The sequence below is a fragment of the Mesoplodon bidens genome (genome assembly GCF_964165515.1).
Source record: "Mesoplodon bidens genome assembly, contig: HAP1_SCAFFOLD_1326, whole genome shotgun sequence".
NCBI classification, from domain to species: Eukaryota; Metazoa; Chordata; class Mammalia; order Artiodactyla; family Ziphiidae; genus Mesoplodon; species Mesoplodon bidens.
Window position 1 is genome coordinate 1 of NW_027672584.1, and position 53,807 is coordinate 53,807.

Sequence of the window (53,807 nt, forward strand, 5' to 3'; positions counted from 1 at the left end):
GGGTCTGGAGCCTGGGACCTTCCCTGTGGAGTCCCATCAGGAGGGGACCTACTCTCCTTGGACCAGAAGAGACGAGCTGGGGCTTCTCTATCTGCCTGAGTGGACACGAGCTCCCAGGGCTGCGTCCTGACGGAGGAGGAGGGCTCAGGGAGGCATTGCTGACCATCTGCTGTAGCTCCTGCATCCCTCTCCCTGCTCACTGCTGGCCTTTCCCTTCCTGGCAGGCGGCTCCTGCAGCTGCGCTGGCTCCTGCACCTGCAAGGCCTGCAGATGCACCTCCTGCAAGAAGAGTGAGTGTGCGGGGCCTTCTCTGGCAATGCGGGGTGTGGGCTGAGTGCAAGGAGGGAGCCCAGAGCTCAGCAGGCAGGAGCAGGACAGTGACCAAACTTCCCGGCACCCCCCTCACCAGGAAGGGATTCCCAATCAGAGCTGGAATCACCTTCGACATGACCGAGACCCAGGCGCGCACTAGAGAACAGGGAGACTGAGGCCCAGACGGGTCACCAACCAACAACCTCAGACCTGTCACTAGAACTAGTCCTCCTCCCTCCTGAGTCACGCTTCTGAATCCTCCCAGGGACTGAAGCACTGTAGGGACATGAACGAGTGACCCTGTGTGGCTTCTCGGACCTGGTGCAGCCCCTTCCTGTCGAAGCAGCCCAGAGCCTCCCTATCCCGAGCGGGAGCTGCTCTGTGAGGGGTTTGCCTCCACTTTGATCCTGAGGACTTGGCTCACATCACTGGTGGTGCTGGGGGCCGGCTTTGTCTTGTCCCCAGAGGCCCTGCTCAGTGTCTCTCCAAGGCGCTATGCCCTGTCCTGGGCACAGATGGGGCAGGCGACCTGAACCTAGTGCCTGAGAGCAATTCTCTCAGGACAGAGGACACCGTCGTAAACTCAGGGTCTGGGCCTGAGGGCGGCTGGGCCAGGCCTGCTGTTGGGAAGGGTGGTTGCGGACAACGCGTGGTCCGACTGCACGCTGCCCTTGCCTCCCCAGGCTGCTGCTCCTGCTGCCCCGTGGGCTGCGCCAAGTGTGCCCAGGGCTGCGTCTGCAAAGGGGCCTCGGACAAGTGCAGCTGCTGTGCCTGATGTCGCGGAGAGCCTGCCCCAGGTGTCAACAGGGCAACCAGGACAAACCTGCATTTTACCGTTTTTCATACAAGCGGACCTGACGCTACATTCCTTTTTCTATGAAATATGTGAGTTGTAATAAAAGTTGTTGACTTTATTCTGGCTCTGTCTTCCTTCTTCTGTCTTGAACAAAGAGACGCCGTGCCCATCAGGGCTGGCGTGGGGAACTGGACTGGACGTGCAGAGACCTCGGCTCTGGACCAAAGAGTACCCCCCCCACCCCCCAAAACCCACGCACACGGAGCGTCTTAGCCCCTTAGGTTAAGTTGAGCTTCAGTTTCTCAGCTCCAAATGAAAGCCTCGCCCGATGACATAGGGCACTGGACACACAGAGGACACGCTCCCTCTATTCCCCTTACGAGTAGGGATTGCAGAGAACGTTGTCCATTTCTCATTGTCCTTCTCTGGGGGCCCCTGCCAAACTCAGTCCTCGGTGATGAGAGCCTGGAAAAGTACCCAGAGGGGATGGAATCCCACACCCCTCTTGTTTGACTTCTACACGCGACTGGCGTCTAAAACACCCTGGAAAGACCTATTTGTATTTTCTGCCACAGTTTTAACCCTGGTCAGTAAAAAGAATCGCTGAGATAAAATAGAAAAGGACACTATATGTGACACCCATTTTTCCCTTCAACACGTCAAATCACCTTCATACGTGGAGGAGCAATTCTGAAAGCTGGACGCTTTCATATGCTGCACTTACATTGAAGGTGTGCCCGAGTCCTGGGAACGCTTCACAGACGCCCCACTGTGCGGACCACACACGCCTGGAGCAGCTCTGCCCCCTGCCTCCCCACAGGGAACATCAGTCTTGGCTTGCCCAGGGCTACTGACAGGACACTCGCCACCCGTGACAGCTCCCTGCAGGGCCTTGGCTCTGAATCTTCGCAAGTTCCTCCCTAGATCAGGCTGACATCTTCCCTTCCCTCAAATGCAGCCCGTGGCTACTTGACACCCCGATAGTGATTTGAATTTGGTGGGAATTTCCCAGCTGTTTCCCTGAGACTTGCTTTCAGAAGAAGGACCTCATGTGTTCCTCTGCAGAGTGATGGTGGTGCTGCAGTGCGGAGGGCCTGGTGCTGTTTATTAGCAAGAAGCGTGTGCTGAGGGAACAGGTAATATAGTTCAGGTGTTGCGCCCCCTGGCGGTCTGGGGAGGGAACTCCTAGTTGATGGGCACTCGGAGAGAAAGAGGAGACACGTGGCTCAGAAGTCAGGAGCAAGATTGCCCACAGGTGCCCTGTGTGAAGGGGGGCATTTCAGGAGCCGGCCCGTTCTGCGTGCGTGGGTGTTGGTGTCAGGCACTCGGGTTCACAGCCAGCATGCCACTTCCTGACCTGGCAAGTCACTGATACTCTCGGAGATTTCATTTCCTCCTTTCGCTAAAAAAGATTAATTTCAATGAGGGGGAATAAGCCAGATAGTGGCCTGGCTCCTAGCTCGGGCTTCCCGAACGGTGTCCTTTATGATCGCTCTCTCCACACTGACATTTGTGCACAGAGAATCCTTGAGCTCCCAACAAGCTCCTGGAGAAAGGCTCCCTGGTTTGCAAGCAAGCTCATGGTGAGGGCACAGATGGATAGGAACCTTGCTTATCCAGTGCCAGAGGGCGTGGGGATGTTCTCCAACAAGCCCCATGGAACGAGGCACCGCCACAGCATTTGCACAGACTCAGTGAACCTGCAAGGTCTGGAGTGAGGGTGCCAATTGCAGAGAGGTTAAGCAACTTACCCAAGGGCACACAGCCTATACTCAGAGGACTACGCCTACACTACAGCTGTCTCACCTCCCGGCCACAGGGTGCCGGTTATGACATCACTGGAGGCTGAATCCGGCCTCTCCTTTTTCAGGGCTGCAAGGGTCTTCGGAGACAGTCCAGCTGTGCTCCTGGCTGCAGAGGTGGGAGGCTGAAGCCCAGAGAGGTCACAGAGCTGTGCAGAGGGCTCTGACTGCCAGCTCAGGGCTTTCCCACCGCTGCCTCTGTGCCAGGTGTTCCGTGTTCTCACCTTTCATGGGATGACACGGTGTCCGGTTGGGCGGGGGGCTGCAGTCAGCCTGCAGGAGGGCCAGTCCCATCTGTGTCACATGTAGCCCTGTGACATAACCTCTCTCTGGCTCAGTCTCCTCTGCTCTAAAGGGCAAAATGATAGTGTCTGGCTCTCGGGACTACAGAATTGAATACACGCAAAGAAGGTCAGAACCTACCGGGCACTCAGTGAGTAATCCATCGGATCACCGATTCACTTATTTATCTCTTTATTTATTTGTTATCATTAGCCTAGGAGACATTGTCCTCCTTCCAGACACGCAAGCAAGGATGGTGTGTTTAGCTCTGTGCTCTGGGCCGTCCTCATCAACCCTGTGAGCCTGGGACCAGTTCCCCTGAGAGGGTTATCCGGCCTTCCCGCAAAGAGCCGTTGACACTACAGGTAGAAAGCCGTGAGTCACACAGTCGCCGTCCTCCTAACACATACAGAAGGATCCTGCCATTTCTGCTGTCACCTGCATCCGGATTTCCTTACCATTTTCTTTTCAGCGATTTTCCGAAATATGTTATGCCAAAAGAAACCTCTTGAACACTACTGAAGGAGAGAGTCAGAAGGCAGCCACAAAGTCATAAATCCATTCCTATTCCGTCACTCTGGTCGCCCCCAGGATTGAGCTGGACATGGCAGAGACGGGCTGAGGACACAGCTCTGGGCCAAAGGGGAGCTTTCTCACTGACTCCCTCTCTCAGCCGCGAAGCGACAAAAGCACAGAAGCAGGGCACCACTCCCCAGCACCGTGGGCCTGCCTCCGGAGCCTCCTTGTACTGTAGGTAGTTTGGCCTTTGGGAAACGGGCTCCTGACTAGGATCTCCCTTCCCGGTTGGTGTGACAGTTCAAAGAGCAAGAGTGATGAACAAGGCTTGGCCTGGACTCCACGGTGAGTAACTGTCGGGACTACTCAAAGGGAACTATCCACTTGTCGCGCTGCTTTGTTATTTAACGCCAGGTCTGCCTATCACCTACAATGACGCCGTCCCTGGGGAGCATCCCATGATTGGGGAACCTCCACCCTGGCGTGGGGTGGACCGGCTACAGTGAGGAGCCCCCCTGGAAAGTTGAGGCAAAGAAGCCCCCGCGGAAATGAGCCAGGATCCCTCCAGGAAAGGAAGACACAAGTGAGGACGACTAGCGGCTGAAGGCAATGTTCAGCGCGCTGCGGTTCCAGGAGACGGTACCGGAAACATGCTTCCAAAGGACCGTGGTGGGGACCGGGGCTGGCAACGCCTGGGGACACGTGGGCTGGGCGAAACGGTGCTGAGGGTCACATCCGCCTGCCGTCTCTGACACCGCTCCCCGGCTCCAGCCAAGCCAGGGACACGAGCGGGAGGCGGGGGCTGTTCTCAGGCTGCAGGAAACGGCGACCCGCAGGCCGGCGGCGCGGGGCCCGGGGCGGGGAAGACCGCAGGACGCGGGAGCTGGATTCCTGCACAACCCGCCAACAGGGTGGCTGCTCCCGTCGGGCACATGGGGAAGGGGCGGCCAGGGGGCTGGGACACCGCTTACCGCACGGCACCCGGTTCCTCCGCTCCAGCCGGCACCGAAGTGGAGTCGTGCGCTCGGCCCCGCCTGTTGCTCACAGCCCGGCCCAGGGCGCTGAGGGCGCTGCGGACGGCGCGGGCGCGGGCGCGGGCGCGGATCCGCGGGGCGCGTGCAAGGCGGGGGCGGGGCCTCTGCGCCCGGGCCGCCTCCTCGGCCTATAACTGAGCCCCCGGGCTCCTCGCTCCCACACGGCCCCCACCGGACCCGTGCAGCCGCTTCGCCCCTTGCTTTGGACCTCGGGCCTCACTTCTCCTCCAGATGGACCCCAAGTGCTCCTGCCCCACTGGTAAGGGAGCCCTGGCTTTGAGCCTTAGGATGCCCCCTTCCCAGGCACAGGACGACAAGGGAGGGTTTTGAGTTTGAGCTCAGGAGGACTCCTGTCACGGGTCCGGGGCTTTCTTGGTAGCCAGGCCCCTGGGAGCATGTCAGTCTCCCTTTGCCTCTCTGTTGACACTGAGGGCACGGAGGCTCCAGGCTGTCCTTCTTGAGGTCACCCAGCTGGTCAGGGGATTGCTAGACCGGGACCCAGTGTTTGGAGGAGGCCTCGGAGCTGCCAGGACTGGATGGGAGGAGGGGACACTGCCTCTTTGGGGTTCAGGCCATGGGCCCTGGCCCCCAGCCCCAGTCAGCCTGGGCTGGGTCTGGAGCCTGGGACCTTCCCTGTGGAGTCCCATCAGGAGGGGACCTACTCTCCTTGGACCAGAAGAGACGAGCTGGGGCTTCTCTATCCGCCTGAGTGGACACGAGCTCCCAGGACTGGGTCCTGACGGAGGAGGAGGGCTCAGGGAGGCATTGCTGACCGTCTGCTGTAGCTCCTGCATCCCTCTCCCTGCTCACTGCTGGCCTTTCCCTTCCTGGCAGGCGGCTCCTGCAGCTGCGCTGGCTCCTGCACCTGCAAGGCCTGCAGATGCACCTCCTGCAAGAAGAGTGAGTGTGCGGGGCCTTCTCTGGCAATGCGGGGTGTGGGCTGAGTGCGAGGAGGGAGCCCAGAGCTCAGCAGGCAGGAGCAGGACAGTGACCAAACTTCCCGGCACCCCCCTCACCAGGAAGGGATTCCCAATCAGAGCTGGAATCACCTTCGACATGACCGAGACCCAGGCGCGCACTAGAGAACAGGGAGACTGAGGCCCAGACGGGTCACCAACCAACGACCTCAGACCTGTCACTAGAACTAGTCCTCCTGCCTCCTGAGGCACGCTTCTGAATCCTCCCAGGGACTGAAGCACTGTAGGGACATGAGCGAGCGACCGTGTGTGGCTTCTCGGACCTGGTGCAGCCCCTTCCTGTCGAAGCAGCCCAGAGCCTCCCTATCCCGAGCGGGAGCTACTCTGTGAGGGGTTTGCCTCCACTTTGATCCTGAGGACGTGGCTCACATCACTGGTGGTGCTGGGGGCCGGCTTTCTCTTGCCCCAGAGGCCCTGCTCACTGTCTGTCCAAGGCGCTGTGCCCTGTCCTGGGCACAGATGGGGCAGGCGACCTGAACCTAGTGTCTGAGAGCAATTCTCTCAGGACAGAGGACACCGTCGTAAACTCAGGGTCTGGGCCTGAGGGCGGCTGGGGCCAGGCCTGGTGTTGGGAAGGGTGGTTGTGGACAACGCGTGGTCCGACTGCACGCTGCCCTTGCCTCCCCAGGCTGCTGCTCCTGCTGCCCCGTGGGCTGCGCCAAGTGTGCCCAGGGCTGCGTCTGCAAAGGGGCCTCGGACAAGTGCAGCTGCTGTGCCTGATGTCGCGGAGAGCCTGCCCCAGGTGTCAGTGGAGGACCACGGGCCGACCTGTGTTTTTATACAACTCTGACTTGATTGCTACCTTCCCTTTCCTATGAAATATGTGAGTTGTAATAAAAGTTGTTGACACTCTTCCGACTCGGCTCTTTTTTCTGTGCATTGGGAATAAGGGCTTTTGTGCCATCCAGGGCTGGTGTAGGAGACTGGATGAGAAGTGCAGAGACTTGGGTACTGGAACAAAATGTGAGTCCCTCACAAACTGAGTGCCTAAGACAAGCCACACTCCCTCACTGGGTTCATCTTCCGTAAAATGGAAGAGCATTAGACCAGATGCTCTAAGGGTGTTGAGCAGATACAAGGTCCCCTCCATTCTCATGGCAAGGGTTCGTGGCATGGCAAGGGTCGGTGACTTCTCAATGCCTCATTTCCCATCCTCTGATTTCCCTGGCTAACTTCACGTCCTCATAGATTTTAGGCTTCATAGACTCGAAAGAAGTTGGAATCACACCTCCAGTTACCTGAATCCCTACCTGGAAGTCTCAAACTCCCTGCACTGAAAGATGTGTGAATTTTCTAGCTGTGGTTTTTATTTTCTAACTTCACAAACCTAAACTTTGGTAAAATAAAATTAAGTGAACTACTAAGAAGAATTTCAAAGGACACAAAATACAAAACCCAATTTTTGATTCAGTAAATTTGAATAAATGTATGAGGATCAGAGTAATACAGGAAAAATTTAAAAAGTAAAAACATGTTTGTTCACCTGAAACTAACACAATATTGTAAATCAGCCATACTTCAATTATTAGAAAAAAACCATGAGTTCATCAAAGGAGTATGTTGAACACGGAAAACACTTTCAAACGCCCCACTGTGTGGATCACCCACACCTGAAGTAGCTCTTCCCACCATCCCCACAGGGAACATCCGTCTCGGCTGGCCCAGTGCCAGTGAGAGGCCACCTGCTACCCCTGAGAGCTCCCTGCGGTGAGTTGGCTCTGAATCTTTGGAAGTTCCTTTAGGTCAGGCTGAACGCTGCCTTCAAAATCCAGCCCTTGGCTACTGGAAACCAGCAAAGTGACTAGGAATTTGTAGGTAATGCCCAGCCATTTCCCAACAAGAGGCAGAGTACCTGGAAACTGGTTCCACATGAAGGACTTCATGTCTGCCTGTGCAGGGTAGTGTCAGATTCTGCATTTACAACGTGGTGGTGGTATTTATTAGGAAGGAGTGAGGCGCTGAGTGACCTGTAAATAATGGCGAGAGCTGGTCCTCCTGACAACTTCTGGAGGGATTTGCTATTTGATGGAAAGTCAAAGAGAAAGACGAGTCACGTGGCCCAAGTGTCAGGACCGCACTCACCCACAGGTGTCCTGTGTGAAGAGGGGATTTCAGGAGCCAGCCTGTGCTGGGTGCATGGGTGCTGGTGTCAGGCAGTCTTGGTTCACAGACCACAGTGGCACTTACCAGCCGCGTATCCTAAATGAGTCGCTCGACCTCTCTAAGTCTCCATGTCCTATAAAAAGGAGATGATATCCCTGTGTGGTATTGAGAGTGGCCTAGCTCCTCACTAGGGCTTAATAAACTCTGTCTACTAGGATGCTTCTGTTCACAGTGACTTTACTGGGACACAATCTTGCTGAATTCCAACAAGCTCTTGGGGAAAGGCTCATGGTGTTGCAAGCATGACTCCAGGCTGGAGGTTCAGGTTTGATTGCAAGTTTACTGATCCACTGGCAGGGGGAGTGCGGATGCCCTGCAATAGCCCCCCTAGGATAAAATGCTGCCACACCATTTGGAGAAACACAAAATCAATGCCCACCCTTCCTATCACTTGACCTATATTGAAACAGTAACACAGTGAACCTGCAGGGGCGGGAATGATTGCGCCAGCTACCCAGAGTTTCAGCAACCTGCCTAAGGGCACACAGATCATATTCAGAGGTCTGAAGCTAGAGCAAGGCTGTCTCACCTCCTTGCCAAAGGTCGCCGATTAGGAGGTCACTGAAGGCTGAGTCCTGCCTATCATTATTCAGAGCTGGAAGTGTCCTTTCAGACAGTCTAGTTGTGCTTCTGGCTGCAGAGATGGGAGACTAAAGTCCAGAGAGGTCACAGAGCTATGCAGAGGGATGTGACTGCCTGCTCAGTGCCCTTCCCACTGCTGAATACTGAAAGGGAAATAACCACTTTTCATGCTTTGCTCTTTAATGCCAGGTCTGCCCATCACTTACAATGATCCCTTCCACGGGGTGGGATCTCATCCTTTGGGAACCTCCATCCTGGTGCAGGGTGGACTGGCTAGGGTCAGGAAATCCCCTGCCAAGTTTAGGCCAGGAGCACAGGGACAAGTGTGCCCATCCATCCATTCAGTAGTGCAGAAAAGAAGGAAGGATGGGAGGCAGAGGCCTGAGTTGGTCGCGGTGCTCTTATGGAGAAACGTTAGAGAAGCGCTGCCTAAGGACCATCGTGGGGACCAGGACAGGAAATGGTGGGGGAAGAGGGAGTCGGAGGATTGGTGGTGAAGGTCACATCCACCGCCGCTCTCTGCACACAACTCCCAGGATCCAGCCATGCCTGCGACGGGAGCGCGAGACTAGGGTTGCACACGGGCTCCGGAAAGGGGGAACCTGAAGACAACAGCGCGGGGGCCGGTGGTGGGGAAGACAGCGAGGATACAGAGGCTGGGTTGCTGGAAAATCCCGGAACAAGGTGGCTGCCGCCCTCGGGAAAATCGGGAGGGGCGGACAGGGAGGCTAGGACACCGCGCACCTCCTGGCAAACGGTCCCTACCGGCGAGCAGGCACCAAAGACGGCTCTCCGTGCGCAGAGCGGACCCACGTACACTGGGAGAATCCTGTCTCGGCCCCAAGGGTTGCTCACAGCCGGGGCCCCGGGCGCTGCGGGCGGGGCGGGCGCAGATCCGCGGGGCGGGCGCAAGGAGGGGGTGGGACCTCTGCGCCCGGGCCGCCTCCTCTGGGTACAAACACTGCAAGCAGGCTCCTAGGCTCCACACGCCTCCCACCAGCTCACGGGCCTCTTGGCCGCTTGCTTTCGACCCCCGGCCTCGCCTTGGCTCCAAATGGACCCCAACTGCTCCTGCCCCACTGGTAAGGAACCCCTGGCTCTGGGCCTTGGATGCCCGCTTCTCAGCCCAGGACACAGTGTCCCTGGGGTTAGATGAGGAAGAAGTTTCAATTTGAGCACAAGTGGACGGCCGCGGTTCACCCAGTGCTTTCTTCCCAGCCAGGGCAGCGACAGCATTTTTTTAAACTATTTTTTGTTTTGTTTTTTGGCTGTTACCACTCAGCTTGTGGGAGCTTAGTTCCCTGACCAGGGACGGAACCCAGACACTAGGAAGTGAGAGCGCTGTCCCCTAACCACTAGATCGCCAGAGATTTCCAGCCTCTATTTTTGAAAGGGGAGTACAGAGGCTCAAGACTGCCTTTGTTGAGGTCACCCAGCAGGTCACGGAATTGCTAGACCCAGGGTTTGGAGGAGGCCTCGGACTTGCCGGGACTGGATGGGAGGAGGGGACACTGCCTCTTTGGGGTTCAGGCCATGGGCCCTGGCCCCCAGCCCCAGTCAGCCTGGGCTGGGTCTGGAGCCTGGGACCTTCCCTGTGGAGTCCCATCAGGAGGGGACCTACTCTCCTTGGACCAGAAGAGACGAGCTGGGGCTTCTCTATCTGCCTGAGTGGACACGAGCTCCCAGGGCTGCGTCCTGACGGAGGAGGAGGGCTCAGGGAGGCATTGCTGACCATCTGCTGTAGCTCCTGCATCCCTCTCCCTGCTCACTGCTGGCCTTTCCCTTCCTGGCAGGCGGCTCCTGCAGCTGCGCTGGCTCCTGCACCTGCAAGGCCTGCAGATGCACCTCCTGCAAGAAGAGTGAGTGTGCGGGGCCTTCTCTGGCAATGCGGGGTGTGGGCTGAGTGCAAGGAGGGAGCCCAGAGCTCAGCAGGCAGGAGCAGGACAGTGACCAAACTTCCCGGCACCCCCCTCACCAGGAAGGGATTCCCAATCAGAGCTGGAATCACCTTCGACATGACCGAGACCCAGGCGCGCACTAGAGAACAGGGAGACTGAGGCCCAGACGGGTCACCAACCAACAACCTCAGACCTGTCACTAGAACTAGTCCTCCTCCCTCCTGAGTCACGCTTCTGAATCCTCCCAGGGACTGAAGCACTGTAGGGACATGAACGAGTGACCCTGTGTGGCTTCTCGGACCTGGTGCAGCCCCTTCCTGTCGAAGCAGCCCAGAGCCTCCCTATCCCGAGCGGGAGCTGCTCTGTGAGGGGTTTGCCTCCACTTTGATCCTGAGGACTTGGCTCACATCACTGGTGGTGCTGGGGGCCGGCTTTGTCTTGTCCCCAGAGGCCCTGCTCAGTGTCTCTCCAAGGCGCTATGCCCTGTCCTGGGCACAGATGGGGCAGGCGACCTGAACCTAGTGCCTGAGAGCAATTCTCTCAGGACAGAGGACACCGTCGTAAACTCAGGGTCTGGGCCTGAGGGCGGCTGGGCCAGGCCTGCTGTTGGGAAGGGTGGTTGCGGACAACGCGTGGTCCGACTGCACGCTGCCCTTGCCTCCCCAGGCTGCTGCTCCTGCTGCCCCGTGGGCTGCGCCAAGTGTGCCCAGGGCTGCGTCTGCAAAGGGGCCTCGGACAAGTGCAGCTGCTGTGCCTGATGTCGCGGAGAGCCTGCCCCAGGTGTCAACAGGGCAACCAGGACAAACCTGCATTTTACCGTTTTTCATACAAGCGGACCTGACGCTACATTCCTTTTTCTATGAAATATGTGAGTTGTAATAAAAGTTGTTGACTTTATTCTGGCTCTGTCTTCCTTCTTCTGTCTTGAACAAAGAGACGCCGTGCCCATCAGGGCTGGCGTGGGGAACTGGACTGGACGTGCAGAGACCTCGGCTCTGGACCAAAGAGTACCCCCCCCACCCCCCAAAACCCACGCACACGGAGCGTCTTAGCCCCTTAGGTTAAGTTGAGCTTCAGTTTCTCAGCTCCAAATGAAAGCCTCGCCCGATGACATAGGGCACTGGACACACAGAGGACACGCTCCCTCTATTCCCCTTACGAGTAGGGATTGCAGAGAACGTTGTCCATTTCTCATTGTCCTTCTCTGGGGGCCCCTGCCAAACTCAGTCCTCGGTGATGAGAGCCTGGAAAAGTACCCAGAGGGGATGGAATCCCACACCCCTCTTGTTTGACTTCTACACGCGACTGGCGTCTAAAACACCCTGGAAAGACCTATTTGTATTTTCTGCCACAGTTTTAACCCTGGTCAGTAAAAAGAATCGCTGAGATAAAATAGAAAAGGACACTATATGTGACACCCATTTTTCCCTTCAACACGTCAAATCACCTTCATACGTGGAGGAGCAATTCTGAAAGCTGGACGCTTTCATATGCTGCACTTACATTGAAGGTGTGCCCGAGTCCTGGGAACGCTTCACAGACGCCCCACTGTGCGGACCACACACGCCTGGAGCAGCTCTGCCCCCTGCCTCCCCACAGGGAACATCAGTCTTGGCTTGCCCAGGGCTACTGACAGGACACTCGCCACCCGTGACAGCTCCCTGCAGGGCCTTGGCTCTGAATCTTCGCAAGTTCCTCCCTAGATCAGGCTGACATCTTCCCTTCCCTCAAATGCAGCCCGTGGCTACTTGACACCCCGATAGTGATTTGAATTTGGTGGGAATTTCCCAGCTGTTTCCCTGAGACTTGCTTTCAGAAGAAGGACCTCATGTGTTCCTCTGCAGAGTGATGGTGGTGCTGCAGTGCGGAGGGCCTGGTGCTGTTTATTAGCAAGAAGCGTGTGCTGAGGGAACAGGTAATATAGTTCAGGTGTTGCGCCCCCTGGCGGTCTGGGGAGGGAACTCCTAGTTGATGGGCACTCGGAGAGAAAGAGGAGACACGTGGCTCAGAAGTCAGGAGCAAGATTGCCCACAGGTGCCCTGTGTGAAGGGGGGCATTTCAGGAGCCGGCCCGTTCTGCGTGCGTGGGTGTTGGTGTCAGGCACTCGGGTTCACAGCCAGCATGCCACTTCCTGACCTGGCAAGTCACTGATACTCTCGGAGATTTCATTTCCTCCTTTCGCTAAAAAAGATTAATTTCAATGAGGGGGAATAAGCCAGATAGTGGCCTGGCTCCTAGCTCGGGCTTCCCGAACGGTGTCCTTTATGATCGCTCTCTCCACACTGACATTTGTGCACAGAGAATCCTTGAGCTCCCAACAAGCTCCTGGAGAAAGGCTCCCTGGTTTGCAAGCAAGCTCATGGTGAGGGCACAGATGGATAGGAACCTTGCTTATCCAGTGCCAGAGGGCGTGGGGATGTTCTCCAACAAGCCCCATGGAACGAGGCACCGCCACAGCATTTGCACAGACTCAGTGAACCTGCAAGGTCTGGAGTGAGGGTGCCAATTGCAGAGAGGTTAAGCAACTTACCCAAGGGCACACAGCCTATACTCAGAGGACTACGCCTACACTACAGCTGTCTCACCTCCCGGCCACAGGGTGCCGGTTATGACATCACTGGAGGCTGAATCCGGCCTCTCCTTTTTCAGGGCTGCAAGGGTCTTCGGAGACAGTCCAGCTGTGCTCCTGGCTGCAGAGGTGGGAGGCTGAAGCCCAGAGAGGTCACAGAGCTGTGCAGAGGGCTCTGACTGCCAGCTCAGGGCTTTCCCACCGCTGCCTCTGTGCCAGGTGTTCCGTGTTCTCACCTTTCATGGGATGACACGGTGTCCGGTTGGGCGGGGGGCTGCAGTCAGCCTGCAGGAGGGCCAGTCCCATCTGTGTCACATGTAGCCCTGTGACATAACCTCTCTCTGGCTCAGTCTCCTCTGCTCTAAAGGGCAAAATGATAGTGTCTGGCTCTCGGGACTACAGAATTGAATACACGCAAAGAAGGTCAGAACCTACCGGGCACTCAGTGAGTAATCCATCGGATCACCGATTCACTTATTTATCTCTTTATTTATTTGTTATCATTAGCCTAGGAGACATTGTCCTCCTTCCAGACACGCAAGCAAGGATGGTGTGTTTAGCTCTGTGCTCTGGGCCGTCCTCATCAACCCTGTGAGCCTGGGACCAGTTCCCCTGAGAGGGTTATCCGGCCTTCCCGCAAAGAGCCGTTGACACTACAGGTAGAAAGCCGTGAGTCACACAGTCGCCGTCCTCCTAACACATACAGAAGGATCCTGCCATTTCTGCTGTCACCTGCATCCGGATTTCCTTACCATTTTCTTTTCAGCGATTTTCCGAAATATGTTATGCCAAAAGAAACCTCTTGAACACTACTGAAGGAGAGAGTCAGAAGGCAGCCACAAAGTCATAAATCCATTCCTATTCCGTCACTCTGGTCGCCCCCAGGATTGAGCTGGACATGGCAGAGACGGGCTGAGGACACAGCTCTGGGCCAAAGGGGAGCTTTCTCACTGACTCCCTCTCTCAGCCGCGAAGCGACAAAAGCACAGAAGCAGGGCACCACTCCCCAGCACCGTGGGCCTGCCTCCGGAGCCTCCTTGTACTGTAGGTAGTTTGGCCTTTGGGAAACGGGCTCCTGACTAGGATCTCCCTTCCCGGTTGGTGTGACAGTTCAAAGAGCAAGAGTGATGAACAAGGCTTGGCCTGGACTCCACGGTGAGTAACTGTCGGGACTACTCAAAGGGAACTATCCACTTGTCGCGCTGCTTTGTTATTTAACGCCAGGTCTGCCTATCACCTACAATGACGCCGTCCCTGGGGAGCATCCCATGATTGGGGAACCTCCACCCTGGCGTGGGGTGGACCGGCTACAGTGAGGAGCCCCCCTGGAAAGTTGAGGCAAAGAAGCCCCCGCGGAAATGAGCCAGGATCCCTCCAGGAAAGGAAGACACAAGTGAGGACGACTAGCGGCTGAAGGCAATGTTCAGCGCGCTGCGGTTCCAGGAGACGGTACCGGAAACATGCTTCCAAAGGACCGTGGTGGGGACCGGGGCTGGCAACGCCTGGGGACACGTGGGCTGGGCGAAACGGTGCTGAGGGTCACATCCGCCTGCCGTCTCTGACACCGCTCCCCGGCTCCAGCCAAGCCAGGGACACGAGCGGGAGGCGGGGGCTGTTCTCAGGCTGCAGGAAACGGCGACCCGCAGGCCGGCGGCGCGGGGCCCGGGGCGGGGAAGACCGCAGGACGCGGGAGCTGGATTCCTGCACAACCCGCCAACAGGGTGGCTGCTCCCGTCGGGCACATGGGGAAGGGGCGGCCAGGGGGCTGGGACACCGCTTACCGCACGGCACCCGGTTCCTCCGCTCCAGCCGGCACCGAAGTGGAGTCGTGCGCTCGGCCCCGCCTGTTGCTCACAGCCCGGCCCAGGGCGCTGAGGGCGCTGCGGACGGCGCGGGCGCGGGCGCGGGCGCGGATCCGCGGGGCGCGTGCAAGGCGGGGGCGGGGCCTCTGCGCCCGGGCCGCCTCCTCGGCCTATAACTGAGCCCCCGGGCTCCTCGCTCCCACACGGCCCCCACCGGACCCGTGCAGCCGCTTCGCCCCTTGCTTTGGACCTCGGGCCTCACTTCTCCTCCAGATGGACCCCAAGTGCTCCTGCCCCACTGGTAAGGGAGCCCTGGCTTTGAGCCTTAGGATGCCCCCTTCCCAGGCACAGGACGACAAGGGAGGGTTTTGAGTTTGAGCTCAGGAGGACTCCTGTCACGGGTCCGGGGCTTTCTTGGTAGCCAGGCCCCTGGGAGCATGTCAGTCTCCCTTTGCCTCTCTGTTGACACTGAGGGCACGGAGGCTCCAGGCTGTCCTTCTTGAGGTCACCCAGCTGGTCAGGGGATTGCTAGACCGGGACCCAGTGTTTGGAGGAGGCCTCGGAGCTGCCAGGACTGGATGGGAGGAGGGGACACTGCCTCTTTGGGGTTCAGGCCATGGGCCCTGGCCCCCAGCCCCAGTCAGCCTGGGCTGGGTCTGGAGCCTGGGACCTTCCCTGTGGAGTCCCATCAGGAGGGGACCTACTCTCCTTGGACCAGAAGAGACGAGCTGGGGCTTCTCTATCCGCCTGAGTGGACACGAGCTCCCAGGACTGGGTCCTGACGGAGGAGGAGGGCTCAGGGAGGCATTGCTGACCGTCTGCTGTAGCTCCTGCATCCCTCTCCCTGCTCACTGCTGGCCTTTCCCTTCCTGGCAGGCGGCTCCTGCAGCTGCGCTGGCTCCTGCACCTGCAAGGCCTGCAGATGCACCTCCTGCAAGAAGAGTGAGTGTGCGGGGCCTTCTCTGGCAATGCGGGGTGTGGGCTGAGTGCGAGGAGGGAGCCCAGAGCTCAGCAGGCAGGAGCAGGACAGTGACCAAACTTCCCGGCACCCCCCTCACCAGGAAGGGATTCCCAATCAGAGCTGGAATCACCTTCGACATGACCGAGACCCAGGCGCGCACTAGAGAACAGGGAGACTGAGGCCCAGACGGGTCACCAACCAACGACCTCAGACCTGTCACTAGAACTAGTCCTCCTGCCTCCTGAGGCACGCTTCTGAATCCTCCCAGGGACTGAAGCACTGTAGGGACATGAGCGAGCGACCGTGTGTGGCTTCTCGGACCTGGTGCAGCCCCTTCCTGTCGAAGCAGCCCAGAGCCTCCCTATCCCGAGCGGGAGCTACTCTGTGAGGGGTTTGCCTCCACTTTGATCCTGAGGACGTGGCTCACATCACTGGTGGTGCTGGGGGCCGGCTTTCTCTTGCCCCAGAGGCCCTGCTCACTGTCTGTCCAAGGCGCTGTGCCCTGTCCTGGGCACAGATGGGGCAGGCGACCTGAACCTAGTGTCTGAGAGCAATTCTCTCAGGACAGAGGACACCGTCGTAAACTCAGGGTCTGGGCCTGAGGGCGGCTGGGGCCAGGCCTGGTGTTGGGAAGGGTGGTTGTGGACAACGCGTGGTCCGACTGCACGCTGCCCTTGCCTCCCCAGGCTGCTGCTCCTGCTGCCCCGTGGGCTGCGCCAAGTGTGCCCAGGGCTGCGTCTGCAAAGGGGCCTCGGACAAGTGCAGCTGCTGTGCCTGATGTCGCGGAGAGCCTGCCCCAGGTGTCAGTGGAGGACCACGGGCCGACCTGTGTTTTTATACAACTCTGACTTGATTGCTACCTTCCCTTTCCTATGAAATATGTGAGTTGTAATAAAAGTTGTTGACACTCTTCCGACTCGGCTCTTTTTTCTGTGCATTGGGAATAAGGGCTTTTGTGCCATCCAGGGCTGGTGTAGGAGACTGGATGAGAAGTGCAGAGACTTGGGTACTGGAACAAAATGTGAGTCCCTAACAAACTGAGTGCCTAAGACAAGCCACACTCCCTCACTGGGTTCATCTTCCGTAAAATGGAAGAGCATTAGACCAGATGCTCTAAGGGTGTTGAGCAGATACAAGGTCCCCTCCATTCTCATGGCAAGGGTTCGTGGCATGGCAAGGGTCGGTGACTTCTCAATGCCTCATTTCCCATCCTCTGATTTCCCTGGCTAACTTCACGTCCTCATAGATTTTAGGCTTCATAGACTCGAAAGAAGTTGGAATCACACCTCCAGTTACCTGAATCCCTACCTGGAAGTCTCAAACTCCCTGCACTGAAAGATGTGTGAATTTTCTAGCTGTGGTTTTTATTTTCTAACTTCACAAACCTAAACTTTGGTAAAATAAAATTAAGTGAACTACTAAGAAGAATTTCAAAGGACACAAAATACAAAACCCAATTTTTGATTCAGTAAATTTGAATAAATGTATGAGGATCAGAGTAATACAGGAAAAATTTAAAAAGTAAAAACATGTTTGTTCACCTGAAACTAACACAATATTGTAAATCAGCCATACTTCAATTATTAGAAAAAAACCATGAGTTCATCAAAGGAGTATGTTGAACACGGAAAACACTTTGAAACGCCCCACTGTGTGGATCACCCACACCTGAAGTAGCTCTTCCCACCATCCCCACGGGGAACATCCGTCTCGGCTGGCCCAGTGCCAGTGAGAGGCCACCTGCTACCCCTGAGAGCTCCCTGCGGTGAGTTGGCTCTGAATCTTTGGAAGTTCCTTTAGGTCAGGCTGAACGCTGCCTTCAAAATCCAGCCCTTGGCTACTGGAAACCAGCAAAGTGACTAGGAATTTGTAGGTAATGCCCAGCCATTTCCCAACAAGAGGCAGAGTACCTGGAAACTGGTTCCACATGAAGGACTTCATGTCTGCCTGTGCAGGGTAGTGTCAGATTCTGCATTTACAACGTGGTGGTGGTATTTATTAGGAAGGAGTGAGGCGCTGAGTGACCTGTAAATAATGGCGAGAGCTGGTCCTCCTGACAACTTCTGGAGGGATTTGCTATTTGATGGAAAGTCAAAGAGAAAGACGAGTCACGTGGCCCAAGTGTCAGGACCGCACTCACCCACAGGTGTCCTGTGTGAAGAGGGGATTTCAGGAGCCAGCCTGTGCTGGGTGCATGGGTGCTGGTGTCAGGCAGTCTTGGTTCACAGACCACAGTGGCACTTACCAGCCGCGTATCCTAAATGAGTCGCTCGACCTCTCTAAGTCTCCATGTCCTATAAAAAGGAGATGATATCCCTGTGTGGTATTGAGAGTGGCCTAGCTCCTCACTAGGGCTTAATAAACTCTGTCTACTAGGATGCTTCTGTTCACAGTGACTTTACTGGGACACAATCTTGCTGAATTCCAACAAGCTCTTGGGGAAAGGCTCATGGTGTTGCAAGCATGACTCCAGGCTGGAGGTTCAGGTTTGATTGCAAGTTTACTGATCCACTGGCAGGGGGAGTGCGGATGCCCTGCAATAGCCCCCCTAGGATAAAATGCTGCCACACCATTTGGAGAAACACAAAATCAATGCCCACCCTTCCTATCACTTGATCTATATTGAACCAGTAACACAGTGAACCTGCAGGGGCGGGAATGATTGCGCCAGCTACCCAGAGTTTCAGCAACCTGCCTAAGGGCACACAGATCATATTCAGAGGTCTGAAGCTAGAGCAAGGCTGTCTCACCTCCTTGCCAAAGGTGGCCGATTAGGAGGTCACTGAAGGCTGAGTCCTGCCTATCATTATTCAGAGCTGGAAGTGTCCTTTCAGACAGTCTAGTTGTGCTTCTGGCTGCAGAGATGGGAGACTAAAGTCCAGAGAGGTCACAGAGCTATGCAGAGGGATGTGACTGCCTGCTCAGTGCCCTTCCCACTGCTGAATACTGAAAGGGAAATAACCACTTTTCATGCTTTGCTCTTTAATGCCAGGTCTGCCCATCACTTACAATGATCCCTTCCACGGGGTGGGATCTCATCCTTTGGGAACCTCCATCCTGGTGCAGGGTGGACTGGCTAGGGTCAGGAAATCCCCTGCCAAGTTTAGGCCAGGAGCACAGGGACAAGTGTGCCCATCCATCCATTCAGTAGTGCAGAAAAGAAGGAAGGATGGGAGGCAGAGGCCTGAGTTGGTCGCGGTGCTCTTACGGAGAAACGTTAGAGAAGCGCTGCCTAAGGACCATCGTGGGGACCAGGACAGGAAATGGTGGGGGAAGAGGGAGTCGGAGGATTGGTGGTGAAGGTCACATCCACCGCCGCTCTCTGCACACAACTCCCAGGATCCAGCCATGCCTGCGACGGGAGCGCGAGACTAGGGTTGCACACGGGCTCCGGAAAGGGGGAACCTGAAGACAACAGCGCGGGGGCCGGTGGTGGGGAAGACAGCGAGGATACAGAGGCTGGGTTGCTGGAAAATCCCGGAACAAGGTGGCTGCCGCCCTCGGGAAAATCGGGAGGGGCGGACAGGGAGGCTAGGACACCGCGCACCTCCTGGCAAACAGTCCCTACCGGCCAGCAGGCACCAAAGACGGCTCTCCGTGCGCAGAGCGGACCCACGTACACTGGGAGAATCCTGTCTCGGCCCCAAGGGTTGCTCACAGCCGGGGCCCCGGGCGCTGCGGGCGGGGCGGGCGCAGATCCGCGGGGCGGGCGCAAGGAGGGGGTGGGACCTCTGCGCCCGGGCCGCCTCCTCTGGGTACAAACACTGCAAGCAGGCTCCTAGGCTCCACACGCCTCCCACCAGCTCACGGGCCTCTTGGCCGCTTGCTTTCGACCCCCGGCCTCGCCTTGGCTCCAAATGGACCCCAACTGCTCCTGCCCCACTGGTAAGGAACCCCTGGCTCTGGGCCTTGGATGCCCGCTTCTCAGCCCAGGACACAGTGTCCCTGGGGTTAGATGAGGAAGAAGTTTCAATTTGAGCACAAGTGGACGGCCGCGGTTCACCCAGTGCTTTCTTCCCAGCCAGGGCAGCGACAGCATTTTTTTAAACTATTTTTTGTTTTGTTTTTTGGCTGTTACCACTCAGCTTGTGGGAGCTTAGTTCCCTGACCAGGGACGGAACCCAGACACTAGGAAGTGAGAGCGCTGTCCCCTAACCACTAGATCGCCAGAGATTTCCAGCCTCTATTTTTGAAAGGGGAGTACAGAGGCTCAAGACTGCCTTTGTTGAGGTCACCCAGCAGGTCACGGAATTGCTAGACCCAGGGTTTGGAGGAGGCCTCGGACTTGCCGGGACTGGATGGGAGGAGGGGACACTGCCTCTTTGGGGTTCAGGCCATGGGCCCTGGCCCCCAGCCCCAGTCAGCCTGGGCTGGGTCTGGAGCCTGGGACCTTCCCTGTGGAGTCCCATCAGGAGGGGACCTACTCTCCTTGGACCAGAAGAGACGAGCTGGGGCTTCTCTATCTGCCTGAGTGGACACGAGCTCCCAGGGCTGCGTCCTGACGGAGGAGGAGGGCTCAGGGAGGCATTGCTGACCATCTGCTGTAGCTCCTGCATCCCTCTCCCTGCTCACTGCTGGCCTTTCCCTTCCTGGCAGGCGGCTCCTGCAGCTGCGCTGGCTCCTGCACCTGCAAGGCCTGCAGATGCACCTCCTGCAAGAAGAGTGAGTGTGCGGGGCCTTCTCTGGCAATGCGGGGTGTGGGCTGAGTGCAAGGAGGGAGCCCAGAGCTCAGCAGGCAGGAGCAGGACAGTGACCAAACTTCCCGGCACCCCCCTCACCAGGAAGGGATTCCCAATCAGAGCTGGAATCACCTTCGACATGACCGAGACCCAGGCGCGCACTAGAGAACAGGGAGACTGAGGCCCAGACGGGTCACCAACCAACAACCTCAGACCTGTCACTAGAACTAGTCCTCCTCCCTCCTGAGTCACGCTTCTGAATCCTCCCAGGGACTGAAGCACTGTAGGGACATGAACGAGTGACCCTGTGTGGCTTCTCGGACCTGGTGCAGCCCCTTCCTGTCGAAGCAGCCCAGAGCCTCCCTATCCCGAGCGGGAGCTGCTCTGTGAGGGGTTTGCCTCCACTTTGATCCTGAGGACTTGGCTCACATCACTGGTGGTGCTGGGGGCCGGCTTTGTCTTGTCCCCAGAGGCCCTGCTCAGTGTCTCTCCAAGGCGCTATGCCCTGTCCTGGGCACAGATGGGGCAGGCGACCTGAACCTAGTGCCTGAGAGCAATTCTCTCAGGACAGAGGACACCGTCGTAAACTCAGGGTCTGGGCCTGAGGGCGGCTGGGCCAGGCCTGCTGTTGGGAAGGGTGGTTGCGGACAACGCGTGGTCCGACTGCACGCTGCCCTTGCCTCCCCAGGCTGCTGCTCCTGCTGCCCCGTGGGCTGCGCCAAGTGTGCCCAGGGCTGCGTCTGCAAAGGGGCCTCGGACAAGTGCAGCTGCTGTGCCTGATGTCGCGGAGAGCCTGCCCCAGGTGTCAACAGGGCAACCAGGACAAACCTGCATTTTACCGTTTTTCATACAAGCGGACCTGACGCTACATTCCTTTTTCTATGAAATATGTGAGTTGTAATAAAAGTTGTTGACTTTATTCTGGCTCTGTCTTCCTTCTTCTGTCTTGAACAAAGAGACGCCGTGCCCATCAGGGCTGGCGTGGGGAACTGGACTGGACGTGCAGAGACCTCGGCTCTGGACCAAAGAGTACCCCCCCCACCCCCCAAAACCCACGCACACGGAGCGTCTTAGCCCCTTAGGTTAAGTTGAGCTTCAGTTTCTCAGCTCCAAATGAAAGCCTCGCCCGATGACATAGGGCACTGGACACACAGAGGACACGCTCCCTCTATTCCCCTTACGAGTAGGGATTGCAGAGAACGTTGTCCATTTCTCATTGTCCTTCTCTGGGGGCCCCTGCCAAACTCAGTCCTCGGTGATGAGAGCCTGGAAAAGTACCCAGAGGGGATGGAATCCCACACCCCTCTTGTTTGACTTCTACACGCGACTGGCGTCTAAAACACCCTGGAAAGACCTATTTGTATTTTCTGCCACAGTTTTAACCCTGGTCAGTAAAAAGAATCGCTGAGATAAAATAGAAAAGGACACTATATGTGACACCCATTTTTCCCTTCAACACGTCAAATCACCTTCATACGTGGAGGAGCAATTCTGAAAGCTGGACGCTTTCATATGCTGCACTTACATTGAAGGTGTGCCCGAGTCCTGGGAACGCTTCACAGACGCCCCACTGTGCGGACCACACACGCCTGGAGCAGCTCTGCCCCCTGCCTCCCCACAGGGAACATCAGTCTTGGCTTGCCCAGGGCTACTGACAGGACACTCGCCACCCGTGACAGCTCCCTGCAGGGCCTTGGCTCTGAATCTTCGCAAGTTCCTCCCTAGATCAGGCTGACATCTTCCCTTCCCTCAAATGCAGCCCGTGGCTACTTGACACCCCGATAGTGATTTGAATTTGGTGGGAATTTCCCAGCTGTTTCCCTGAGACTTGCTTTCAGAAGAAGGACCTCATGTGTTCCTCTGCAGAGTGATGGTGGTGCTGCAGTGCGGAGGGCCTGGTGCTGTTTATTAGCAAGAAGCGTGTGCTGAGGGAACAGGTAATATAGTTCAGGTGTTGCGCCCCCTGGCGGTCTGGGGAGGGAACTCCTAGTTGATGGGCACTCGGAGAGAAAGAGGAGACACGTGGCTCAGAAGTCAGGAGCAAGATTGCCCACAGGTGCCCTGTGTGAAGGGGGGCATTTCAGGAGCCGGCCCGTTCTGCGTGCGTGGGTGTTGGTGTCAGGCACTCGGGTTCACAGCCAGCATGCCACTTCCTGACCTGGCAAGTCACTGATACTCTCGGAGATTTCATTTCCTCCTTTCGCTAAAAAAGATTAATTTCAATGAGGGGGAATAAGCCAGATAGTGGCCTGGCTCCTAGCTCGGGCTTCCCGAACGGTGTCCTTTATGATCGCTCTCTCCACACTGACATTTGTGCACAGAGAATCCTTGAGCTCCCAACAAGCTCCTGGAGAAAGGCTCCCTGGTTTGCAAGCAAGCTCATGGTGAGGGCACAGATGGATAGGAACCTTGCTTATCCAGTGCCAGAGGGCGTGGGGATGTTCTCCAACAAGCCCCATGGAACGAGGCACCGCCACAGCATTTGCACAGACTCAGTGAACCTGCAAGGTCTGGAGTGAGGGTGCCAATTGCAGAGAGGTTAAGCAACTTACCCAAGGGCACACAGCCTATACTCAGAGGACTACGCCTACACTACAGCTGTCTCACCTCCCGGCCACAGGGTGCCGGTTATGACATCACTGGAGGCTGAATCCGGCCTCTCCTTTTTCAGGGCTGCAAGGGTCTTCGGAGACAGTCCAGCTGTGCTCCTGGCTGCAGAGGTGGGAGGCTGAAGCCCAGAGAGGTCACAGAGCTGTGCAGAGGGCTCTGACTGCCAGCTCAGGGCTTTCCCACCGCTGCCTCTGTGCCAGGTGTTCCGTGTTCTCACCTTTCATGGGATGACACGGTGTCCGGTTGGGCGGGGGGCTGCAGTCAGCCTGCAGGAGGGCCAGTCCCATCTGTGTCACATGTAGCCCTGTGACATAACCTCTCTCTGGCTCAGTCTCCTCTGCTCTAAAGGGCAAAATGATAGTGTCTGGCTCTCGGGACTACAGAATTGAATACACGCAAAGAAGGTCAGAACCTACCGGGCACTCAGTGAGTAATCCATCGGATCACCGATTCACTTATTTATCTCTTTATTTATTTGTTATCATTAGCCTAGGAGACATTGTCCTCCTTCCAGACACGCAAGCAAGGATGGTGTGTTTAGCTCTGTGCTCTGGGCCGTCCTCATCAACCCTGTGAGCCTGGGACCAGTTCCCCTGAGAGGGTTATCCGGCCTTCCCGCAAAGAGCCGTTGACACTACAGGTAGAAAGCCGTGAGTCACACAGTCGCCGTCCTCCTAACACATACAGAAGGATCCTGCCATTTCTGCTGTCACCTGCATCCGGATTTCCTTACCATTTTCTTTTCAGCGATTTTCCGAAATATGTTATGCCAAAAGAAACCTCTTGAACACTACTGAAGGAGAGAGTCAGAAGGCAGCCACAAAGTCATAAATCCATTCCTATTCCGTCACTCTGGTCGCCCCCAGGATTGAGCTGGACATGGCAGAGACGGGCTGAGGACACAGCTCTGGGCCAAAGGGGAGCTTTCTCACTGACTCCCTCTCTCAGCCGCGAAGCGACAAAAGCACAGAAGCAGGGCACCACTCCCCAGCACCGTGGGCCTGCCTCCGGAGCCTCCTTGTACTGTAGGTAGTTTGGCCTTTGGGAAACGGGCTCCTGACTAGGATCTCCCTTCCCGGTTGGTGTGACAGTTCAAAGAGCAAGAGTGATGAACAAGGCTTGGCCTGGACTCCACGGTGAGTAACTGTCGGGACTACTCAAAGGGAACTATCCACTTGTCGCGCTGCTTTGTTATTTAACGCCAGGTCTGCCTATCACCTACAATGACGCCGTCCCTGGGGAGCATCCCATGATTGGGGAACCTCCACCCTGGCGTGGGGTGGACCGGCTACAGTGAGGAGCCCCCCTGGAAAGTTGAGGCAAAGAAGCCCCCGCGGAAATGAGCCAGGATCCCTCCAGGAAAGGAAGACACAAGTGAGGACGACTAGCGGCTGAAGGCAATGTTCAGCGCGCTGCGGTTCCAGGAGACGGTACCGGAAACATGCTTCCAAAGGACCGTGGTGGGGACCGGGGCTGGCAACGCCTGGGGACACGTGGGCTGGGCGAAACGGTGCTGAGGGTCACATCCGCCTGCCGTCTCTGACACCGCTCCCCGGCTCCAGCCAAGCCAGGGACACGAGCGGGAGGCGGGGGCTGTTCTCAGGCTGCAGGAAACGGCGACCCGCAGGCCGGCGGCGCGGGGCCCGGGGCGGGGAAGACCGCAGGACGCGGGAGCTGGATTCCTGCACAACCCGCCAACAGGGTGGCTGCTCCCGTCGGGCACATGGGGAAGGGGCGGCCAGGGGGCTGGGACACCGCTTACCGCACGGCACCCGGTTCCTCCGCTCCAGCCGGCACCGAAGTGGAGTCGTGCGCTCGGCCCCGCCTGTTGCTCACAGCCCGGCCCAGGGCGCTGAGGGCGCTGCGGACGGCGCGGGCGCGGGCGCGGGCGCGGATCCGCGGGGCGCGTGCAAGGCGGGGGCGGGGCCTCTGCGCCCGGGCCGCCTCCTCGGCCTATAACTGAGCCCCCGGGCTCCTCGCTCCCACACGGCCCCCACCGGACCCGTGCAGCCGCTTCGCCCCTTGCTTTGGACCTCGGGCCTCACTTCTCCTCCAGATGGACCCCAAGTGCTCCTGCCCCACTGGTAAGGGAGCCCTGGCTTTGAGCCTTAGGATGCCCCCTTCCCAGGCACAGGACGACAAGGGAGGGTTTTGAGTTTGAGCTCAGGAGGACTCCTGTCACGGGTCCGGGGCTTTCTTGGTAGCCAGGCCCCTGGGAGCATGTCAGTCTCCCTTTGCCTCTCTGTTGACACTGAGGGCACGGAGGCTCCAGGCTGTCCTTCTTGAGGTCACCCAGCTGGTCAGGGGATTGCTAGACCGGGACCCAGTGTTTGGAGGAGGCCTCGGAGCTGCCAGGACTGGATGGGAGGAGGGGACACTGCCTCTTTGGGGTTCAGGCCATGGGCCCTGGCCCCCAGCCCCAGTCAGCCTGGGCTGGGTCTGGAGCCTGGGACCTTCCCTGTGGAGTCCCATCAGGAGGGGACCTACTCTCCTTGGACCAGAAGAGACGAGCTGGGGCTTCTCTATCCGCCTGAGTGGACACGAGCTCCCAGGACTGGGTCCTGACGGAGGAGGAGGGCTCAGGGAGGCATTGCTGACCGTCTGCTGTAGCTCCTGCATCCCTCTCCCTGCTCACTGCTGGCCTTTCCCTTCCTGGCAGGCGGCTCCTGCAGCTGCGCTGGCTCCTGCACCTGCAAGGCCTGCAGATGCACCTCCTGCAAGAAGAGTGAGTGTGCGGGGCCTTCTCTGGCAATGCGGGGTGTGGGCTGAGTGCGAGGAGGGAGCCCAGAGCTCAGCAGGCAGGAGCAGGACAGTGACCAAACTTCCCGGCACCCCCCTCACCAGGAAGGGATTCCCAATCAGAGCTGGAATCACCTTCGACATGACCGAGACCCAGGCGCGCACTAGAGAACAGGGAGACTGAGGCCCAGACGGGTCACCAACCAACGACCTCAGACCTGTCACTAGAACTAGTCCTCCTGCCTCCTGAGGCACGCTTCTGAATCCTCCCAGGGACTGAAGCACTGTAGGGACATGAGCGAGCGACCGTGTGTGGCTTCTCGGACCTGGTGCAGCCCCTTCCTGTCGAAGCAGCCCAGAGCCTCCCTATCCCGAGCGGGAGCTACTCTGTGAGGGGTTTGCCTCCACTTTGATCCTGAGGACGTGGCTCACATCACTGGTGGTGCTGGGGGCCGGCTTTCTCTTGCCCCAGAGGCCCTGCTCACTGTCTGTCCAAGGCGCTGTGCCCTGTCCTGGGCACAGATGGGGCAGGCGACCTGAACCTAGTGTCTGAGAGCAATTCTCTCAGGACAGAGGACACCGTCGTAAACTCAGGGTCTGGGCCTGAGGGCGGCTGGGGCCAGGCCTGGTGTTGGGAAGGGTGGTTGTGGACAACGCGTGGTCCGACTGCACGCTGCCCTTGCCTCCCCAGGCTGCTGCTCCTGCTGCCCCGTGGGCTGCGCCAAGTGTGCCCAGGGCTGCGTCTGCAAAGGGGCCTCGGACAAGTGCAGCTGCTGTGCCTGATGTCGCGGAGAGCCTGCCCCAGGTGTCAGTGGAGGACCACGGGCCGACCTGTGTTTTTATACAACTCTGACTTGATTGCTACCTTCCCTTTCCTATGAAATATGTGAGTTGTAATAAAAGTTGTTGACACTCTTCCGACTCGGCTCTTTTTTCTGTGCATTGGGAATAAGGGCTTTTGTGCCATCCAGGGCTGGTGTAGGAGACTGGATGAGAAGTGCAGAGACTTGGGTACTGGAACAAAATGTGAGTCCCTCACAAACTGAGTGCCTAAGACAAGCCACACTCCCTCACTGGGTTCATCTTCCGTAAAATGGAAGAGCATTAGACCAGATGCTCTAAGGGTGTTGAGCAGATACAAGGTCCCCTCCATTCTCATGGCAAGGGTTCGTGGCATGGCAAGGGTCGGTGACTTCTCAATGCCTCATTTCCCATCCTCTGATTTCCCTGGCTAACTTCACGTCCTCATAGATTTTAGGCTTCATAGACTCGAAAGAAGTTGGAATCACACCTCCAGTTACCTGAATCCCTACCTGGAAGTCTCAAACTCCCTGCACTGAAAGATGTGTGAATTTTCTAGCTGTGGTTTTTATTTTCTAACTTCACAAACCTAAACTTTGGTAAAATAAAATTAAGTGAACTACTAAGAAGAATTTCAAAGGACACAAAATACAAAACCCAATTTTTGATTCAGTAAATTTGAATAAATGTATGAGGATCAGAGTAATACAGGAAAAATTTAAAAAGTAAAAACATGTTTGTTCACCTGAAACTAACACAATATTGTAAATCAGCCATACTTCAATTATTAGAAAAAAACCATGAGTTCATCAAAGGAGTATGTTGAACACGGAAAACACTTTCAAACGCCCCACTGTGTGGATCACCCACACCTGAAGTAGCTCTTCCCACCATCCCCACGGGGAACATCCGTCTCGGCTGGCCCAGTGCCAGTGAGAGGCCACCTGCTACCCCTGAGAGCTCCCTGCGGTGAGTTGGCTCTGAATCTTTGGAAGTTCCTTTAGGTCAGGCTGAACGCTGCCTTCAAAATCCAGCCCTTGGCTACTGGAAACCAGCAAAGTGACTAGGAATTTGTAGGTAATGCCCAGCCATTTCCCAACAAGAGGCAGAGTACCTGGAAACTGGTTCCACATGAAGGACTTCATGTCTGCCTGTGCAGGGTAGTGTCAGATTCTGCATTTACAACGTGGTGGTGGTATTTATTAGGAAGGAGTGAGGCGCTGAGTGACCTGTAAATAATGGCGAGAGCTGGTCCTCCTGACAACTTCTGGAGGGATTTGCTATTTGATGGAAAGTCAAAGAGAAAGACGAGTCACGTGGCCCAAGTGTCAGGACCGCACTCACCCACAGGTGTCCTGTGTGAAGAGGGGATTTCAGGAGCCAGCCTGTGCTGGGTGCATGGGTGCTGGTGTCAGGCAGTCTTGGTTCACAGACCACAGTGGCACTTACCAGCCGCGTATCCTAAATGAGTCGCTCGACCTCTCTAAGTCTCCATGTCCTATAAAAAGGAGATGATATCCCTGTGTGGTATTGAGAGTGGCCTAGCTCCTCACTAGGGCTTAATAAACTCTGTCTACTAGGATGCTTCTGTTCACAGTGACTTTACTGGGACACAATCTTGCTGAATTCCAACAAGCTCTTGGGGAAAGGCTCATGGTGTTGCAAGCATGACTCCAGGCTGGAGGTTCAGGTTTGATTGCAAGTTTACTGATCCACTGGCAGGGGGAGTGCGGATGCCCTGCAATAGCCCCCCTAGGATAAAATGCTGCCACACCATTTGGAGAAACACAAAATCAATGCCCACCCTTCCTATCACTTGACCTATATTGAAACAGTAACACAGTGAACCTGCAGGGGCGGGAATGATTGCGCCAGCTACCCAGAGTTTCAGCAACCTGCCTAAGGGCACACAGATCATATTCAGAGGTCTGAAGCTAGAGCAAGGCTGTCTCACCTCCTTGCCAAAGGTCGCCGATTAGGAGGTCACTGAAGGCTGAGTCCTGCCTATCATTATTCAGAGCTGGAAGTGTCCTTTCAGACAGTCTAGTTGTGCTTCTGGCTGCAGAGATGGGAGACTAAAGTCCAGAGAGGTCACAGAGCTATGCAGAGGGATGTGACTGCCTGCTCAGTGCCCTTCCCACTGCTGAATACTGAAAGGGAAATAACCACTTTTCATGCTTTGCTCTTTAATGCCAGGTCTGCCCATCACTTACAATGATCCCTTCCACGGGGTGGGATCTCATCCTTTGGGAACCTCCATCCTGGTGCAGGGTGGACTGGCTAGGGTCAGGAAATCCCCTGCCAAGTTTAGGCCAGGAGCACAGGGACAAGTGTGCCCATCCATCCATTCAGTAGTGCAGAAAAGAAGGAAGGATGGGAGGCAGAGGCCTGAGTTGGTCGCGGTGCTCTTATGGAGAAACGTTAGAGAAGCGCTGCCTAAGGACCATCGTGGGGACCAGGACAGGAAATGGTGGGGGAAGAGGGAGTCGGAGGATTGGTGGTGAAGGTCACATCCACCGCCGCTCTCTGCACACAACTCCCAGGATCCAGCCATGCCTGCGACGGGAGCGCGAGACTAGGGTTGCACACGGGCTCCGGAAAGGGGGAACCTGAAGACAACAGCGCGGGGGCCGGTGGTGGGGAAGACAGCGAGGATACAGAGGCTGGGTTGCTGGAAAATCCCGGAACAAGGTGGCTGCCGCCCTCGGGAAAATCGGGAGGGGCGGACAGGGAGGCTAGGACACCGCGCACCTCCTGGCAAACGGTCCCTACCGGCCAGCAGGCACCAAAGACGGCTCTCCGTGCGCAGAGCGGACCCACGTACACTGGGAGAATCCTGTCTCGGCCCCAAGGGTTGCTCACAGCCGGGGCCCCGGGCGCTGCGGGCGGGGCGGGCGCAGATCCGCGGGGCGGGCGCAAGGAGGGGGTGGGACCTCTGCGCCCGGGCCGCCTCCTCTGGGTACAAACACTGCAAGCAGGCTCCTAGGCTCCACACGCCTCCCACCAGCTCACGGGCCTCTTGGCCGCTTGCTTTCGACCCCCGGCCTCGCCTTGGCTCCAAATGGACCCCAACTGCTCCTGCCCCACTGGTAAGGAACCCCTGGCTCTGGGCCTTGGATGCCCGCTTCTCAGCCCAGGACACAGTGTCCCTGGGGTTAGATGAGGAAGAAGTTTCAATTTGAGCACAAGTGGACGGCCGCGGTTCACCCAGTGCTTTCTTCCCAGCCAGGGCAGCGACAGCATTTTTTTAAACTATTTTTTGTTTTGTTTTTTGGCTGTTACCACTCAGCTTGTGGGAGCTTAGTTCCCTGACCAGGGACGGAACCCAGACACTAGGAAGTGAGAGCGCTGTCCCCTAACCACTAGATCGCCAGAGATTTCCAGCCTCTATTTTTGAAAGGGGAGTACAGAGGCTCAAGACTGCCTTTGTTGAGGTCACCCAGCAGGTCACGGAATTGCTAGACCCAGGGTTTGGAGGAGGCCTCGGACTTGCCGGGACTGGATGGGAGGAGGGGACACTGCCTCTTTGGGGTTCAGGCCATGGGCCCTGGCCCCCAGCCCCAGTCAGCCTGGGCTGGGTCTGGAGCCTGGGACCTTCCCTGTGGAGTCCCATCAGGAGGGGACCTACTCTCCTTGGACCAGAAGAGACGAGCTGGGGCTTCTCTATCTGCCTGAGTGGACACGAGCTCCCAGGGCTGCGTCCTGACGGAGGAGGAGGGCTCAGGGAGGCATTGCTGACCATCTGCTGTAGCTCCTGCATCCCTCTCCCTGCTCACTGCTGGCCTTTCCCTTCCTGGCAGGCGGCTCCTGCAGCTGCGCTGGCTCCTGCACCTGCAAGGCCTGCAGATGCACCTCCTGCAAGAAGAGTGAGTGTGCGGGGCCTTCTCTGGCAATGCGGGGTGTGGGCTGAGTGCAAGGAGGGAGCCCAGAGCTCAGCAGGCAGGAGCAGGACAGTGACCAAACTTCCCGGCACCCCCCTCACCAGGAAGGGATTCCCAATCAGAGCTGGAATCACCTTCGACATGACCGAGACCCAGGCGCGCACTAGAGAACAGGGAGACTGAGGCCCAGACGGGTCACCAACCAACAACCTCAGACCTGTCACTAGAACTAGTCCTCCTCCCTCCTGAGTCACGCTTCTGAATCCTCCCAGGGACTGAAGCACTGTAGGGACATGAACGAGTGACCCTGTGTGGCTTCTCGGACCTGGTGCAGCCCCTTCCTGTCGAAGCAGCCCAGAGCCTCCCTATCCCGAGCGGGAGCTGCTCTGTGAGGGGTTTGCCTCCACTTTGATCCTGAGGACTTGGCTCACATCACTGGTGGTGCTGGGGGCCGGCTTTGTCTTGTCCCCAGAGGCCCTGCTCAGTGTCTCTCCAAGGCGCTATGCCCTGTCCTGGGCACAGATGGGGCAGGCGACCTGAACCTAGTGCCTGAGAGCAATTCTCTCAGGACAGAGGACACCGTCGTAAACTCAGGGTCTGGGCCTGAGGGCGGCTGGGCCAGGCCTGCTGTTGGGAAGGGTGGTTGCGGACAACGCGTGGTCCGACTGCACGCTGCCCTTGCCTCCCCAGGCTGCTGCTCCTGCTGCCCCGTGGGCTGCGCCAAGTGTGCCCAGGGCTGCGTCTGCAAAGGGGCCTCGGACAAGTGCAGCTGCTGTGCCTGATGTCGCGGAGAGCCTGCCCCAGGTGTCAACAGGGCAACCAGGACAAACCTGCATTTTACCGTTTTTCATACAAGCGGACCTGACGCTACATTCCTTTTTCTATGAAATATGTGAGTTGTAATAAAAGTTGTTGACTTTATTCTGGCTCTGTCTTCCTTCTTCTGTCTTGAACAAAGAGACGCCGTGCCCATCAGGGCTGGCGTGGGGAACTGGACTGGACGTGCAGAGACCTCGGCTCTGGACCAAAGAGTACCCCCCCCACCCCCCAAAACCCACGCACACGGAGCGTCTTAGCCCCTTAGGTTAAGTTGAGCTTCAGTTTCTCAGCTCCAAATGAAAGCCTCGCCCGATGACATAGGGCACTGGACACACAGAGGACACGCTCCCTCTATTCCCCTTACGAGTAGGGATTGCAGAGAACGTTGTCCATTTCTCATTGTCCTTCTCTGGGGGCCCCTGCCAAACTCAGTCCTCGGTGATGAGAGCCTGGAAAAGTACCCAGAGGGGATGGAATCCCACACCCCTCTTGTTTGACTTCTACACGCGACTGGCGTCTAAAACACCCTGGAAAGACCTATTTGTATTTTCTGCCACAGTTTTAACCCTGGTCAGTAAAAAGAATCGCTGAGATAAAATAGAAAAGGACACTATATGTGACACCCATTTTTCCCTTCAACACGTCAAATCACCTTCATACGTGGAGGAGCAATTCTGAAAGCTGGACGCTTTCATATGCTGCACTTACATTGAAGGTGTGCCCGAGTCCTGGGAACGCTTCACAGACGCCCCACTGTGCGGACCACACACGCCTGGAGCAGCTCTGCCCCCTGCCTCCCCACAGGGAACATCAGTCTTGGCTTGCCCAGGGCTACTGACAGGACACTCGCCACCCGTGACAGCTCCCTGCAGGGCCTTGGCTCTGAATCTTCGCAAGTTCCTCCCTAGATCAGGCTGACATCTTCCCTTCCCTCAAATGCAGCCCGTGGCTACTTGACACCCCGATAGTGATTTGAATTTGGTGGGAATTTCCCAGCTGTTTCCCTGAGACTTGCTTTCAGAAGAAGGACCTCATGTGTTCCTCTGCAGAGTGATGGTGGTGCTGCAGTGCGGAGGGCCTGGTGCTGTTTATTAGCAAGAAGCGTGTGCTGAGGGAACAGGTAATATAGTTCAGGTGTTGCGCCCCCTGGCGGTCTGGGGAGGGAACTCCTAGTTGATGGGCACTCGGAGAGAAAGAGGAGACACGTGGCTCAGAAGTCAGGAGCAAGATTGCCCACAGGTGCCCTGTGTGAAGGGGGGCATTTCAGGAGCCGGCCCGTTCTGCGTGCGTGGGTGTTGGTGTCAGGCACTCGGGTTCACAGCCAGCATGCCACTTCCTGACCTGGCAAGTCACTGATACTCTCGGAGATTTCATTTCCTCCTTTCGCTAAAAAAGATTAATTTCAATGAGGGGGAATAAGCCAGATAGTGGCCTGGCTCCTAGCTCGGGCTTCCCGAACGGTGTCCTTTATGATCGCTCTCTCCACACTGACATTTGTGCACAGAGAATCCTTGAGCTCCCAACAAGCTCCTGGAGAAAGGCTCCCTGGTTTGCAAGCAAGCTCATGGTGAGGGCACAGATGGATAGGAACCTTGCTTATCCAGTGCCAGAGGGCGTGGGGATGTTCTCCAACAAGCCCCATGGAACGAGGCACCGCCACAGCATTTGCACAGACTCAGTGAACCTGCAAGGTCTGGAGTGAGGGTGCCAATTGCAGAGAGGTTAAGCAACTTACCCAAGGGCACACAGCCTATACTCAGAGGACTACGCCTACACTACAGCTGTCTCACCTCCCGGCCACAGGGTGCCGGTTATGACATCACTGGAGGCTGAATCCGGCCTCTCCTTTTTCAGGGCTGCAAGGGTCTTCGGAGACAGTCCAGCTGTGCTCCTGGCTGCAGAGGTGGGAGGCTGAAGCCCAGAGAGGTCACAGAGCTGTGCAGAGGGCTCTGACTGCCAGCTCAGGGCTTTCCCACCGCTGCCTCTGTGCCAGGTGTTCCGTGTTCTCACCTTTCATGGGATGACACGGTGTCCGGTTGGGCGGGGGGCTGCAGTCAGCCTGCAGGAGGGCCAGTCCCATCTGTGTCACATGTAGCCCTGTGACATAACCTCTCTCTGGCTCAGTCTCCTCTGCTCTAAAGGGCAAAATGATAGTGTCTGGCTCTCGGGACTACAGAATTGAATACACGCAAAGAAGGTCAGAACCTACCGGGCACTCAGTGAGTAATCCATCGGATCACCGATTCACTTATTTATCTCTTTATTTATTTGTTATCATTAGCCTAGGAGACATTGTCCTCCTTCCAGACACGCAAGCAAGGATGGTGTGTTTAGCTCTGTGCTCTGGGCCGTCCTCATCAACCCTGTGAGCCTGGGACCAGTTCCCCTGAGAGGGTTATCCGGCCTTCCCGCAAAGAGCCGTTGACACTACAGGTAGAAAGCCGTGAGTCACACAGTCGCCGTCCTCCTAACACATACAGAAGGATCCTGCCATTTCTGCTGTCACCTGCATCCGGATTTCCTTACCATTTTCTTTTCAGCGATTTTCCGAAATATGTTATGCCAAAAGAAACCTCTTGAACACTACTGAAGGAGAGAGTCAGAAGGCAGCCACAAAGTCATAAATCCATTCCTATTCCGTCACTCTGGTCGCCCCCAGGATTGAGCTGGACATGGCAGAGACGGGCTGAGGACACAGCTCTGGGCCAAAGGGGAGCTTTCTCACTGACTCCCTCTCTCAGCCGCGAAGCGACAAAAGCACAGAAGCAGGGCACCACTCCCCAGCACCGTGGGCCTGCCTCCGGAGCCTCCTTGTACTGTAGGTAGTTTGGCCTTTGGGAAACGGGCTCCTGACTAGGATCTCCCTTCCCGGTTGGTGTGACAGTTCAAAGAGCAAGAGTGATGAACAAGGCTTGGCCTGGACTCCACGGTGAGTAACTGTCGGGACTACTCAAAGGGAACTATCCACTTGTCGCGCTGCTTTGTTATTTAACGCCAGGTCTGCCTATCACCTACAATGACGCCGTCCCTGGGGAGCATCCCATGATTGGGGAACCTCCACCCTGGCGTGGGGTGGACCGGCTACAGTGAGGAGCCCCCCTGGAAAGTTGAGGCAAAGAAGCCCCCGCGGAAATGAGCCAGGATCCCTCCAGGAAAGGAAGACACAAGTGAGGACGACTAGCGGCTGAAGGCAATGTTCAGCGCGCTGCGGTTCCAGGAGACGGTACCGGAAACATGCTTCCAAAGGACCGTGGTGGGGACCGGGGCTGGCAACGCCTGGGGACACGTGGGCTGGGCGAAACGGTGCTGAGGGTCACATCCGCCTGCCGTCTCTGACACCGCTCCCCGGCTCCAGCCAAGCCAGGGACACGAGCGGGAGGCGGGGGCTGTTCTCAGGCTGCAGGAAACGGCGACCCGCAGGCCGGCGGCGCGGGGCCCGGGGCGGGGAAGACCGCAGGACGCGGGAGCTGGATTCCTGCACAACCCGCCAACAGGGTGGCTGCTCCCGTCGGGCACATGGGGAAGGGGCGGCCAGGGGGCTGGGACACCGCTTACCGCACGGCACCCGGTTCCTCCGCTCCAGCCGGCACCGAAGTGGAGTCGTGCGCTCGGCCCCGCCTGTTGCTCACAGCCCGGCCCAGGGCGCTGAGGGCGCTGCGGACGGCGCGGGCGCGGGCGCGGGCGCGGATCCGCGGGGCGCGTGCAAGGCGGGGGCGGGGCCTCTGCGCCCGGGCCGCCTCCTCGGCCTATAACTGAGCCCCCGGGCTCCTCGCTCCCACACGGCCCCCACCGGACCCGTGCAGCCGCTTCGCCCCTTGCTTTGGACCTCGGGCCTCACTTCTCCTCCAGATGGACCCCAAGTGCTCCTGCCCCACTGGTAAGGGAGCCCTGGCTTTGAGCCTTAGGATGCCCCCTTCCCAGGCACAGGACGACAAGGGAGGGTTTTGAGTTTGAGCTCAGGAGGACTCCTGTCACGGGTCCGGGGCTTTCTTGGTAGCCAGGCCCCTGGGAGCATGTCAGTCTCCCTTTGCCTCTCTGTTGACACTGAGGGCACGGAGGCTCCAGGCTGTCCTTCTTGAGGTCACCCAGCTGGTCAGGGGATTGCTAGACCGGGACCCAGTGTTTGGAGGAGGCCTCGGAGCTGCCAGGACTGGATGGGAGGAGGGGACACTGCCTCTTTGGGGTTCAGGCCATGGGCCCTGGCCCCCAGCCCCAGTCAGCCTGGGCTGGGTCTGGAGCCTGGGACCTTCCCTGTGGAGTCCCATCAGGAGGGGACCTACTCTCCTTGGACCAGAAGAGACGAGCTGGGGCTTCTCTATCCGCCTGAGTGGACACGAGCTCCCAGGACTGGGTCCTGACGGAGGAGGAGGGCTCAGGGAGGCATTGCTGACCGTCTGCTGTAGCTCCTGCATCCCTCTCCCTGCTCACTGCTGGCCTTTCCCTTCCTGGCAGGCGGCTCCTGCAGCTGCGCTGGCTCCTGCACCTGCAAGGCCTGCAGATGCACCTCCTGCAAGAAGAGTGAGTGTGCGGGGCCTTCTCTGGCAATGCGGGGTGTGGGCTGAGTGCGAGGAGGGAGCCCAGAGCTCAGCAGGCAGGAGCAGGACAGTGACCAAACTTCCCGGCACCCCCCTCACCAGGAAGGGATTCCCAATCAGAGCTGGAATCACCTTCGACATGACCGAGACCCAGGCGCGCACTAGAGAACAGGGAGACTGAGGCCCAGACGGGTCACCAACCAACGACCTCAGACCTGTCACTAGAACTAGTCCTCCTGCCTCCTGAGGCACGCTTCTGAATCCTCCCAGGGACTGAAGCACTGTAGGGACATGAGCGAGCGACCGTGTGTGGCTTCTCGGACCTGGTGCAGCCCCTTCCTGTCGAAGCAGCCCAGAGCCTCCCTATCCCGAGCGGGAGCTACTCTGTGAGGGGTTTGCCTCCACTTTGATCCTGAGGACGTGGCTCACATCACTGGTGGTGCTGGGGGCCGGCTTTCTCTTGCCCCAGAGGCCCTGCTCACTGTCTGTCCAAGGCGCTGTGCCCTGTCCTGGGCACAGATGGGGCAGGCGACCTGAACCTAGTGTCTGAGAGCAATTCTCTCAGGACAGAGGACACCGTCGTAAACTCAGGGTCTGGGCCTGAGGGCGGCTGGGGCCAGGCCTGGTGTTGGGAAGGGTGGTTGTGGACAACGCGTGGTCCGACTGCACGCTGCCCTTGCCTCCCCAGGCTGCTGCTCCTGCTGCCCCGTGGGCTGCGCCAAGTGTGCCCAGGGCTGCGTCTGCAAAGGGGCCTCGGACAAGTGCAGCTGCTGTGCCTGATGTCGCGGAGAGCCTGCCCCAGGTGTCAGTGGAGGACCACGGGCCGACCTGTGTTTTTATACAACTCTGACTTGATTGCTACCTTCCCTTTCCTATGAAATATGTGAGTTGTAATAAAAGTTGTTGACACTCTTCCGACTCGGCTCTTTTTTCTGTGCATTGGGAATAAGGGCTTTTGTGCCATCCAGGGCTGGTGTAGGAGACTGGATGAGAAGTGCAGAGACTTGGGTACTGGAACAAAATGTGAGTCCCTAACAAACTGAGTGCCTAAGACAAGCCACACTCCCTCACTGGGTTCATCTTCCGTAAAATGGAAGAGCATTAGACCAGATGCTCTAAGGGTGTTGAGCAGATACAAGGTCCCCTCCATTCTCATGGCAAGGGTTCGTGGCATGGCAAGGGTCGGTGACTTCTCAATGCCTCATTTCCCATCCTCTGATTTCCCTGGCTAACTTCACGTCCTCATAGATTTTAGGCTTCATAGACTCGAAAGAAGTTGGAATCACACCTCCAGTTACCTGAATCCCTACCTGGAAGTCTCAAACTCCCTGCACTGAAAGATGTGTGAATTTTCTAGCTGTGGTTTTTATTTTCTAACTTCACAAACCTAAACTTTGGTAAAATAAAATTAAGTGAACTACTAAGAAGAATTTCAAAGGACACAAAATACAAAACCCAATTTTTGATTCAGTAAATTTGAATAAATGTATGAGGATCAGAGTAATACAGGAAAAATTTAAAAAGTAAAAACATGTTTGTTCACCTGAAACTAACACAATATTGTAAATCAGCCATACTTCAATTATTAGAAAAAAACCATGAGTTCATCAAAGGAGTATGTTGAACACGGAAAACACTTTGAAACGCCCCACTGTGTGGATCACCCACACCTGAAGTAGCTCTTCCCACCATCCCCACGGGGAACATCCGTCTCGGCTGGCCCAGTGCCAGTGAGAGGCCACCTGCTACCCCTGAGAGCTCCCTGCGGTGAGTTGGCTCTGAATCTTTGGAAGTTCCTTTAGGTCAGGCTGAACGCTGCCTTCAAAATCCAGCCCTTGGCTACTGGAAACCAGCAAAGTGACTAGGAATTTGTAGGTAATGCCCAGCCATTTCCCAACAAGAGGCAGAGTACCTGGAAACTGGTTCCACATGAAGGACTTCATGTCTGCCTGTGCAGGGTAGTGTCAGATTCTGCATTTACAACGTGGTGGTGGTATTTATTAGGAAGGAGTGAGGCGCTGAGTGACCTGTAAATAATGGCGAGAGCTGGTCCTCCTGACAACTTCTGGAGGGATTTGCTATTTGATGGAAAGTCAAAGAGAAAGACGAGTCACGTGGCCCAAGTGTCAGGACCGCACTCACCCACAGGTGTCCTGTGTGAAGAGGGGATTTCAGGAGCCAGCCTGTGCTGGGTGCATGGGTGCTGGTGTCAGGCAGTCTTGGTTCACAGACCACAGTGGCACTTACCAGCCGCGTATCCTAAATGAGTCGCTCGACCTCTCTAAGTCTCCATGTCCTATAAAAAGGAGATGATATCCCTGTGTGGTATTGAGAGTGGCCTAGCTCCTCACTAGGGCTTAATAAACTCTGTCTACTAGGATGCTTCTGTTCACAGTGACTTTACTGGGACACAATCTTGCTGAATTCCAACAAGCTCTTGGGGAAAGGCTCATGGTGTTGCAAGCATGACTCCAGGCTGGAGGTTCAGGTTTGATTGCAAGTTTACTGATCCACTGGCAGGGGGAGTGCGGATGCCCTGCAATAGCCCCCCTAGGATAAAATGCTGCCACACCATTTGGAGAAACACAAAATCAATGCCCACCCTTCCTATCACTTGATCTATATTGAACCAGTAACACAGTGAACCTGCAGGGGCGGGAATGATTGCGCCAGCTACCCAGAGTTTCAGCAACCTGCCTAAGGGCACACAGATCATATTCAGAGGTCTGAAGCTAGAGCAAGGCTGTCTCACCTCCTTGCCAAAGGTGGCCGATTAGGAGGTCACTGAAGGCTGAGTCCTGCCTATCATTATTCAGAGCTGGAAGTGTCCTTTCAGACAGTCTAGTTGTGCTTCTGGCTGCAGAGATGGGAGACTAAAGTCCAGAGAGGTCACAGAGCTATGCAGAGGGATGTGACTGCCTGCTCAGTGCCCTTCCCACTGCTGAATACTGAAAGGGAAATAACCACTTTTCATGCTTTGCTCTTTAATGCCAGGTCTGCCCATCACTTACAATGATCCCTTCCACGGGGTGGGATCTCATCCTTTGGGAACCTCCATCCTGGTGCAGGGTGGACTGGCTAGGGTCAGGAAATCCCCTGCCAAGTTTAGGCCAGGAGCACAGGGACAAGTGTGCCCATCCATCCATTCAGTAGTGCAGAAAAGAAGGAAGGATGGGAGGCAGAGGCCTGAGTTGGTCGCGGTGCTCTTACGGAGAAACGTTAGAGAAGCGCTGCCTAAGGACCATCGTGGGGACCAGGACAGGAAATGGTGGGGGAAGAGGGAGTCGGAGGATTGGTGGTGAAGGTCACATCCACCGCCGCTCTCTGCACACAACTCCCAGGATCCAGCCATGCCTGCGACGGGAGCGCGAGACTAGGGTTGCACACGGGCTCCGGAAAGGGGGAACCTGAAGACAACAGCGCGGGGGCCGGTGGTGGGGAAGACAGCGAGGATACAGAGGCTGGGTTGCTGGAAAATCCCGGAACAAGGTGGCTGCCGCCCTCGGGAAAATCGGGAGGGGCGGACAGGGAGGCTAGGACACCGCGCACCTCCTGGCAAACAGTCCCTACCGGCCAGCAGGCACCAAAGACGGCTCTCCGTGCGCAGAGCGGACCCACGTACACTGGGAGAATCCTGTCTCGGCCCCAAGGGTTGCTCACAGCCGGGGCCCCGGGCGCTGCGGGCGGGGCGGGCGCAGATCCGCGGGGCGGGCGCAAGGAGGGGGTGGGACCTCTGCGCCCGGGCCGCCTCCTCTGGGTACAAACACTGCAAGCAGGCTCCTAGGCTCCACACGCCTCCCACCAGCTCACGGGCCTCTTGGCCGCTTGCTTTCGACCCCCGGCCTCGCCTTGGCTCCAAATGGACCCCAACTGCTCCTGCCCCACTGGTAAGGAACCCCTGGCTCTGGGCCTTGGATGCCCGCTTCTCAGCCCAGGACACAGTGTCCCTGGGGTTAGATGAGGAAGAAGTTTCAATTTGAGCACAAGTGGACGGCCGCGGTTCACCCAGTGCTTTCTTCCCAGCCAGGGCAGCGACAGCATTTTTTTAAACTATTTTTTGTTTTGTTTTTTGGCTGTTACCACTCAGCTTGTGGGAGCTTAGTTCCCTGACCAGGGACGGAACCCAGACACTAGGAAGTGAGAGCGCTGTCCCCTAACCACTAGATCGCCAGAGATTTCCAGCCTCTATTTTTGAAAGGGGAGTACAGAGGCTCAAGACTGCCTTTGTTGAGGTCACCCAGCAGGTCACGGAATTGCTAGACCCAGGGTTTGGAGGAGGCCTCGGACTTGCCGGGACTGGATGGGAGGAGGGGACACTGCCTCTTTGGGGTTCAGGCCATGGGCCCTGGCCCCCAGCCCCAGTCAGCCTGGGCTGGGTCTGGAGCCTGGGACCTTCCCTGTGGAGTCCCATCAGGAGGGGACCTACTCTCCTTGGACCAGAAGAGACGAGCTGGGGCTTCTCTATCTGCCTGAGTGGACACGAGCTCCCAGGGCTGCGTCCTGACGGAGGAGGAGGGCTCAGGGAGGCATTGCTGACCATCTGCTGTAGCTCCTGCATCCCTCTCCCTGCTCACTGCTGGCCTTTCCCTTCCTGGCAGGCGGCTCCTGCAGCTGCGCTGGCTCCTGCACCTGCAAGGCCTGCAGATGCACCTCCTGCAAGAAGAGTGAGTGTGCGGGGCCTTCTCTGGCAATGCGGGGTGTGGGCTGAGTGCAAGGAGGGAGCCCAGAGCTCAGCAGGCAGGAGCAGGACAGTGACCAAACTTCCCGGCACCCCCCTCACCAGGAAGGGATTCCCAATCAGAGCTGGAATCACCTTCGACATGACCGAGACCCAGGCGCGCACTAGAGAACAGGGAGACTGAGGCCCAGACGGGTCACCAACCAACAACCTCAGACCTGTCACTAGAACTAGTCCTCCTCCCTCCTGAGTCACGCTTCTGAATCCTCCCAGGGACTGAAGCACTGTAGGGACATGAACGAGTGACCCTGTGTGGCTTCTCGGACCTGGTGCAGCCCCTTCCTGTCGAAGCAGCCCAGAGCCTCCCTATCCCGAGCGGGAGCTGCTCTGTGAGGGGTTTGCCTCCACTTTGATCCTGAGGACTTGGCTCACATCACTGGTGGTGCTGGGGGCCGGCTTTGTCTTGTCCCCAGAGGCCCTGCTCAGTGTCTCTCCAAGGCGCTATGCCCTGTCCTGGGCACAGATGGGGCAGGCGACCTGAACCTAGTGCCTGAGAGCAATTCTCTCAGGACAGAGGACACCGTCGTAAACTCAGGGTCTGGGCCTGAGGGCGGCTGGGCCAGGCCTGCTGTTGGGAAGGGTGGTTGCGGACAACGCGTGGTCCGACTGCACGCTGCCCTTGCCTCCCCAGGCTGCTGCTCCTGCTGCCCCGTGGGCTGCGCCAAGTGTGCCCAGGGCTGCGTCTGCAAAGGGGCCTCGGACAAGTGCAGCTGCTGTGCCTGATGTCGCGGAGAGCCTGCCCCAGGTGTCAACAGGGCAACCAGGACAAACCTGCATTTTACCGTTTTTCATACAAGCGGACCTGACGCTACATTCCTTTTTCTATGAAATATGTGAGTTGTAATAAAAGTTGTTGACTTTATTCTGGCTCTGTCTTCCTTCTTCTGTCTTGAACAAAGAGACGCCGTGCCCATCAGGGCTGGCGTGGGGAACTGGACTGGACGTGCAGAGACCTCGGCTCTGGACCAAAGAGTACCCCCCCCACCCCCCAAAACCCACGCACACGGAGCGTCTTAGCCCCTTAGGTTAAGTTGAGCTTCAGTTTCTCAGCTCCAAATGAAAGCCTCGCCCGATGACATAGGGCACTGGACACACAGAGGACACGCTCCCTCTATTCCCCTTACGAGTAGGGATTGCAGAGAACGTTGTCCATTTCTCATTGTCCTTCTCTGGGGGCCCCTGCCAAACTCAGTCCTCGGTGATGAGAGCCTGGAAAAGTACCCAGAGGGGATGGAATCCCACACCCCTCTTGTTTGACTTCTACACGCGACTGGCGTCTAAAACACCCTGGAAAGACCTATTTGTATTTTCTGCCACAGTTTTAACCCTGGTCAGTAAAAAGAATCGCTGAGATAAAATAGAAAAGGACACTATATGTGACACCCATTTTTCCCTTCAACACGTCAAATCACCTTCATACGTGGAGGAGCAATTCTGAAAGCTGGACGCTTTCATATGCTGCACTTACATTGAAGGTGTGCCCGAGTCCTGGGAACGCTTCACAGACGCCCCACTGTGCGGACCACACACGCCTGGAGCAGCTCTGCCCCCTGCCTCCCCACAGGGAACATCAGTCTTGGCTTGCCCAGGGCTACTGACAGGACACTCGCCACCCGTGACAGCTCCCTGCAGGGCCTTGGCTCTGAATCTTCGCAAGTTCCTCCCTAGATCAGGCTGACATCTTCCCTTCCCTCAAATGCAGCCCGTGGCTACTTGACACCCCGATAGTGATTTGAATTTGGTGGGAATTTCCCAGCTGTTTCCCTGAGACTTGCTTTCAGAAGAAGGACCTCATGTGTTCCTCTGCAGAGTGATGGTGGTGCTGCAGTGCGGAGGGCCTGGTGCTGTTTATTAGCAAGAAGCGTGTGCTGAGGGAACAGGTAATATAGTTCAGGTGTTGCGCCCCCTGGCGGTCTGGGGAGGGAACTCCTAGTTGATGGGCACTCGGAGAGAAAGAGGAGACACGTGGCTCAGAAGTCAGGAGCAAGATTGCCCACAGGTGCCCTGTGTGAAGGGGGGCATTTCAGGAGCCGGCCCGTTCTGCGTGCGTGGGTGTTGGTGTCAGGCACTCGGGTTCACAGCCAGCATGCCACTTCCTGACCTGGCAAGTCACTGATACTCTCGGAGATTTCATTTCCTCCTTTCGATAAAAAAGATTAATTTCAATGAGGGGGAATAAGCCAGATAGTGGCCTGGCTCCTAGCTCGGGCTTCCCGAACGGTGTCCTTTATGATCGCTCTCTCCACACTGACATTTGTGCACAGAGAATCCTTGAGCTCCCAACAAGCTCCTGGAGAAAGGCTCCCTGGTTTGCAAGCAAGCTCATGGTGAGGGCACAGATGGATAGGAACCTTGCTTATCCAGTGCCAGAGGGCGTGGGGATGTTCTCCAACAAGCCCCATGGAACGAGGCACCGCCACAGCATTTGCACAGACTCAGTGAACCTGCAAGGTCTGGAGTGAGGGTGCCAATTGCAGAGAGGTTAAGCAACTTACCCAAGGGCACACAGCCTATACTCAGAGGACTACGCCTACACTACAGCTGTCTCACCTCCCGGCCACAGGGTGCCGGTTATGACATCACTGGAGGCTGAATCCGGCCTCTCCTTTTTCAGGGCTGCAAGGGTCTTCGGAGACAGTCCAGCTGTGCTCCTGGCTGCAGAGGTGGGAGGCTGAAGCCCAGAGAGGTCACAGAGCTGTGCAGAGGGCTCTGACTGCCAGCTCAGGGCTTTCCCACCGCTGCCTCTGTGCCAGGTGTTCCGTGTTCTCACCTTTCATGGGATGACACGGTGTCCGGTTGGGCGGGGGGCTGCAGTCAGCCTGCAGGAGGGCCAGTCCCATCTGTGTCACATGTAGCCCTGTGACATAACCTCTCTCTGGCTCAGTCTCCTCTGCTCTAAAGGGCAAAATGATAGTGTCTGGCTCTCGGGACTACAGAATTGAATACACGCAAAGAAGGTCAGAACCTACCGGGCACTCAGTGAGTAATCCATCGGATCACCGATTCACTTATTTATCTCTTTATTTATTTGTTATCATTAGCCTAGGAGACATTGTCCTCCTTCCAGACACGCAAGCAAGGATGGTGTGTTTAGCTCTGTGCTCTGGGCCGTCCTCATCAACCCTGTGAGCCTGGGACCAGTTCCCCTGAGAGGGTTATCCGGCCTTCCCGCAAAGAGCCGTTGACACTACAGGTAGAAAGCCGTGAGTCACACAGTCGCCGTCCTCCTAACACATACAGAAGGATCCTGCCATTTCTGCTGTCACCTGCATCCGGATTTCCTTACCATTTTCTTTTCAGCGATTTTCCGAAATATGTTATGCCAAAAGAAACCTCTTGAACACTACTGAAGGAGAGAGTCAGAAGGCAGCCACAAAGTCATAAATCCATTCCTATTCCGTCACTCTGGTCGCCCCCAGGATTGAGCTGGACATGGCAGAGACGGGCTGAGGACACAGCTCTGGGCCAAAGGGGAGCTTTCTCACTGACTCCCTCTCTCAGCCGCGAAGCGACAAAAGCACAGAAGCAGGGCACCACTCCCCAGCACCGTGGGCCTGCCTCCGGAGCCTCCTTGTACTGTAGGTAGTTTGGCCTTTGGGAAACGGGCTCCTGACTAGGATCTCCCTTCCCGGTTGGTGTGACAGTTCAAAGAGCAAGAGTGATGAACAAGGCTTGGCCTGGACTCCACGGTGAGTAACTGTCGGGACTACTCAAAGGGAACTATCCACTTGTCGCGCTGCTTTGTTATTTAACGCCAGGTCTGCCTATCACCTACAATGACGCCGTCCCTGGGGAGCATCCCATGATTGGGGAACCTCCACCCTGGCGTGGGGTGGACCGGCTACAGTGAGGAGCCCCCCTGGAAAGTTGAGGCAAAGAAGCCCCCGCGGAAATGAGCCAGGATCCCTCCAGGAAAGGAAGACACAAGTGAGGACGACTAGCGGCTGAAGGCAATGTTCAGCGCGCTGCGGTTCCAGGAGACGGTACCGGAAACATGCTTCCAAAGGACCGTGGTGGGGACCGGGGCTGGCAACGCCTGGGGACACGTGGGCTGGGCGAAACGGTGCTGAGGGTCACATCCGCCTGCCGTCTCTGACACCGCTCCCCGGCTCCAGCCAAGCCAGGGACACGAGCGGGAGGCGGGGGCTGTTCTCAGGCTGCAGGAAACGGCGACCCGCAGGCCGGCGGCGCGGGGCCCGGGGCGGGGAAGACCGCAGGACGCGGGAGCTGGATTCCTGCACAACCCGCCAACAGGGTGGCTGCTCCCGTCGGGCACATGGGGAAGGGGCGGCCAGGGGGCTGGGACACCGCTTACCGCACGGCACCCGGTTCCTCCGCTCCAGCCGGCACCGAAGTGGAGTCGTGCGCTCGGCCCCGCCTGTTGCTCACAGCCCGGCCCAGGGCGCTGAGGGCGCTGCGGACGGCGCGGGCGCGGGCGCGGGCGCGGATCCGCGGGGCGCGTGCAAGGCGGGGGCGGGGCCTCTGCGCCCGGGCCGCCTCCTCGGCCTATAACTGAGCCCCCGGGCTCCTCGCTCCCACACGGCCCCCACCGGACCCGTGCAGCCGCTTCGCCCCTTGCTTTGGACCTCGGGCCTCACTTCTCCTCCAGATGGACCCCAAGTGCTCCTGCCCCACTGGTAAGGGAGCCCTGGCTTTGAGCCTTAGGATGCCCCCTTCCCAGGCACAGGACGACAAGGGAGGGTTTTGAGTTTGAGCTCAGGAGGACTCCTGTCACGGGTCCGGGGCTTTCTTGGTAGCCAGGCCCCTGGGAGCATGTCAGTCTCCCTTTGCCTCTCTGTTGACACTGAGGGCACGGAGGCTCCAGGCTGTCCTTCTTGAGGTCACCCAGCTGGTCAGGGGATTGCTAGACCGGGACCCAGTGTTTGGAGGAGGCCTCGGAGCTGCCAGGACTGGATGGGAGGAGGGGACACTGCCTCTTTGGGGTTCAGGCCATGGGCCCTGGCCCCCAGCCCCAGTCAGCCTGGGCTGGGTCTGGAGCCTGGGACCTTCCCTGTGGAGTCCCATCAGGAGGGGACCTACTCTCCTTGGACCAGAAGAGACGAGCTGGGGCTTCTCTATCCGCCTGAGTGGACACGAGCTCCCAGGACTGGGTCCTGACGGAGGAGGAGGGCTCAGGGAGGCATTGCTGACCGTCTGCTGTAGCTCCTGCATCCCTCTCCCTGCTCACTGCTGGCCTTTCCCTTCCTGGCAGGCGGCTCCTGCAGCTGCGCTGGCTCCTGCACCTGCAAGGCCTGCAGATGCACCTCCTGCAAGAAGAGTGAGTGTGCGGGGCCTTCTCTGGCAATGCGGGGTGTGGGCTGAGTGCGAGGAGGGAGCCCAGAGCTCAGCAGGCAGGAGCAGGACAGTGACCAAACTTCCCGGCACCCCCCTCACCAGGAAGGGATTCCCAATCAGAGCTGGAATCACCTTCGACATGACCGAGACCCAGGCGCGCACTAGAGAACAGGGAGACTGAGGCCCAGACGGGTCACCAACCAACGACCTCAGACCTGTCACTAGAACTAGTCCTCCTGCCTCCTGAGGCACGCTTCTGAATCCTCCCAGGGACTGAAGCACTGTAGGGACATGAGCGAGCGACCGTGTGTGGCTTCTCGGACCTGGTGCAGCCCCTTCCTGTCGAAGCAGCCCAGAGCCTCCCTATCCCGAGCGGGAGCTACTCTGTGAGGGGTTTGCCTCCACTTTGATCCTGAGGACGTGGCTCACATCACTGGTGGTGCTGGGGGCCGGCTTTCTCTTGCCCCAGAGGCCCTGCTCACTGTCTGTCCAAGGCGCTGTGCCCTGTCCTGGGCACAGATGGGGCAGGCGACCTGAACCTAGTGTCTGAGAGCAATTCTCTCAGGACAGAGGACACCGTCGTAAACTCAGGGTCTGGGCCTGAGGGCGGCTGGGGCCAGGCCTGGTGTTGGGAAGGGTGGTTGTGGACAACGCGTGGTCCGACTGCACGCTGCCCTTGCCTCCCCAGGCTGCTGCTCCTGCTGCCCCGTGGGCTGCGCCAAGTGTGCCCAGGGCTGCGTCTGCAAAGGGGCCTCGGACAAGTGCAGCTGCTGTGCCTGATGTCGCGGAGAGCCTGCCCCAGGTGTCAGTGGAGGACCACGGGCCGACCTGTGTTTTTATACAACTCTGACTTGATTGCTACCTTCCCTTTCCTATGAAATATGTGAGTTGTAATAAAAGTTGTTGACACTCTTCCGACTCGGCTCTTTTTTCTGTGCATTGGGAATAAGGGCTTTTGTGCCATCCAGGGCTGGTGTAGGAGACTGGATGAGAAGTGCAGAGACTTGGGTACTGGAACAAAATGTGAGTCCCTAACAAACTGAGTGCCTAAGACAAGCCACACTCCCTCACTGGGTTCATCTTCCGTAAAATGGAAGAGCATTAGACCAGATGCTCTAAGGGTGTTGAGCAGATACAAGGTCCCCTCCATTCTCATGGCAAGGGTTCGTGGCATGGCAAGGGTCGGTGACTTCTCAATGCCTCATTTCCCATCCTCTGATTTCCCTGGCTAACTTCACGTCCTCATAGATTTTAGGCTTCATAGACTCGAAAGAAGTTGGAATCACACCTCCAGTTACCTGAATCCCTACCTGGAAGTCTCAAACTCCCTGCACTGAAAGATGTGTGAATTTTCTAGCTGTGGTTTTTATTTTCTAACTTCACAAACCTAAACTTTGGTAAAATAAAATTAAGTGAACTACTAAGAAGAATTTCAAAGGACACAAAATACAAAACCCAATTTTTGATTCAGTAAATTTGAATAAATGTATGAGGATCAGAGTAATACAGGAAAAATTTAAAAAGTAAAAACATGTTTGTTCACCTGAAACTAACACAATATTGTAAATCAGCCATACTTCAATTATTAGAAAAAAACCATGAGTTCATCAAAGGAGTATGTTGAACACGGAAAACACTTTCAAACGCCCCACTGTGTGGATCACCCACACCTGAAGTAGCTCTTCCCACCATCCCCACGGGGAACATCCGTCTCGGCTGGCCCAGTGCCAGTGAGAGGCCACCTGCTACCCCTGAGAGCTCCCTGCGGTGAGTTGGCTCTGAATCTTTGGAAGTTCCTTTAGGTCAGGCTGAACGCTGCCTTCAAAATCCAGCCCTTGGCTACTGGAAACCAGCAAAGTGACTAGGAATTTGTAGGTAATGCCCAGCCATTTCCCAACAAGAGGCAGAGTACCTGGAAACTGGTTCCACATGAAGGACTTCATGTCTGCCTGTGCAGGGTAGTGTCAGATTCTGCATTTACAACGTGGTGGTGGTATTTATTAGGAAGGAGTGAGGCGCTGAGTGACCTGTAAATAATGGCGAGAGCTGGTCCTCCTGACAACTTCTGGAGGGATTTGCTATTTGATGGAAAGTCAAAGAGAAAGACGAGTCACGTGGCCCAAGTGTCAGGACCGCACTCACCCACAGGTGTCCTGTGTGAAGAGGGGATTTCAGGAGCCAGCCTGTGCTGGGTGCATGGGTGCTGGTGTCAGGCAGTCTTGGTTCACAGACCACAGTGGCACTTACCAGCCGCGTATCCTAAATGAGTCGCTCGACCTCTCTAAGTCTCCATGTCCTATAAAAAGGAGATGATATCCCTGTGTGGTATTGAGAGTGGCCTAGCTCCTCACTAGGGCTTAATAAACTCTGTCTACTAGGATGCTTCTGTTCACAGTGACTTTACTGGGACACAATCTTGCTGAATTCCAACAAGCTCTTGGGGAAAGGCTCATGGTGTTGCAAGCATGACTCCAGGCTGGAGGTTCAGGTTTGATTGCAAGTTTACTGATCCACTGGCAGGGGGAGTGCGGATGCCCTGCAATAGCCCCCCTAGGATAAAATGCTGCCACACCATTTGGAGAAACACAAAATCAATGCCCACCCTTCCTATCACTTGATCTATATTGAACCAGTAACACAGTGAACCTGCAGGGGCGGGAATGATTGCGCCAGCTACCCAGAGTTTCAGCAACCTGCCTAAGGGCACACAGATCATATTCAGAGGTCTGAAGCTAGAGCAAGGCTGTCTCACCTCCTTGCCAAAGGTGGCCGATTAGGAGGTCACTGAAGGCTGAGTCCTGCCTATCATTATTCAGAGCTGGAAGTGTCCTTTCAGACAGTCTAGTTGTGCTTCTGGCTGCAGAGATGGGAGACTAAAGTCCAGAGAGGTCACAGAGCTATGCAGAGGGATGTGACTGCCTGCTCAGTGCCCTTCCCACTGCTGAATACTGAAAGGGAAATAACCACTTTTCATGCTTTGCTCTTTAATGCCAGGTCTGCCCATCACTTACAATGATCCCTTCCACGGGGTGGGATCTCATCCTTTGGGAACCTCCATCCTGGTGCAGGGTGGACTGGCTAGGGTCAGGAAATCCCCTGCCAAGTTTAGGCCAGGAGCACAGGGACAAGTGTGCCCATCCATCCATTCAGTAGTGCAGAAAAGAAGGAAGGATGGGAGGCAGAGGCCTGAGTTGGTCGCGGTGCTCTTACGGAGAAACGTTAGAGAAGCGCTGCCTAAGGACCATCGTGGGGACCAGGACAGGAAATGGTGGGGGAAGAGGGAGTCGGAGGATTGGTGGTGAAGGTCACATCCACCGCCGCTCTCTGCACACAACTCCCAGGATCCAGCCATGCCTGCGACGGGAGCGCGAGACTAGGGTTGCACACGGGCTCCGGAAAGGGGGAACCTGAAGACAACAGCGCGGGGGCCGGTGGTGGGGAAGACAGCGAGGATACAGAGGCTGGGTTGCTGGAAAATCCCGGAACAAGGTGGCTGCCGCCCTCGGGAAAATCGGGAGGGGCGGACAGGGAGGCTAGGACACCGCGCACCTCCTGGCAAACAGTCCCTACCGGCCAGCAGGCACCAAAGACGGCTCTCCGTGCGCAGAGCGGACCCACGTACACTGGGAGAATCCTGTCTCGGCCCCAAGGGTTGCTCACAGCCGGGGCCCCGGGCGCTGCGGGCGGGGCGGGCGCAGATCCGCGGGGCGGGCGCAAGGAGGGGGTGGGACCTCTGCGCCCGGGCCGCCTCCTCTGGGTACAAACACTGCAAGCAGGCTCCTAGGCTCCACACGCCTCCCACCAGCTCACGGGCCTCTTGGCCGCTTGCTTTCGACCCCCGGCCTCGCCTTGGCTCCAAATGGACCCCAACTGCTCCTGCCCCACTGGTAAGGAACCCCTGGCTCTGGGCCTTGGATGCCCGCTTCTCAGCCCAGGACACAGTGTCCCTGGGGTTAGATGAGGAAGAAGTTTCAATTTGAGCACAAGTGGACGGCCGCGGTTCACCCAGTGCTTTCTTCCCAGCCAGGGCAGCGACAGCATTTTTTTAAACTATTTTTTGTTTTGTTTTTTGGCTGTTACCACTCAGCTTGTGGGAGCTTAGTTCCCTGACCAGGGACGGAACCCAGACACTAGGAAGTGAGAGCGCTGTCCCCTAACCACTAGATCGCCAGAGATTTCCAGCCTCTATTTTTGAAAGGGGAGTACAGAGGCTCAAGACTGCCTTTGTTGAGGTCACCCAGCAGGTCACGGAATTGCTAGACCCAGGGTTTGGAGGAGGCCTCGGACTTGCCGGGACTGGATGGGAGGAGGGACACTGCCTCTTTGGGGTTCAGGCCATGGGCCCTGGCCCCCAGCCCCAGTCAGCCTGGGCTGGGTCTGGAGCCTGGGACCTTCCCTGTGGAGTCCCATCAGGAGGGGACCTACTCTCCTTGGACCAGAAGAGACGAGCTGGGGCTTCTCTATCTGCCTGAGTGGACACGAGCTCCCAGGGCTGCGTCCTGACGGAGGAGGAGGGCTCAGGGAGGCATTGCTGACCATCTGCTGTAGCTCCTGCATCCCTCTCCCTGCTCACTGCTGGCCTTTCCCTTCCTGGCAGGCGGCTCCTGCAGCTGCGCTGGCTCCTGCACCTGCAAGGCCTGCAGATGCACCTCCTGCAAGAAGAGTGAGTGTGCGGGGCCTTCTCTGGCAATGCGGGGTGTGGGCTGAGTGCAAGGAGGGAGCCCAGAGCTCAGCAGGCAGGAGCAGGACAGTGACCAAACTTCCCGGCACCCCCCTCACCAGGAAGGGATTCCCAATCAGAGCTGGAATCACCTTCGACATGACCGAGACCCAGGCGCGCACTAGAGAACAGGGAGACTGAGGCCCAGACGGGTCACCAACCAACAACCTCAGACCTGTCACTAGAACTAGTCCTCCTCCCTCCTGAGTCACGCTTCTGAATCCTCCCAGGGACTGAAGCACTGTAGGGACATGAACGAGTGACCCTGTGTGGCTTCTCGGACCTGGTGCAGCCCCTTCCTGTCGAAGCAGCCCAGAGCCTCCCTATCCCGAGCGGGAGCTGCTCTGTGAGGGGTTTGCCTCCACTTTGATCCTGAGGACTTGGCTCACATCACTGGTGGTGCTGGGGGCCGGCTTTGTCTTGTCCCCAGAGGCCCTGCTCAGTGTCTCTCCAAGGCGCTATGCCCTGTCCTGGGCACAGATGGGGCAGGCGACCTGAACCTAGTGCCTGAGAGCAATTCTCTCAGGACAGAGGACACCGTCGTAAACTCAGGGTCTGGGCCTGAGGGCGGCTGGGCCAGGCCTGCTGTTGGGAAGGGTGGTTGCGGACAACGCGTGGTCCGACTGCACGCTGCCCTTGCCTCCCCAGGCTGCTGCTCCTGCTGCCCCGTGGGCTGCGCCAAGTGTGCCCAGGGCTGCGTCTGCAAAGGGGCCTCGGACAAGTGCAGCTGCTGTGCCTGATGTCGCGGAGAGCCTGCCCCAGGTGTCAACAGGGCAACCAGGACAAACCTGCATTTTACCGTTTTTCATACAAGCGGACCTGACGCTACATTCCTTTTTCTATGAAATATGTGAGTTGTAATAAAAGTTGTTGACTTTATTCTGGCTCTGTCTTCCTTCTTCTGTCTTGAACAAAGAGACGCCGTGCCCATCAGGGCTGGCGTGGGGAACTGGACTGGACGTGCAGAGACCTCGGCTCTGGACCAAAGAGTACCCCCCCCACCCCCCAAAACCCACGCACACGGAGCGTCTTAGCCCCTTAGGTTAAGTTGAGCTTCAGTTTCTCAGCTCCAAATGAAAGCCTCGCCCGATGACATAGGGCACTGGACACACAGAGGACACGCTCCCTCTATTCCCCTTACGAGTAGGGATTGCAGAGAACGTTGTCCATTTCTCATTGTCCTTCTCTGGGGGCCCCTGCCAAACTCAGTCCTCGGTGATGAGAGCCTGGAAAAGTACCCAGAGGGGATGGAATCCCACACCCCTCTTGTTTGACTTCTACACGCGACTGGCGTCTAAAACACCCTGGAAAGACCTATTTGTATTTTCTGCCACAGTTTTAACCCTGGTCAGTAAAAAGAATCGCTGAGATAAAATAGAAAAGGACACTATATGTGACACCCATTTTTCCCTTCAACACGTCAAATCACCTTCATACGTGGAGGAGCAATTCTGAAAGCTGGACGCTTTCATATGCTGCACTTACATTGAAGGTGTGCCCGAGTCCTGGGAACGCTTCACAGACGCCCCACTGTGCGGACCACACACGCCTGGAGCAGCTCTGCCCCCTGCCTCCCCACAGGGAACATCAGTCTTGGCTTGCCCAGGGCTACTGACAGGACACTCGCCACCCGTGACAGCTCCCTGCAGGGCCTTGGCTCTGAATCTTCGCAAGTTCCTCCCTAGATCAGGCTGACATCTTCCCTTCCCTCAAATGCAGCCCGTGGCTACTTGACACCCCGATAGTGATTTGAATTTGGTGGGAATTTCCCAGCTGTTTCCCTGAGACTTGCTTTCAGAAGAAGGACCTCATGTGTTCCTCTGCAGAGTGATGGTGGTGCTGCAGTGCGGAGGGCCTGGTGCTGTTTATTAGCAAGAAGCGTGTGCTGAGGGAACAGGTAATATAGTTCAGGTGTTGCGCCCCCTGGCGGTCTGGGGAGGGAACTCCTAGTTGATGGGCACTCGGAGAGAAAGAGGAGACACGTGGCTCAGAAGTCAGGAGCAAGATTGCCCACAGGTGCCCTGTGTGAAGGGGGGCATTTCAGGAGCCGGCCCGTTCTGCGTGCGTGGGTGTTGGTGTCAGGCACTCGGGTTCACAGCCAGCATGCCACTTCCTGACCTGGCAAGTCACTGATACTCTCGGAGATTTCATTTCCTCCTTTCGATAAAAAAGATTAATTTCAATGAGGGGGAATAAGCCAGATAGTGGCCTGGCTCCTAGCTCGGGCTTCCCGAACGGTGTCCTTTATGATCGCTCTCTCCACACTGACATTTGTGCACAGAGAATCCTTGAGCTCCCAACAAGCTCCTGGAGAAAGGCTCCCTGGTTTGCAAGCAAGCTCATGGTGAGGGCACAGATGGATAGGAACCTTGCTTATCCAGTGCAAGAGGACGTGGGGATGTCCTCCAACAAACCCCATGGAACGAGGCACCGCCACAGCATTTGCACAGACTCAGTGAACCTGCAAGGTCTGGAGTGAGGGTGCCAATTGCAGAGAGGTTAAGCAACTTACCCAAGGGCACACAGCCTATACTCAGAGGACTACGCCTACACTACAGCTGTCTCACCTCCCGGCCACAGGGTGCCGGTTATGACATCACTGGAGGCTGAATCCGGCCTCTCCTTTTTCAGGGCTGCAAGGGTCTTCGGAGACAGTCCAGCTGTGCTCCTGGCTGCAGAGGTGGGAGGCTGAAGCCCAGAGAGGTCACAGAGCTGTGCAGAGGGCTCTGACTGCCAGCTCAGGGCTTTCCCACCGCTGCCTCTGTGCCAGGTGTTCCGTGTTCTCACCTTTCATGGGATGACATGGTGTCCGGTTGGGCGGGGGGCTGCAGTCAGCCTGCAGGAGGGCCAGTCCCATCTGTGTCACATATAGCCCTGTGACATAACCTCTCTCTGGCTCAGTCTCCTCTGCTCTAAAGGGCAAAATAATAGTGTCTGGCTCTCGGGATTACAGAATTGAATACACGCAAAGAAGGTCAGAACCTACTGGGCACTCAGTGAGGAATCCATCGGATCACCGATTCACTTATTTATCTCTTTATTTATTTGTTATCATTAGCCTAGGAGACATTGTCCTCCTTCCAGACACGCAAGCAAGGATGGTGTGTTTAGCTCTGTGCTCTGGGCCGTCCTCATCAACCCTGTGAGCCTGGGACCAGTTCCCCTGAGAGGGTTATCCGGCCTTCCCGCAAAGAGCCGTTGACACTACGGGTAGAAAGCCGTGAGTCACACAGTCGCCGTCCTCCTAACACATACAGAAGGATCCTGCCATTTCTGCTGTCACCTGCATCCGGATT

At 57.0% G+C, this 53,807-nt stretch overlaps 10 protein-coding genes across 10 annotated transcripts; all 10 read left to right on the forward strand.

The window, feature by feature from the left end:
* The first annotated feature begins 4,862 nt into the window (after positions 1–4,862).
* LOC308609955 (metallothionein-1E-like) lies at positions 4,863–6,561 on the forward strand. Its single transcript, XM_081259223.1, has 3 exons — positions 4,863–5,001; positions 5,577–5,642; positions 6,348–6,561. Exons 1-3 carry the CDS (start codon positions 4,974–4,976, stop codon positions 6,437–6,439), a joined length of 186 nt encoding a protein of 61 aa, XP_081115349.1. The 5' UTR covers positions 4,863–4,973; the 3' UTR covers positions 6,440–6,561.
* A 2,844-nt stretch (positions 6,562–9,405) lies between these two features.
* On the forward strand, positions 9,406–11,274 carry LOC308609954 (metallothionein-1E). Its single transcript, XM_081259222.1, has 3 exons — positions 9,406–9,546; positions 10,258–10,323; positions 11,029–11,274. Exons 1-3 carry the CDS (start codon positions 9,519–9,521, stop codon positions 11,118–11,120), a joined length of 186 nt encoding a protein of 61 aa, XP_081115348.1. The 5' UTR covers positions 9,406–9,518; the 3' UTR covers positions 11,121–11,274.
* A 3,621-nt stretch (positions 11,275–14,895) lies between these two features.
* Positions 14,896–16,594, forward strand: LOC308609956 (metallothionein-1E-like). Its single transcript, XM_081259224.1, has 3 exons — positions 14,896–15,034; positions 15,610–15,675; positions 16,381–16,594. The coding sequence occupies exons 1-3, from the start codon at positions 15,007–15,009 to the stop codon at positions 16,470–16,472; spliced, it is 186 nt and encodes a 61-aa protein (XP_081115350.1). The 5' UTR covers positions 14,896–15,006; the 3' UTR covers positions 16,473–16,594.
* A 2,843-nt stretch (positions 16,595–19,437) lies between these two features.
* Positions 19,438–21,265, forward strand: LOC308609947 (metallothionein-1E). Its single transcript, XM_081259215.1, has 3 exons — positions 19,438–19,579; positions 20,291–20,356; positions 21,062–21,265. The coding sequence occupies exons 1-3, from the start codon at positions 19,552–19,554 to the stop codon at positions 21,151–21,153; spliced, it is 186 nt and encodes a 61-aa protein (XP_081115341.1). The 5' UTR covers positions 19,438–19,551; the 3' UTR covers positions 21,154–21,265.
* Positions 21,266–24,928: 3,663 nt separating this feature from the next.
* LOC308609951 (metallothionein-1E-like) lies at positions 24,929–26,627 on the forward strand. The gene is made up of 3 exons (XM_081259219.1): positions 24,929–25,067; positions 25,643–25,708; positions 26,414–26,627. The coding sequence occupies exons 1-3, from the start codon at positions 25,040–25,042 to the stop codon at positions 26,503–26,505; spliced, it is 186 nt and encodes a 61-aa protein (XP_081115345.1). The 5' UTR covers positions 24,929–25,039; the 3' UTR covers positions 26,506–26,627.
* A 2,843-nt stretch (positions 26,628–29,470) lies between these two features.
* LOC308609952 (metallothionein-1E) lies at positions 29,471–31,298 on the forward strand. Its single transcript, XM_081259220.1, has 3 exons — positions 29,471–29,612; positions 30,324–30,389; positions 31,095–31,298. Exons 1-3 carry the CDS (start codon positions 29,585–29,587, stop codon positions 31,184–31,186), a joined length of 186 nt encoding a protein of 61 aa, XP_081115346.1. The 5' UTR covers positions 29,471–29,584; the 3' UTR covers positions 31,187–31,298.
* A 3,663-nt stretch (positions 31,299–34,961) lies between these two features.
* On the forward strand, positions 34,962–36,660 carry LOC308609948 (metallothionein-1E-like). The gene is made up of 3 exons (XM_081259216.1): positions 34,962–35,100; positions 35,676–35,741; positions 36,447–36,660. The coding sequence occupies exons 1-3, from the start codon at positions 35,073–35,075 to the stop codon at positions 36,536–36,538; spliced, it is 186 nt and encodes a 61-aa protein (XP_081115342.1). The 5' UTR covers positions 34,962–35,072; the 3' UTR covers positions 36,539–36,660.
* Positions 36,661–39,503: 2,843 nt separating this feature from the next.
* On the forward strand, positions 39,504–41,331 carry LOC308609950 (metallothionein-1E). The gene is made up of 3 exons (XM_081259218.1): positions 39,504–39,645; positions 40,357–40,422; positions 41,128–41,331. The coding sequence occupies exons 1-3, from the start codon at positions 39,618–39,620 to the stop codon at positions 41,217–41,219; spliced, it is 186 nt and encodes a 61-aa protein (XP_081115344.1). The 5' UTR covers positions 39,504–39,617; the 3' UTR covers positions 41,220–41,331.
* Positions 41,332–44,994: 3,663 nt separating this feature from the next.
* On the forward strand, positions 44,995–46,693 carry LOC308609953 (metallothionein-1E-like). The gene is made up of 3 exons (XM_081259221.1): positions 44,995–45,133; positions 45,709–45,774; positions 46,480–46,693. Exons 1-3 carry the CDS (start codon positions 45,106–45,108, stop codon positions 46,569–46,571), a joined length of 186 nt encoding a protein of 61 aa, XP_081115347.1. The 5' UTR covers positions 44,995–45,105; the 3' UTR covers positions 46,572–46,693.
* A 2,844-nt stretch (positions 46,694–49,537) lies between these two features.
* On the forward strand, positions 49,538–51,405 carry LOC308609949 (metallothionein-1E). The gene is made up of 3 exons (XM_081259217.1): positions 49,538–49,678; positions 50,389–50,454; positions 51,160–51,405. The coding sequence occupies exons 1-3, from the start codon at positions 49,651–49,653 to the stop codon at positions 51,249–51,251; spliced, it is 186 nt and encodes a 61-aa protein (XP_081115343.1). The 5' UTR covers positions 49,538–49,650; the 3' UTR covers positions 51,252–51,405.
* Positions 51,406–53,807: the final 2,402 nt, after the last annotated feature.

Coding starts and splice junctions, on each gene's coding strand:
- LOC308609955 (XM_081259223.1), top strand. CDS start 4,974: ATGGACCCCAAGTGCTCCTGCCCCACTG. Junction 5,002..5,576: donor CAAGTGCTCCTGCCCCACTG/GTAAGGGAGCCC, acceptor CCTTCCTGGCAG/GCGGCTCCTGCAGCTGCGCT. Junction 5,643..6,347: donor ATGCACCTCCTGCAAGAAGA/GTGAGTGTGCGG, acceptor TTGCCTCCCCAG/GCTGCTGCTCCTGCTGCCCC.
- LOC308609954 (XM_081259222.1), top strand. CDS start 9,519: ATGGACCCCAACTGCTCCTGCCCCACTG. Junction 9,547..10,257: donor CAACTGCTCCTGCCCCACTG/GTAAGGAACCCC, acceptor CCTTCCTGGCAG/GCGGCTCCTGCAGCTGCGCT. Junction 10,324..11,028: donor ATGCACCTCCTGCAAGAAGA/GTGAGTGTGCGG, acceptor TTGCCTCCCCAG/GCTGCTGCTCCTGCTGCCCC.
- LOC308609947 (XM_081259215.1), top strand. CDS start 19,552: ATGGACCCCAACTGCTCCTGCCCCACTG. Junction 19,580..20,290: donor CAACTGCTCCTGCCCCACTG/GTAAGGAACCCC, acceptor CCTTCCTGGCAG/GCGGCTCCTGCAGCTGCGCT. Junction 20,357..21,061: donor ATGCACCTCCTGCAAGAAGA/GTGAGTGTGCGG, acceptor TTGCCTCCCCAG/GCTGCTGCTCCTGCTGCCCC.
- LOC308609956 (XM_081259224.1), top strand. CDS start 15,007: ATGGACCCCAAGTGCTCCTGCCCCACTG. Junction 15,035..15,609: donor CAAGTGCTCCTGCCCCACTG/GTAAGGGAGCCC, acceptor CCTTCCTGGCAG/GCGGCTCCTGCAGCTGCGCT. Junction 15,676..16,380: donor ATGCACCTCCTGCAAGAAGA/GTGAGTGTGCGG, acceptor TTGCCTCCCCAG/GCTGCTGCTCCTGCTGCCCC.
- LOC308609952 (XM_081259220.1), top strand. CDS start 29,585: ATGGACCCCAACTGCTCCTGCCCCACTG. Junction 29,613..30,323: donor CAACTGCTCCTGCCCCACTG/GTAAGGAACCCC, acceptor CCTTCCTGGCAG/GCGGCTCCTGCAGCTGCGCT. Junction 30,390..31,094: donor ATGCACCTCCTGCAAGAAGA/GTGAGTGTGCGG, acceptor TTGCCTCCCCAG/GCTGCTGCTCCTGCTGCCCC.
- LOC308609951 (XM_081259219.1), top strand. CDS start 25,040: ATGGACCCCAAGTGCTCCTGCCCCACTG. Junction 25,068..25,642: donor CAAGTGCTCCTGCCCCACTG/GTAAGGGAGCCC, acceptor CCTTCCTGGCAG/GCGGCTCCTGCAGCTGCGCT. Junction 25,709..26,413: donor ATGCACCTCCTGCAAGAAGA/GTGAGTGTGCGG, acceptor TTGCCTCCCCAG/GCTGCTGCTCCTGCTGCCCC.
- LOC308609953 (XM_081259221.1), top strand. CDS start 45,106: ATGGACCCCAAGTGCTCCTGCCCCACTG. Junction 45,134..45,708: donor CAAGTGCTCCTGCCCCACTG/GTAAGGGAGCCC, acceptor CCTTCCTGGCAG/GCGGCTCCTGCAGCTGCGCT. Junction 45,775..46,479: donor ATGCACCTCCTGCAAGAAGA/GTGAGTGTGCGG, acceptor TTGCCTCCCCAG/GCTGCTGCTCCTGCTGCCCC.
- LOC308609949 (XM_081259217.1), top strand. CDS start 49,651: ATGGACCCCAACTGCTCCTGCCCCACTG. Junction 49,679..50,388: donor CAACTGCTCCTGCCCCACTG/GTAAGGAACCCC, acceptor CCTTCCTGGCAG/GCGGCTCCTGCAGCTGCGCT. Junction 50,455..51,159: donor ATGCACCTCCTGCAAGAAGA/GTGAGTGTGCGG, acceptor TTGCCTCCCCAG/GCTGCTGCTCCTGCTGCCCC.
- LOC308609950 (XM_081259218.1), top strand. CDS start 39,618: ATGGACCCCAACTGCTCCTGCCCCACTG. Junction 39,646..40,356: donor CAACTGCTCCTGCCCCACTG/GTAAGGAACCCC, acceptor CCTTCCTGGCAG/GCGGCTCCTGCAGCTGCGCT. Junction 40,423..41,127: donor ATGCACCTCCTGCAAGAAGA/GTGAGTGTGCGG, acceptor TTGCCTCCCCAG/GCTGCTGCTCCTGCTGCCCC.
- LOC308609948 (XM_081259216.1), top strand. CDS start 35,073: ATGGACCCCAAGTGCTCCTGCCCCACTG. Junction 35,101..35,675: donor CAAGTGCTCCTGCCCCACTG/GTAAGGGAGCCC, acceptor CCTTCCTGGCAG/GCGGCTCCTGCAGCTGCGCT. Junction 35,742..36,446: donor ATGCACCTCCTGCAAGAAGA/GTGAGTGTGCGG, acceptor TTGCCTCCCCAG/GCTGCTGCTCCTGCTGCCCC.